The sequence below is a fragment of the Diadema antillarum genome, unplaced genomic scaffold (assembly GCF_040938485.1).
Source record: "Diadema antillarum isolate AM-2024a unplaced genomic scaffold, OU_Dant_1.0 seq00000586_RagTag, whole genome shotgun sequence".
NCBI lineage: Eukaryota > Metazoa > Echinodermata > Echinoidea > Diadematoida > Diadematidae > Diadema > Diadema antillarum.
The window spans coordinates 1-62500 of record NW_027271520.1 but is presented as its reverse complement, the minus strand read 5'-3'; the positions used below and the strand labels follow the sequence as shown (position 1 = coordinate 62500).

The 62500-nt window shown below is 38.7% G+C and overlaps 3 protein-coding genes across 3 annotated transcripts in view; 1 reads left to right on the top strand and 2 right to left on the bottom strand.

The window, feature by feature from the left end:
- LOC139735565 (E3 ubiquitin-protein ligase RNF19A-like) overlaps positions 1-9153 on the top strand; it is a 59134-nt gene extending 49981 nt beyond the window's left edge. Inside the window, exons 6-10 of the mRNA XM_071646323.1 lie at positions 2422-2530; positions 3644-3805; positions 5110-5326; positions 7292-7389; positions 7788-9153. Coding sequence (XP_071502424.1) covers positions 2422-2530; positions 3644-3805; positions 5110-5326; positions 7292-7389; positions 7788-8554 — 1353 coding nt within the window. The 3' untranslated portion in view covers positions 8555-9153. The remainder of the gene's footprint in view (positions 1-2421; positions 2531-3643; positions 3806-5109; positions 5327-7291; positions 7390-7787) is intronic.
- Positions 9154-19937: 10784 nt separating this feature from the next.
- Positions 19938-37559, bottom strand: LOC139735573 (cell death protein 3-like). The gene is made up of 8 exons (XM_071646330.1): positions 37280-37559; positions 36312-36422; positions 34698-34798; positions 33967-34152; positions 32543-32786; positions 22767-22994; positions 21455-21564; positions 19938-20087 (listed from the first exon to the last, which is right to left on the bottom strand). Exons 1-8 carry the CDS (start codon positions 37557-37559, stop codon positions 19938-19940), a joined length of 1410 nt encoding a protein of 469 aa, XP_071502431.1.
- Positions 37560-43229: 5670 nt separating this feature from the next.
- On the bottom strand, positions 43230-56242 carry LOC139735572 (cell death protein 3-like). Its single transcript, XM_071646329.1, has 9 exons — positions 56168-56242; positions 52812-53124; positions 52176-52286; positions 50340-50468; positions 48700-48887; positions 47829-48069; positions 47313-47537; positions 46561-46670; positions 43230-44372 (listed from the first exon to the last, which is right to left on the bottom strand). The coding sequence occupies exons 1-9, from the start codon at positions 56234-56236 to the stop codon at positions 44223-44225; spliced, it is 1536 nt and encodes a 511-aa protein (XP_071502430.1). The 5' UTR covers positions 56237-56242; the 3' UTR covers positions 43230-44222.
- Between the last annotated feature and the right edge of the window lie 6258 nt (positions 56243-62500).

Genomic DNA, 62500 nt, shown 5'->3' with positions numbered 1-62500 from the left:
AAAAGTCGCCAGATATGAGTTTTTAGTTAAGACCATATTCTGAAAGACCAGACTTCAAGCTTTAAAATGATGTATAACTCAAATCAAATGGACTCTCCTAACCTATCTAAATATTGGAAAGAAAGCACAAACTCAGGAAAAGTATGAACTGAGAAAAGAGGCTCTGAAGTACAGTGTCTATTCAAGCGCTTAATCTTTACCAAACCGTGCTGGCTGTGCGATGAATGGGACAAAAAACAGGAAGTAAACCACCAGAGTAACAACAATGAAGGGATTATCAGATTAAATTGAAATTATACATGCCTTATTAACACATTTTGGCCATAATTAATGCCAACTTTTAAAGCAGTAGCACTATCCTTTCAAAAGTTATTAGAGTTGAAAGTGAAGAGTGTGGACAAGGTTTTACAGAAATGAAAAAGGGATTCGAAAGACGCACCTAATCACACTATTCTGCCAAAAATGTTCGAGATAAACTGCTTAAAAAACACACTTTCCTGCCCGTTTTATGATACCAAATTTTAGTATAATGTAAAAGAAGACCCGCTCTTTCAGAAAATATGAAAAAGTCAAGTTCGGCTAGGTTGACCCATTTCACTTATTTTCAGTCCTCACGCAAAATCAGTGTGTGCGACTTTATGTTCGTTTTGAGGTGCACAGTCACATATGAAGTGCTGCTGTTGTGCAGTCCTTCATTTTTTTTGTTTTATTGTAGTGAGACATCAAATGACAGATCAGTGACTACCAGAAACTTTACCTTCAGCCAATGTGCTGGTATCTCCCTGTGGCCATCCTTTCTTTTCTTTTCCTTTTTGCTTTCAGTTAGCACTTGAATTGGAAGGTCTTTAATCTGGACTAATGTGACTGGTTTACGGTGATAGCTTTAAATGGACCTCAAACCTGCAAAGAAAAAAAAAATAGACCATCCCATGGCCCATCACTCTGTCTCACCAAATATACCAAAATTGATATAATTTATATACATGTAAGAATACAAAATTCAGAAGAAAAAAAATAGAACTAGTATTCTGTGGTTAAAAAGGGAAAATTTTCTGTTATTGTGTACTGGCCAGCTCAATTAGAGCTGTAACTCTGGTTTGAAAGGGAAAATTTTCTTCTATTGTGCAGTTTTGGGGTTTGTTTGTTTTGTTTGTTCAAGAGTGAAACATGAGTAATGAGTGCAAATAAACAAGCCATCAAGAAGTGTAGTTTACCTACAACTGTACACCATGATAATATGTGTGTGTGACTATAGCATGTAACAAGATTAAAACAAAGGTGGCATGTGTGGCTGCTCCGAATCCCCCCCCCCCAAAAAAAAAAAAAAAAATAAAAATAAATAAATAAGTAAAATAAAATAAAAAATAAAATAAATAAATAAATAAAGAGAAATGATCATTATGTGGTGTACAAAAAATAATCATACATATTATGATCCACGGAGAGATATTTGTGGCTTGATGGTAATTGAACATTGATGTCATAAAATCACATCGGGAGAGACATCAAATGATCGGGGAATGAAATATGCATGTGGATGCATACAACAGGAAACCTTTGACCGAGCCCTATCAGTCATATGGCTGACTGTTCTCGTGAAGCAAGCATGATAAGGTCGTTGACACAAATGGAAATCGGGTACGTTTAATGTCGATTTGCCTGCTGCCCCAGCGGTTCAGACGTGTTACATACATGCGATGATCGAGTGCCCGTTGGCTTTGGGCAAATATACTCGGAGTCTTAATAACATTAAACAGAATGTACAGAGACTTAGAAGTCAACATGAGTCTGTGGAAGTGAAACATGAATGTTCCCTTTTCCCTGACCCTATTCACACTTTAAACAAAGAAAGGAGGGGGATGGGGTCAAGAAAAGCATGTTCTTACGATGTATTCAGGATAAATCTGTAGATGTAGAGAAACATGTCAGTGCAGTATTTCTTCTATCTTCAAACTGAGGGGATTTCTTCCTCTTGAAGGAAGAAAAACTAACAACAAAAACAAAATAACGTAGATGGTATTGATCATGCCCTGTCCTGATTACCAATTACATCATAGCCTAAATTTGTAAGGGGTAATTGCCCTGATATGGGTACCAAACATAGAAACAGATCAAGTAACAATCAGTCGTTATGCAAACCATGCAATGAAAAATTAACATTTCCTTTGACTATTTTCCTATTTCATCATGTGTTCATTTGTCGTTATATTCCTTGTTTATTAAGCAAAACAAAAGCCAACATTCTTGCAGGCATGCTTAATAGTGTTCATACTAAAGAACTTGCATGGTGTTGAATTCATGCATCGTGGAAACTTTCTTGACTACCTGAAGACTTGTTTGTTGAAGAATTGCAGCTGCTGTGGAAGGTCGGGCAATTGCTGTGGCTAACAACGCATTCACTGTTCTCTTTCGGCCATTCAGGTCCATGCCAAGTATGCCAGCATGCCTCGCCATCGACGAAATCTGGCCATCGCCGGCAGCGTGTCGCTCTCGATACTCGTTTCTCCTGTGATTGCTGCCCTCACAGTTGGTAAGTAGCCAATCTTGTATATATCACTTTTTTGTATTGTTAAACACAATGGTGGGGGATCTCATTGTTTGAAATGCCTTTTTTTTGGGGGGGGGGGTGTTTTTCTTATTGGTAATTCAATAGAGAGTATTCTTGTTCAATTTGATGAAATTTATGTCACAGGTATCACTTTTTCTTTTAGATTTATATTGTAGGCAATTTACAGGAATACCACATTGTTACTTGCCATGGTTAATTGCCATTGTCATGTTACTTTTGTGTGCAGAATTTTTGTCACTGTAATACTGAGGTTCATCAGCTTTTGTTTCTATGGCACACTGATCTTTGAATATGATGAGCTTGAGCAATATTGGGGACATGACAAATTTTGCAATGTTGATGTGGTACATACAAAAGTTCACAAATTCTACTCAAACACATCCATGTGACCATTGAGAACAGAGAGATATTCTGTCAATCCCAAGCCAATAAACAGGATTTTGAAGATCAGCTTGCGTTTTAGATACAATTAAAATGGTGGTCCGATGCAGTACATTGTATGTTATCTGAAGAGAGGTAAGAGTCCATGTCTTACACATGCCTACCCTCGTCAACATTCACCAGAAAGCTAGTTTGAAGTGTACGGAGGAATGTACTGCAGAGGAGGATGTTTGTGTCAATTCTTGTCTTCATTTGCTGTATTTGGCATCTCCTTTCAGTAGCTTGTGAGCTAAGAAAACTGAATTTTACGGGTTTTTCCCCCAAACCCTCTGATGGGTTTGAGATGCTATTTTACAGTGGGCACTAAGCATGTAAGTGTGCATGCAAACATATGTACTGACTGATTCAAATTATCAGGGTTTCAGGGTATTGTGAAATTGCACCTACAGTTACCCTGCATCTCACGCTCCCAGTAAAGAAGATCCTTGCTGTAATGGCATTGACTAGTGACACATGAATAATGTTTTACAACACAAGACCTTGCCTCTGACATCTTGTGTGTGTTCCTTTCCTCTCATCATCACCTTTTTTTTTTCTTACGCCATCCACACCCCACCCCCTCTTCCCCTTCCCCCCTCCCCAACTCCCTCCCTTTGCCCATATCCCCCTCCCCCTTGCACCATCCAATCCCAGGAATCGGTGTGCCTATCATGCTGGCCTACGTCTACGGGGTGGTGCCGGTGTCACTCTGCCGCAGCGGGGGATGCGGCGTTACCACGAGCAACAGCGGGGGCGTCCGCATCGAGCTGGATGAGGAGAATGACGTAGGAGGTGGGGTCTCGGATAACAGATCAGGTATTCACCACTGCCGTCTCTTAACCCTACCCTTGCCGTAGGCAACTGTCACGGCACACGATGTTGGTGGTGTGTTTTGCAGTTGTATCTGCAAGAGCGTTGATCTATTGAACACCACAGGCCAGTGATGCATCTAGATTTTACTCCTTACCCATTGATAGCACATTATGTGGAGCGCTAAACATATCCCCCCCCCCCCCCAACTCTCTATCTCTCATAGTGGGCATCGTAATCATGATTTACATTCAGCATTGCCCTAATCACTCAATGGACCCAGCAACTTTAGATGATTGAGAAAGGGAGAGAGAGAGAAGTATTAAAATGCAAAAGTGACGATATGAAGGTGAATCATACAGTGCTTTCCCTGTGCAAAGCCATCCAGCTGACTTCCATGTTACAGTGGTCGATGTGCTGGTGATGGTGATGGTGATGATGATGATGGTGATGATGATGATAGCGATGATGACGATAGTGATGATGATGGTGATTATGATGATGATGATGACAATGATGATAGTGATGATGATGATGATGATGATGATGATGATGATGATAGTGATGATAGTGATGATGATGGTGATGATAATGATGATGATGATACTAAAAACACAAACAAAACATTCATTTGCAGAGTGAAGTCATGTGTATGGAATTTTTGTCCCCAACCAAAATCTCTTGTGGAAACTTGCTGCATTATTACAATTAAAGACATCACCTTTTACATGTGCACTATTTCATTGAGATTAACAAACCAGCCTTCCACATAGAAGAAGCAGCGGATGGAATTATCAGCCCTCACATCTCACTAACATTCAGCGGGGAGTGTTTTTTCACATATGAGAATCGTCAACTCATTTTTTTTTTTTTTTTTGGGGGGGGGAGGGGAGATTGATCAAGAGTAGTGATCTCTGCTGTGATAATAGCGAGCTTTAGATCTGCAGCACGAAAGCTAAGATGACGCAGCCTCCCGGGTTCAACAATGGAAACAACTGTCTCGCACATGTATAGAACACCATTTTTTACCTGCTTAGTGTCGTCTTAGTGTTTGCGCTGCATCTTTAAAGCTCGCTAGTAATACAGCAAGAATGTCAATAGCTGTCATATAATAATAGCCAAGGGACTCATAATTTTGGAAACATCTGCAAAGCTATAGGATTCTTTCCTGTTAATAGACTCCAATGAACATTGTAATTCCCATCTCTCTTTTCTGTCTGTCTTTCTTTCTGTGTGTTTGTCTGTATTTGTCTGTTGGTGTGTTTGTTTGTCTGTCCGTCTGTCTGTGTGCATGTGATTGTAACTGGCAGAGAACAACCCGGAGGTGAACAGCATGGCGGCCAACGCCAGCATAGGAGAAGCCAGCGTGCTGAATCGGGAGAGCACCAGCCACCTGGAGGTGGCGGGAGTCATCACCGACGACACGGTCAGCGACAGCGCCAGCACCCGGGCCATCGCCGGGGCGAGCCTCACCGGAAGCCTGTCCGGGAGTGGAGGGGTGGGGCCTCTCATCCTCAGCCAGCACAGGTGAGCGGAGGGAAGGGGAACAGTGATGACACCTTGATGATGTTGATGATGATGATGTTGTGGTGATGGTGATGATAGTGATGATGATGATGATGATGATGATGATGATCATGATCATGATCATGATCATGATGATCATGATCATGATGTTGATGATGATAACAGTGAAGATGATAATGATGAGGATGACATTGATGATGAGGATGATGATGACATAGATGTTGATGATGATAATGATAATGATGATGACAATGGTGATGGTGATGATGGTTGTGGTGATGATGTGGATAATGAAGACAATGATTGCAGTAGATATCTCATGATGATATTGGTTATGATGATGATGATGATGGAAAGGAATATTGGATGATGCCAACATAGATGTTGATGATGATTAGGATAATGATAATGATGGCGATGGTGATGATTTGTTGGAAATGATTGTGATATTGATTGCAATAATTGCAATAATTGTGATGATAATGGTTGTGGTGATGATGTTGTGGATAATGATGACGATTATTGAGATAACTCATGATGATGTTGGTAATGGTGATGATGGAGAGGAATATTGATGATGTTGGTGATGATGACAATGATTACAATAATGATGATGATAATGGTTGTGATGATGATGATGATGTGGATGATTATGACAATTATGGGGATGGTAATGTTGGTATTGAAAAGAAAATATGATGGTGATGATATCAGTTATTAAAAGTAATGTCGTCATGATGTTGTGATGATGAGAAAGAGTATTGTATTCACGATTTTGAATATTGTATTGACAATTAAGACAATGGTTCATGTCAAATGATGATGTTAACGATCGGGAAGAATGTGATGCTGATATTGTCGATGAGATTATTGATAGATGGTAGTGATAATACTGGTAGTGTTGGTTAGATGACAGTTTAAAAATTATCTGTTGATGATGATTACTCTGGAGACAGGCGTGGTAATATTTATGATTACACTTAAGTTAAATTGATTTTTTAACCCTAACTAGGCCGGGCTACTTAGTTAGATGATAGAGCCGGGGGAAGGCCATCCAGGCCCCCCCCCCCCCCCCCCCTCTCCTTCCAGATCTCAGTTGTCCACCACGCAATTGTGGCAAAAATTGGCACACATATTGCCTGCGATGTAAGCCACAAAACTGTAGAGTTGATTGATCCAAGGATTACCAGTTATGCTAATTCATGCATATATGGTTTATGTGAGAAATCAGACTCTTTGCTATAGAACTGTAAATAAAGCTCCAAAAAGACATATCATTGGTGTACATTCCCTACAAACCAACTTACCTTCTCGCCCCTGGCAACTCTTACTCACTCTGTTGGGCAAAAAAAATGAATGGGCATCTGTTGTGATGTGCCACTAGGATCAATGACAGCCAGTATCCCTTTTGCTTATTTGAAACTCTTTGTGTGCTTTCTGTCCTGATTGGCAAAGAAAACCCCCAGCGTAATTCGCACTGTCCAAAGTCCCGACACAGATAGGGTTAAATGGATGGCATAGTTTTGGTTGAGATGGGGATTCAGGTTTCCAACTTTTTGTGAGGTAATGACAAACCTCTTAGTATGACATATGAAAGAGCATACAATTCTAAGAGTAATTCGAAGTTTATTTGATGAAAATCGGTTTTGAAATGGCTGAGATATCCAAAAACAAAGAGGTCCTAATAAAAAGTAGGACTCGCCTTTTATTGAGACCACTTTGTTTTACTTTCTTTTTGGATACCTAAGCCATTTTAAGACTGCTCTTTTATCGAATAAACTTTGAAGTCCTCTTAGAATTGTATGCCCTTTCATATTTCATAAGTGGTTTCTGATTATCTCACAAAAAGTTACAATCTCAAACCCCCCCCCCCCCCCCCCCGCCATCTCAACCAAAAACTATACCATCCCTCTAATGAAACCCTGGTTCCAAACTCGTGTGATTTTTTCTCTCTTTCTTTTTCAGGATGGATGTCCACGCTGAAGTTGTTGGGAAGAGACTGAGCATAAGCAGTGAAGCGACCTTTGACACCTACAACGCAAGCTCAAACAGGGATGACAAAGGTAAAGTGTCGTGTGATCTTTTGCAACCTTTTTATCCTAAAAGATATCGGTTACTATCAAAGTCTTAATTACAGGTTATAAGTCTTCTCTTCAGGACTGTTGTCACATCCAGTCTATGCCTCAAAACAGAGGAAGGATTATATTTGAGTTTATGCTTTCCTTGTCCTTATGCATATTAGAAATAGAAATCTGCGATTGACCTAGGGAAGTAACTTTTTTTGAAGATGTTGATGGTATAAGATGAAGGTGAATACTCTTTCTAGCATGTCTTGATTTGCAAAGATACAAAATTGTTTCACCAGATTTCTTTTTGCTGTCAAAGATGCTTATCTGTGGTTGATTTAACTGACAGCTGCCTTGCTTTGTTTGTCTGTTTTTACTCCTCCCTGATGGATCAGATTACCAAAGTACCAGTTTCAGGAAAGGTGTTCCACACAGCAGCAACCCGCTTGAAGTTCATGTGGACATTGAGCGTACCTCCTACCCAAACTCTCGCCACAACAGCGGGAGTAGCAACAGTACTGAGCACAGCATAGCGGGCCCCAGTGGCTCTTCCCGTTCTTGTGCAACCTCCATCCGCCAAGTGCCCGGCCTCGCCGAGAATTACAGTGACAAGGGTTGCACAGGCGACGTGTGGGAACTGAAAACAAGTGCCAATGTTCCCAGCCTGGCCGAAAAAGGGGCGGAGTCCAGTGGCCCCACCACCACGACAGCCAGTGCCATGCGGAAGTCGAAGAGCAAAGGGCGGTCCCGTGGCGGGAAGCGTAGCAGCGTCAAGATAAGCGACTGCATATCGGAGGCTCCGTCGTACTCGTGCGCCGACTCTGTCAGCATCAACGACTCGCTCAACTCGGAGCTGAGCGCCGTCATCGCTGACAGCGAGCCGGAAACTAGCTCCATCTCCAACGTGGACTCCGCCTCTGCCCCGCCCGCCAGTGGTGGTGGTGGAACCGGCACCTCTGAGGGCAAACTGCGCAACGATCTCTCCAGTAGCACCAGCTCCACTCACGGCCTCTCGCCGAGCATCAAGGACAGCCTGTCGTCGCTGACCGAGGTGGAGAATGACCGCCCGGGGAGTGGGATGCTCGTCCAGGGAGAGTCCCGTCACTCCTCCTCGGGTTCGGTCAACCTGTCACTGGGCCGCGTCATCACCACAGACTTGTGATGAAACCTCCTTTCCCCTGCATCCCCTCCCCTCCCCACTTTTGCTCTCCTCCCCCCTCCATCTTTCCTCCGTGAAAGTCAGAATACATCTCTAACTTTTTCCTAGAGAGCAATTTTATTATCATTGTTACTTAGTTGAATTTAATTGTATTTTTTTTTTCTTCGATGCATCTTTTGTAGTGCAGTCAGCAGAGAGGGCTTGTGATGCTCACATTAAGTAAGTTTAGGACAAAGTGTGGCTATTGTGGCGCAGGGAAGGATGCCCTTGTAGGGAGCAGCCTCTCGTTGCCTTAGTAACTGTCTCTGTGTCTGTATGTGTGAGCGGAAGACAGAGTGTAATGCCTCTCAGCGACTGCATCGTACGTGTAAGGCAGCATCAATTATTTTATGTGTACCACTGTGTCCTGTGGCCATGTGCTGAAGTCTCGTCTTATAAACCATCTGTGGTAATAGATTGAGATTATGTAAGAACATTATGCTAACAAGGGTGCAAAGTCACTGATCAATTATCATTCATGTGGTGTGAACACGCACAAGACTCCTGCTCTTAGAAACGAGACATAAGCCAGTATGTGCAGTGAACAATATCAGGAATGGATCTGGGAGGTTCAGACGTGGTGATGTAGAGAAATAGTCTCCAGTATAAGCTTGATCTCACTTCATCTGTTGTTTGTTTGGTTTTTTTTTTTGTTCCTTTTGAATGACTCTAGGTGCCGGTACAAGGAAATTTTTCCTAGAATTGACTGAACCAAATATAGTTTGTAACTGTCATACAAAAGTATTGAGGTGGCATCACTTCTGCTGTGAAAGTAACAATAGAGATTTATGGTCGTATTTTCCATCTTCGGACAGAATTAGATTTAACAAGAATGCAGTGCTCCCTGTGGTAGTGGCATCATCAATTGGAGTTGATTTTCTGATGTGTGGGAAGGCATCAGCAGCAGCTCGCCTGGGATGGCGGTTGCCATGCCTACCCCTCCTCGAGGGTGTTGGAGCAATCAGGATGCATTCAGGTTTTGACTTAGCTTTGTCCTGGTTTATTTGATGCCCCCCGAGTAATTCCAGCTACGCTCAAGGAGCTTTCGGAGGGTCTTGTCGCAGGAGTCGAGAGTGACATGCCATTCACGTCCGTCCTCGACGTTAATTGAGATATTTGATGTAGTCATCTTGATGGCATGGTGAACAGTAATACCATGTTTGTCAGTGAAGGCTCCTGAAGAGCAAGACTTTCTAACAGAGGACATGCTAGCAAAGGAAAGAACAAATTGTCTTGTTGTCATGACAACACCGTGATGACCTCTCTCTCTATTCCTCCATATCTGCCACTTATCTCTCTCCCTCTCTAATTGTTTGTCCTTCTCTACTGCTTAAACTCTCTAGCCTTTGAGACTAATTATGCCTTGTCCAGATTTAATGACTGGTTGTAGAGGTAGCATTGATGTTGGGTGGGGTAATGAATCTCTGCTCGTTAATGGTCCCAAGATGAGGAAGATCTGTCATTACCTAGAGGGAATACGCCTACATATATCAAATTGTTTGCATCGTGCGAGGTTTTTTGATTGACTGTGGTATATTAGTCATCATTATGTCCTGTGTTATTCCATTACATGACTTACATTGATAGCATACAGTGTCCCATTTTCTCCTTGTTCAGGCATATTTCTCTATTGTTCAATTCTCTTGGGGTCTGATATATGAGATAATTCCATTCTTGTTATTTCTCATTGTTATGAAAGAAGTTTATTTGTCACAAATTTATGCCATGAATATAGATACAATCTCCTCAAGTAGTGTTACAGTCATTGAGTTTTCCTGGGAAATATCAAGAACATAACAATCCAGTGCTGACACTTTCATGTTGAATGCCAAACCCCCTCCCCATTATCATAGGAATCTTTTTGAAGAGAGAGAGAAAATAAAAAGAAGTGAAAACTTGTGCAATCTTGTCAATCAAACCTGTCCTTGTCATCAGGAAAAAAAAGTTAAATCTTTTTAAATGGAATGTGATAATTGCTATGTCCTTGTTATGCTTTTGCTCAGACACTAAAAATTCTACAAGCTGTCTGACAAGTGTGACTGGTAGGCTGACAGCATGCTTATGAAATGTTTATCAACCTGTGTAACCACTTGAAAACAGCAAAAAACAAAAACAAACTAGATAAATAAATAAAATGTAAAGAGAAGATTTTTATGGAGTGTGTAGTTTATGGGAGGAGAATATGATATTTATTCTTTATGTGTGTGCCTTGATCACTGAAACTGTACCTCTTATGGTGCGAATATGTTCCAGGAAGTTCCTTTATTGCGGTTGCTTGTTATTTGTTATGAGCATTCTAGCTAAAGTAACGATCAGGTCATAGTTTCATTTCGTCATACACTTTCATAGTTATTCGCTCCTGGAACAATCCCATGTTAGAGTAGGTAGCAGACACAAGTTGACTATCCAAGATAGGAGTCTATTGTCTGTTTGAAAAACAAAACTAGCTTGACAGATAACAGGAAACCTAGTATAGGGCTCCCCTCCCCCATTCTTTGTGCCAGTTTCCTCACCTCACAACTCTCACTTACCTCAAACAGAGGTACATTGTCTACCACCCATTTTTGATATCTCTGTCAGCAAATACTCTATTCAGTGTCCTAAACTTTCACTCTTTTGCTATTATACTGTGAATGGAGGATTACATGATTAAAATAGCAGTGTGGTGCCGTCTTTGGTTTTGTTTTTGTTTTAGGGTACGTTTTAAGGAAAGATGATCTTTGAAGCCATGCAAAATACATTTAAAGAATACAAACTTTGTATCAACATTTCATCAGTTTATTTGGGCCAGTCAGCGCGTTTTCGCAGGCAAAATAGAAATTTGAAATAAAACAGGAAGGTGACATGATAGTAGCTGATATCAGAAATGCTGCTATTTTTCTTCTGTTTTCTTCATTGGAGACTAAGTTTTATTTTATTTTATTTATTTATTTATTTTTATTTATTTTTTATTTATTTTTTTTTTGGGGGGGGGGTTGTGTTTTGCTGTAATTTTAGTCTAAACTCAGGACAAATTTGTTATTGAGGAGAGGGTACTGACTTCTGCAGTGGCCTGCAATGGATGTGAAACTGGGAGGACTCAGCCAAATGAACGAAGAGATATATATGGTCACTGCACAGAGAGAATGATGCTGGGTGGCGGCACTTCAAAATGTCAAATTTTTTTTTTTTCTCTCTCTCTCTCTCTTTGTGCCTAGCTATTGTGGTGTGTTAAAAAGGAAGAGTAGGTTGATAAAGATCACCCTCTAGAGCTGAATGTGGAAGAGGCTTCATGTACGTGCAAGAATAGAGCACCTTATTGGCATTTAATTGCTCTCTCTCTCTCTCTCTCTGTCTTTTTTTTCTGTATCTCCTCTCTGCCTCCTCTTTCTCCTTCCATTATTCCTTCTTTTCTTCTTGCCAGTTCTTCTCTCCTTCCTCCTACTTTCTCCCCATCATTATGAGTCGTTTTTAGCGGAGCTGTGATTTGTCTTTACGTTTGAGTCATCAGCGGGGTAAAACTGAGTTAGGGGAGTAGGCCAGTCCTGCTGCAGGGGGCAGCCATCACTGCAGTCGTGTTTCGGGGAGGGTAACATCATTTGTGAGGGGCATGTGAATGTGTTCTCATCTTGAATTTGTATTCTCAGTGGAGTGGTTTGTTTCGCGAAAAGTTTTGAGGTTGCCGAAATGGAACAAAGATAATTTGATAAACAAATCCTAGCCTTGACTTTGAAATTTACTTGATTAAGGCTGCGTTTGAGCGCTCAAAGGCGAACTGAACCAAATGAGAAGCATACCATACCGTCCCGTACCATGCCAGATTGGGAACGTTTGAGGGCTCTGTAAAGATAGCGTGGCTCATGAATTACTTTTGGACTCGAGTGGACGGATCGCACGTTTTTTTAGCAACCAACACATTCATCTCATGCGCCTATGTTACATATAGGTGTCCCTACCAAAGAGAATCAACTCTTTGCATTATGACGTCCACGCATTTTTCTCATGTCGACAGCTGGTACGTACCGTACTTTGGACCACTTTTCGTTTGAGCTCTCTGGCATGGCATGGTATGCCATGGTACGGTTGGAGCACATCGCGAAGTGGTCCACCAGTCCTTTGGTGTGGTATGGTATAGTCCGGCATACTTTGGGAGCGTTCGCATGCTCCTCTGGCGTCGATGCGATTCGGTATGGTACGTTTTTGAAGAGCGCTCGGACGCAGCGCTACGACTTGAAAAGGTGAGATTTAAATGAAAAAAAAAAATTATAAGCAATTTTTGTGTCTTTTGATCCAGCATAGGCAGTTAGTACTATAATTATCGTCAAAGACATGTTTTTGTATATAAGGTGTGATTATTTTGTCTTTTATGTCTCTGTGTCACGTTTGTTGTTGGTTTCTTTCGTAAAAATAATGTATGGACTCTACGAGTCGCAAAATCAAATGGTAGCCTTAAATCTGAATCGTCATTTTTATGTTGCAGAAGATTATATATGGTTTCTGAATCGTCTATTTTTGTTTCACTGTGAAATGTTATCCCAAAGGACTGCAAATGCATCCAAAGTTTTGTTTGTTTGTTTTTTGTTTTTGTTTTTTTTTTACTTTGTAGGAAAGAGAAATGCTGTAAAAATAATATATCGTTATTAAATGGAGAAATTGAAAAGGAAAATGCATAGTACTGGATGTATAAAGTATTTGTTTAATTGTGGTCACATAGACAGACTACACATTTACCAGGTGATAGTATATATATATATATGTATATCATATACAATGTATATGTATATATATATCATACATATATATATGTATGTGTATATATATATATATCTCCATTGTTTGTGAATGTAATATTTGTCAGATTTAGCATCACCACATTTCATGCAATTCTGGCTGAGGGTGAAAAAGTGTCTTGTTTCCGTTCAAGGGAAGTGGACGTCTACACAATGCAATGTCCGATGTCCACTCCTCAGACCTACCCTACAAATGGCTCTCAGTCTCACTATTTCTGCTTATGTATTCAAATTTTCCAGAAGTGTCTAATGCATTCTTTTACTTCTGTGTGTTGGAAATCTAACTTCCTTATCAGGTTTTCTTTTCTTTTTTTTTTTACTTTTTTTTTTCTGTAACGTCTGTGCATTTTGCTTGTATTTGTACATGTTGGACACTTACCAAAAACAAAGTGAAAGAAAAGGAGTGAAAAAAATTCACCATGTGATGTCATTATTTGATATCAAATTCAAAATTGGTACATATTGTGATGATGATGGTCTCAGGATTGTTTAGGAAACAGAAAAACAAACAAAACAAAAAAAGAAAGAAAGAAGAAGCTATCAAAGCAAAAGGCATACTTTTTGCACGAAGTAGTGATTTCTGTTTTTCCTATAATCTCATGGCACTGTGTTACAACCTGTTTTTAGCACTGTAGAAAACAAAAGACTCTGATGTGAGCATGATGTAAATGCCTGTGACATCTTAACCATTGAATGTGAAATTAACTGTGCACTGTGCTATAGTGCATTTCACATGATTTTTTTTTTTTTTCACGCAGTGTATAAATGCACATGTAAGTATATTTCATGCAGGGAGTTGAAAATTTCACCTACGGCAAGATGCTGGTTTATCTAGATATGTATGCAGTTAAGTTTTTTTTTTTGTACTTTTTTTTTGTGGGGGGTGAATGGAATGGACTATTGTAACAAACTTTAATGGATGATGTTTAGTTGCTGTTTTAGTGTCTCAGTAAATTTGGAATGGAGTTATTAATGTCCTAAAATGATCTTTTGCCCAATTTCTCCCAAACTGTTTAAAAGGTGAAAGTACAGGACTTGCATGAGAATACATGTACGATACTAAAACACATCATTGTACATCAAGAGAGATATAATTTGTTCTGTCTGCTGTTGAGACATTTAAGCACCATACTAGCCATTATGAAAGAACCGTGTTTCAAAAGAAGATATCTCTATGTGTAATTACTGTAAGTCCTTTAAGTGGTTGCTGGATGCTTTCTCTGTTTGGCAGAGCCGTGTGTAGTCCAGACCCATTAAGCTGTATTCATGTTAGCAACACTTCAATAACCTGTAATTTTGTCATCAAATGTCATTGAAGATTTGTAGCATTCATGGCTAGGAGTTAACATGATCAGAAAAAAGAAAAGAAAAATGAGGATATAGAAGTATGTGTCCAAAGATTTGAATCACAAGTTTCCCCCTGTTTCTTAATATACCTCCCAACTTCTCCCCTGTTGCCCTGCCTACCTGCCTGAAGAAAACTTACCTTGGTAAGAAAATTTACTATAGAAAATATACCATGGTAAAAAAAAAATTACCATGGTAAAAAGGAACTTACCATGGTTTAAAAAAAAAAAAAAAACGGCCAGGAAAAATACAAGGGGAGTGGGCGCAAATGCGAATGTACACACTCATGGCGGCTTAATTCAGACATGTACAAGTCCATAGTGGAGACTCTGTGGCCGAGTGGAAAAGACTCCTGACCTCCGGTCTGTGGTTCCGAGTTCAAAACTCGTCAAGAGCTTACATCCTTGGAAAAGATGTTTGTACCCATCATGTCCCTTCTCAACATAGGCCTATCTGGCAGCACTGGGGTAATATTAATGGCAGGGCCCTCTGGTGGAGCAGTGGCAACACTAAAGAGGCTACCCTGGATAAAGAAGACCTAAGTAATATTTTGTAGTTTCTGTTGTTTTTATATTTTTTTTGTGTGTATTTTCTTTATCACTGTAGCAGTGGTATATCATATCTGCTCAGAATATTGTCAATGGAATTGTACAACTAAATCTGGACAGGTCCTTGCTGAAAGTTATTTACCAGCACTTGCCGATACAGTAGTGCACTCAAATAAATATGAAAAAAAAAGACATTGATGTGCTTGTATACTAAAGGCAATTACACTTGGCTTGCTTTGCAACCAGTTTTGAAGTTTGTAAGTGAACTTTTTTTCAGTAACCTATTCTTTGTACCCTGCCCCCTCCCCCTACAAAAATATGATTGCTATGATTTTCTTTTTTATTTCCATTTACTATTAAAGATGTTACTCTTATAGGGATTTGAATGAGAGTTTAGCCATTTATGTGCATATTGGCACGGGAAACCCTCACAGCATTGTACACACTGCCCAAAGTCAGTGACACAGCAAGGATTAAGATGTGGAATGAGATGTCATTACAGGAAGAAAAAAAGTTAACCCTGATTAAAACTGGACCACTATGAGCTGCGTGTAACATGATTTATTGACACGTTATGATCGAGGCAATGCGAAACATAATATCTCTACCACTAGAAGATGTCCACTTTGTAGCATCTATTATGAGGCCAGTCACCATTTTAAACTGCATCTCAGACTTGTATTTTGGACATAGCAGTATATGTTTGCTAGGCAATGGAATCTACCTGGGATAAAGAGAAAAAGTGTGTGCAGTTTCATGAGCCTGATTTTGATTTTTATGTATTGTATCTAGAATTATTTGTTGTTGGTTTTTTTTTTCCTGAAAATTAATGCAGTTTTAGGACGTTGCATGTCTTCAAAAGAGATCCCACATACATGTACTAAGATTCATGTCATGACCTATGACAACTGCAACATTTCCTTTTTCCCTTTAGTCAGTTGTCCTGCACCACCCAACATAATTGCTGGTTTAACTCTTTGACCAGCAGTATTACATATGAATGTCGCAGATTTATTTGATAGTCTTTGTTCAAGTCACCATTGTTTTCTCCTCTCTGTGGTGAGAATACATTATACCTTGACTGTTTATGTTCATATATTCTCTGTACACAGACATAATGGTTTATTTACCATATTCTCTTTCGTTTTTTTTTTTCATATGCAAATCACAGATGAATTTTGTTGATGAACGTTGCATGTAATGGCTTGATTATTTTTTGTTTTTGTTTTTTATTTTTTTGTTTTAGTTTTAATGGCAGGCAGCATCTGTAACAATATGGATTTTGTGTCTTAAACTGTGACTTGTATCGAATGGACACGATGCTTTTGTGTGTTTCTCCGTTGTGTGTACTTTACAACACTGGACGCATATTTTCACGGGTTATGGTGTGTTGATTTCACAGTTGTCATCTTTGTAGAGTATGTGCTTTCGTGCAAAACCAGACAGAAAAAAAAATCATATCAAGTGAAAAATAAGCCAAGATAATTATAATGAATAAAGTGAATCTTACAAATCGATGTATTAATTTTAAAGAAATACAAATCTTGTGAAACCAGTCAATGGATAAAGCTGTGTGTTTTCATCTTTCCTTTAAGCGTCTGGTTGAACGGAATTAGAAAGGTGACGAATGATGTGAGAATGCGATGAAAGACGTTGTGAGGGAAGTACATGTAGAGGGTAGTGAAGATAAAGATTAGTGAAATATGAATTAGTAAAGAGGGTTTAGTGAGAGATTAGGGGAGACAGAATACTGAATAAAGAGATTAGTGAATATACTGGTAGAGATAGAGATTAAGATTAGTGAAAATATAGATTGATGAAGAAAGAGATTAGTGGAGATAAAGATGAGTAAAAATAGAAATTAGTGGAGATAAAAATCAACAGTGCTATAGAGATTAGTCGAGGTAGAGAATATTGGAGATAAAGATTAGTAGAGGAAGGTAGAGATTGGCTGAGATAGAGATCAGTGAAGAAAGGTTTGTAAGTGAAGGTAGAGATGAGTGAAGAAAGATTAGTGAGAGATTAGTGAAGACAAATTACTGAATATAGAGATTAGTGAATATGTTAGTAGAGATAGAGATTAGTGAAGGTAGAGAATAGTGGAGATAAACATTAGTAGAATGCAGGTAGATATTAGTGAAGATAGAAATTAGTTTAGACAGAGAAAAGTGGAGATTAGGGGAAAAGATTGGTAAAAAGGGATCCTATCTTAATACTACGGTAATTTCTGCTCTGCTCATAACCGTACTACATTGTGGTGTAATTAGTGTGTTTTCATGCACTCGCGATACACAGCATCACACATAACATGTAAATATCAGCACACGAGTTCCTTCAAAGAACAAGGGATAGTATTGTCCTTCAGTACATTTTATTCTTGTTTACAAGGTATATAAAACAATATATATTCATGATTAGTTATACAAATGATACAAAAGTCATGTTTTCTCTCACAAAAGAATTCCTTAGAAAAAAAATCTTACATCACCGAAGACGACGCATAATCGTCATGTTAGATGGATTTGAAGTATGCAAGGGTGTAAAATACAGTGGATTCCAGTCATAACGAAGTCCTCAGGACAGTTTTCTTTCGTTATATTGAAATTTCGTTATAACCGAACGAATAGAACAACAAACACACAGAGTGTATAATGTTGCGGCCGGAATTTTTACTTCGTTGTAAACCAGAATTTTGTTATAACCGTGTTCGTTTTAACGGGAGTGCACTGTATGCTAAAAAGACAAATTTAAGTGTTTCGAAATGGACACCAAGGGAGCAAGGCAACAAATTAGTTTGAGTGAGATAGGTTATGACAGATACAAATTAATAAAATAGTTACGATAATCATCTTTGTCTTGTTGTAGAGAGAAGATAAGGCTCACATTTCATTCTCTGCTTAATTTGTTTCTCAAATTTCAGAAATTCTTGTTTGTGCACCCTGACATGGTGTACTGAATGGTCCTCTTCTATATTTGCATGCAAAATTGCATTATAGATAAAGTAATGACATGTATAGACTATAGTCACATTTCATAGTATATTCAAGACAGGTATAGTATGTACACTCAGCAAAAAAAGAAAGTAAACACTTTTTCGAGTTCACAATTTTCATAGAAGATTTTCATGAAAATCAATATATTTTATATCATATTAAAGGTAATTTAACTGGCTATCAATCTAGTAGGTCAATATAAAAGGCAACTTTACGCATGAGTGAACACATTTGTTCTTATCCTCCAAAGCACAAAAGTAAAAATTGCAAAAATGGACATATTGTCTTTCATTTGCAAATGCCCTTTAAGGCAACAATGATAACAAAAGACCAGTTTAACACAATGAGAGACACAAAGAAATGGCAAAAATAAGTTTATATTCTCTTAATCTCTTTCTAACCTCAAACAAAATATAAGTGGGAAACTTCAGGGCGGAAAATAAGAATTTTTACTGAACTCAAACTTCAAGTGACATAGGGAGTAAGGGCACGAAGATGATTACAAGAACAGAATATCTTTATTTCATTCATTCAATTTAGTAATTTAAGAATTCATAAGACAAATTCAAGAACCAAATATAATTTACAATTTTCTTAATTTTAATATTCAATTCAAAATTCTACCATTTTTGTTAATGTTGCTTATTCTCTCATTTCATGTGAATTTGGATTTGACAGAACATTCTTCATTTTCCTCCATTATTTTTAGCCTTTATTGATCTTTTGGGCTTTAAAGAATTTATAGAGATCATAGGTATATTTTTGCAACTGAATCCATATTCATTATTGTGTCAAATTTGTCTTTTGTTCTTATTGTTACATGGAAGAGCATTTACGCATGAATGACAACTTGATCATTTTTGCAATTTTCACTTTTGTGCCTTGGAAGAGAAAAACAAAGGTGTTCACTCATGCGTAAAGTTTCCCTTTTTATTGACTTATCAAGTTGATAGCCAATTAAATTACCTTCGGTACGTTAACATTCCGCCAAAAATTGTATGAGTAATATAAACTTGAAAAAGTGTTTACTTTCTTTTTTTGCTGAGTGTATGAAGAAAAAATGCCTTAACCGTGTTTTTATCGGTAAATAGAACAAATCAAAGATATGTTGACATAAAGTAAACCAGGTTCATGGTCCTTTTCTCCCACGGCAGGGAGTATACACATAAATACACACACATATATACATACATACATACATACATACACATATACACACGTACATGAATTATATTTGCGTACCATCCAAATTTCTTTTTTTTTAAATGTATGAAATAGGACTCCAGTCAGTACATCTCACGTTGGATTGAACATGTTTCATCATGTTACACTTCAGCCTTGGCATGCTTGGAGTTCAATATGGAGTTGAATATAAATACGTTCTTAAGCTCTCTATTATTATTTACGAACATAATACAAAACCCGCAGAAATCCTAATGAAATGTGAAATCTCAACTCCCTATGCTTTGACTCTTCACGAATCAAATTCATGCCTTGTTACATGAGTATGTTTCGGCCGATACATTTCAGAAAAGGTAATTTCCATAATTCATTTTCCTATCATGCCTATTGTCAGTTTTGATGACGCAATACGAATATTGGACTTTAGATCCCCTTTTTTCACTTGGTATTTTATTTGCTGCAAGATTCTGATTGATGAGTATCGTCCCGTCTCCCAGATATTCCCGGCTCACTGCGGAGGGTACTTCGGGAAAAAGTAGAAGCGCTTGCGCATCCCCTGACTCTCGTACGCCGGTGTCATGCGGACCTGGAACCGGCGAGCTCCGGCCTCTAAAGGGGTATGCCAAATCTTGTAGTGCTCCGTCACAAGGCACGTGACCTTTTGCGGATGCGGAACACAGATTTGAAAAAAAGGAAGGTAGACATTTTGAGACGGAAGATGATGAAGAGGAGAAAGTGAACGTGATGGATGGGGAGATGGGTGGAGAGATAGAAGGAGGAAGGGAAAGGAAGGAGGAATAAGGGGAAGAAGAAGAAAATATGTTATCAAAGTAATAGTAATTAGTATCAATGGAGTTAGTGGGAATCGTAATAATCGTAGTACAAGAGGTATAGGAAGAAGAAGAAAGAGAAGGTTGAGAATTAAAGAAAAAAAAAGCTTGATCATGCAAATGCACCACATTGCAGGGGCGGATCCAGGGAGGACCGCAACCGGCGCACGCCCCCCCCCCTTTATTTTTTGTTGAAGCAAAAGAAATAAAAAGAAAAAAAATGGGGGGAGGGGTGCGTGCGCCCCCCCCCCCCCCCCCTTTAATTTTGTAAACACGCCCCCTCTTTACGGAATTCCTGGATCCGCCCCTGCATTGTGATACCCAACTGCAATAACTACTAAACATTAATGCCATTAAATTTAAGCACAACAGAATCTTTCTGGATGACTACCGGTATTCTTGATTGTATAGACATAACATTAGGGAAAGCAATCACATATAAGGACTTCACACAAGAACAGACAGGTACAGGCTGGGTACACCGAACAAAGAAAACAAAGGAGAGGGTGGGAGTTCATGGGCAAGGAGCTCAACAGGTGAAGAGAGGGGGGATTAGAGCAGGAGGGTGGACAGACAAAGGGCAGAGGAGAGTGGACAGAGGAGAGTGGACAGATCATAAGCTCAGGCCCCTTTTGACTCCATTTTACTCCATTGGCTCGCCTTTATTGGATAAGCAGTTTTCAGCAGTTTTTTTTGCCAGACATAACATTATTTAATGTTTGTCAATAACAGACCTCCCTCGACAACACTTGACTCTGTTGATGCAACATTTCGTATGTTCCCTCCCTATTAAACAAGTATCATTCCCACTACACAGTGTGCCATATTCCTAAATGTTGTTGGTTAGATTAATGCCACACTTCACAGGATGAGACGGGTACAAGACGCTGGCGGCGGGGGAGGGGGGAGGGGAATGTGGTATGAGGGATAGGACTCTTCAAACGGCAGTTCCGATTTCGAGCCCTGCAACGTGCTTATGTCCTACTATGGCACTTCTATTTTTTCTCCGATTATGTCCCTATCGATCCGTGTGTAAAAATACATACTTGGCAGTGGTGGGATATAGTTATTATGGCAGAGTCTTCTGTAAGAACAGCGATAGCACTGGAGAGGCTATCCTAGGTTTGATAAGATCGTCATTCAATTGATGTATATCTATATAAACTCAGACTTTTTAGGATCAATTGAGACCCACCTTTCTCATTAGCTCGTGGAGATCGTCCACGTGCGCGTTGGCAAGGAAAACCTCGGCGAGAGCCTGGACGAACCACGTCCCCTGAGACCGGACCCGAATGGAATAATAACCTTAAGTCGGTCCGATGTTTGAAGGAAAGACAAAAGAAAAGAAGAAGAAAAAATACAAAATATGAGTAAAAAAATCAAAAGCTATTCATATATTGTCATATTCTGATTATGGAACAGAGTCGAGTGATAAGATATTGAAGCATGATATCAACTTGCTTCTGATATAAAAGAATGCGAAAAGGAATGAAATAGGAAGCAATCTTGAATAAATTTTCAAGACTGAGTTTACATTGTGACGAAATCCTGCGGGAACTGAATTCATAGTCTCCTGCGCCTTAACAACCATGACAACGTGAGATGCCGGCGGTCATGAGGACAATATACTGTCGATCGTATCCAAGAAACAAGTGTTTTCATTTTCATTGTATTCTTTCAATGACCTTATTGCAAAAACACATGTACGATAACTGCGATATTATGATCGTTTTGACAAAGGTTATCCCATTTCTAGTAGCACTGTCCTCCCAGAAGGCCCTGAATGTATTATCATGCACCAAGCATAGTTTCGCATCCTGGGTCTACAAGAATACTGTGGGAAATTTATGTCTTCTTCACGATCGTTTGCAACGGGCGGGATTCAAACTCGGCACCTCCCATTGTAGAGTCTAATGCCTTATTCACTACACAATATAGCCCCCACCCCTAATAGCGATAGTTTGAATTCTGTATCTTACAGAAACTTTATGTAATGCAGATGTATGATTACTTGGTGCTGATTCATAATAATTATCTTGTATGCCATGTATTTTATAATAATTTCTCTGCTCCTTTTTTTCGTCATAATTATTACTTTGATACGGCCACAATGAGAGAGAAAAAAAAATAAGGCAAAACACCTTCTTAACCAAGATTCTGTCAGCGACAATATCTGTCAAAATATGGTAAACTAATTCTTATCAATTACATTAGTTCTTTACCACTGACTGACAAATGATATTACTGGCAGAATCTCGGTTTGGAAGCTTTTTTTGTGTGGCGTATTCAAGTAATCTCAATAAAGATAGTAGCAAATAATTTGGCACACAGTTGAAATAATATTCTTTCGGCCACATTCGTCATGATCGGGGTATTATGAATCAATACACGTTAAAATGCATTTGCATCGTAAAAGTCCATTTCAAGTGGCAAAATTACTGCACGTGTCATATTAAGTTTATGGAGAATTATTACATCTGTAGGCTACATATATCTTCATTCCTTACCATTCGATGTTGCATTGGCCACGAATATATCGGTGTTGTTGGGCAGTTCCTCACCGCGGCCGTCAACTTCGAAGTCGTTCATCACTCTAGGCGTATCGAGGTCCAGTATCATCGGGGGAGCTGGTTGGGACCTCAGCACATTGTCGACATCGAAGTCTGACTCTTCACGCCTCGTCTTCGCATTCGACGTCAGTGCGTCAAGCTCGTCTGCGTTGAGGGTGAATTGAGCTGTCGATATTGACAAGGATATTATGATATTATTATCATATCATACTGTAAAAGAACTTTTTATTATAGGGGTGCTGTGCAATACAACAATCTCCCTCCAAGCTTAAAAGTTGTTTGTAGTCCTGCTTCATTTTCTAGTAAATTGATATCATTTGTTCCAGATTTTTTTTTTGTAATCCTTTTATAGTATGTTTACTTTCTTTGTAGCTTAGTCGACATACAATGTTCTTTTTTCTCTTGTCAGTGATATACATATTTTTTTTTACAGTTTAAATGGGTTTTTTTCCTGATGTCAATATCAATTTTATACTAGGACCCCATGGAAGAACAGCCATGTCTTCGTAGACTGAGCTGAATGGGCTATCCTACCGTACATATTCGTTGCTTATTTTTCTCTCTTGTTTTCTTCCTCTTTTCCATATTTGATGCATTCTATGTATTATTCTACTGTTGATCATATGTTGTATATTGCTTGTCATACTTTCACTGTACTCTTTTTTATGCTGAACTTACGGTGAATAAATAAATCAAATCAAATCAAATCATCATTATAAATTCTATCACTGTTATAACTACCACACGTACAACTTATACCCCTACTACTACGTTGATACTGTTTCGGACGGTTTATTTATTTCGTTTTTCCATCTGAGAAGATGGCTGGATATCCCATATTTAGCTGCACTATTATAGCTGCTCTTCCATGGGGGTCCAGTTGGATGTGAGGCGAGGCTACTTCATCGACTTACGCACTCTGCTCTTTGCGATGAATGAATGAAGCGGGATCTTTTAGGGCGGACTCACACTGTGCGATTTTTGCTGCGATACGCTGCGCTGCGACAATGTGCGATATCGCAGCCTGTTGCACTCTGTCGCAGGTGCTGCGATGTATACCGCACACTGTGCGATTTGTGGCCTACGATTTACACCGTGCGCATGCGTACATCGTACATTATGGCACCTGTTCATCATAAAGAACGGTAACCATGAATGAAGTCACTCGTGAATGTTTGTATTTCATTATTATTATTGTTTTTTTTTTTTTGGCGACGTTGGTTTGCAAAGTACATGTATGTTCAAGCTTGCTTTTTTTTCTTTTGGTTTGACTCTAAAGTAACTACAGAAATTACTAGAAATGAATCAAATAACACTGTATATTCTAAGTAATGACAGAAAAATGAAATGCCATATTTTGGTATCAATTTGGATCACTGCCTGGATCAAAGTCCCCCCCCCCCCTTTTTTTTTGGGGGGGGGGGGTGGGGTGGTTGTAGGATTCTTGATCATTGGAAATAGTCATTTACAGCATATTATGCATATTTATGTAATTATAACAATGGGTAGAAATCACAGTAAGGGTGAAAATGTACTGCTTGGCGGAGGTCTGTATTCTCTGAATGCTTTTCTTTGGCTTCGATAGTGGAATTCTAACATTGTGGTTTCTCAAGCACATAAAATATTGTGCTGACATATTTTTCTGGTTGGCCCTTGAAAAATTCACTCTTGTTTTGTGTATGCAATATTACCATCCAGATGTAAGGGAATCACACTTATTTACAATATATATTGATTCACAAATAAAAACGTGACAAGAATAAAGATAATGATATATTCAAGTCATTAAATTAGATATACAATATAGATTAATTGATCAAATATTAAAGTCAATTCAATAGTTTATTTATTTCCATCATCAAAAAAGAAAAAGAGAAGATGGTACAAAGCGGTACAAGTTGTTGGTTTGTCTTTATATAGCATGACTACAGCTGTATGCTTCAATTAGTTCAATACAATTGTACTGTCAAAAAAGGAAAAAAAATGCAAAACTAGTAGGAAAAGCAATATCATAATTGTGCTGTACAATTCACATATACATGTACATACTCTAGTATGGATGTCATAGTTCTTAATACAGTGTAGTATCACACAAAGTGACCAAAAACATCAACTTCCATTTCTTTTCCACATAAACAATGAATGAATTCAGTCATCTTGAACATCTACAAGAAGTTCAGCTCAACGAGTTACCATTACAATTTGCACGCGACAACTACCTATGCCACTACAATTTCCCAAATAATGTTGCAAAAACAAACAAACAAACAAACCTCAGAGAGCAAATTGCTGCAATCTAACATACTCTACAAGCAATGTTTACAGTTAGAGTTTGTGTACAAAGGTACATAAACACTTACTGTAAACATACAGTGTATTTTGGAAAATGCCAAAATGAACTGATCATACCAGCATCCGAAGGGGTGCTTGGAGATGCACTAAATGTGCTACTGGTCCTAATCCAGATTAATCAGACACTGCATACACTGCAAAATACTGTGGCAAAGCAGCCATTTGAATTGAAATTCCAACTGTGTGTAAACCTTGTCAATTGTATACCTTAATAATGTAATATAATTACAGGAGATCTCATCTTCAACACTGTCCATTTTCTGTCCATCCCAGATTATGTTGGTGCCTACCTTAGACATTCTTTACAAGAAGAATATGTGCTGGTTAAAATGTGTGGAACAAAAAAAAAAAAGATAAAAGGTTAAAGGCTAGAGTACATGTATTTCTGGTTACACATTTTACTTTCCAGAATTAACTTATAAGCAAGAAATATACAATTGTGTTACTAATATTAAATCAGGAAGATACAAATGAATGGCCATTGAAGTGCTTTGAATGATAAGGGTAAGTGGCAAATTGTAGCCCACAATGTAGCAAAAACAACTATAACAATTTGCTGACTCAAACTCTCAGATGTTGAGTCCAGTAATAAATGTTATCCATCGATACAGATAGAGGTATTATAAAAAACAAGCAAACAAACAAACATAATTTTGTGCAGGGGGGGGGGGAGATCAGTAGTTAAAATATATATGATTAAAATACCATGCAGCACTTATACGGCGCATATATATGACTGCCCAGGAAAAAATAGCCAACTCAGCGCTGTCTGCTGCATTCACATTACTCTAAATTCAGAATTGCACAGTAACATGATTTCTTGTTGACAGCTATAGTACAACTTATTGCAATGATACATGTGCCATTCTCCATTTTTCTAGTTCAAACATTTCTGGCAATACATGTATCATTGTCAGACTCACATTTTAATACGCTTAGACAAGGGCAATGAAAACACACTGTGCAATTCCATCATTGTGCAATGATTAAAGCCTTGTTGATGTAGACTGGCGTTATTAGGGTGATTAATAAGTTTACAAAACTAAGTTGTTCAATGGTCAAGTTAAACTAATATTAGAAAACTTACAATAAGCTCTCACTTCCACATAGGCCTAAGGTGTTTTTACTCTGCGTGGTCTTGTGAGTGACGAAGAAATATGATGTCATGTCACTACCACTTTTGCAACAGTACAAGTCATGTACAACAACTTCAAGGTAAAACATCTCTTGAACTTCTGAAGTTTTCCATCGATTCAAAAGAAGTTTTGCTTACATGTCCAGCTCACTGCAAAGTGTGTTGCCGTGGTAACAGCACCAATTGCCCTCAGAATTATGTAACGGCTTTGAGAACAGCTTTCTTCCCCAGTTTTCAAGCCATTAAAACAATGTTTGTCACACATGTTGAGTTTAATGTAAAGTTGCACAAAACATACAATTCTAAACAGTAGTGGAAAGAGTGTTGCTATTGTCTCTGAACATTGTAATGGCCCTCACAAATCAAACAAAATCTTGAGGAGTTTTTCCCATCTCCAGTTTTTCAGTGATACAAACAAAACATGGTACATTTGTTGTACTTGATTTAAAGTTGCAGGATAAAGTTTAAAGAGAAACTGAAAGTGCATTGCAGGAGTAATAGTGCATAATCGCCTTAAAATCATGACAAAACCTTGCACATTGTAATTCTTCAGCTGTTTGTTGGTATTTCAGAAAAAAAAATGACTCACAGTGATTGCATGTAAATTTGACTTTTTCGAGAGTAGGTGTGTTTGTAGTTGAAATAAAACCATTGTAAGTTAACATCAAATGCATGTAAAATTTATGGAAACTTGCACTGATGGTCCAACATAAATGAAAGAATATAGTAAGTCAATATGTCAGTTTCTTCAAGTTCCACCTTCAGGACTGCCTGCTGTAGTAGCTGCCATTTTCCTGCTTTGAAAAGTCACATTTTGTTTCCAGTAAGTCCCAGAGAGACAGCAATGTCATCCCACATCGATCTTGCAGTTACAGGTGTAAGTGTTGAGGTGAACTGCACGACAAGGGCTAAACAAACACAAAAAAAGAGAGCAAAAGGGAGAAAACAGGGGAAATATTAATTGTTACAAAAATGCATAAGGTTCCCTGTGAAGCAAATGTTTGTAGTTTAGGATGCCTCCAACTTTCCGCCCATTTGCTCACAGTGTTTACAGCACTTGAACTACATACATTAGCAACTGACAACCACAGTTGAGTTATCGAGTTGAGTTTTTATGAAGTTCCTCGACCATGGAATTGACTGTGGAATTTTATTTTTCTTGAGAAAGTAAAAGAACAATGTGGCATGTTCTTATTTTATACTTAGAGAACTTACACCTGAATAATCCTTGTTGATGTGATAACTTGAAATCAGCAAATTTCGACAGTAATCTTAGATCTGAACCCCCTGACAAAAAGAAGTATCCCTGGATGATAATTCTGTGAATAAAGCCAACTCAACAATGTTCTTTGAAGTATGTAAATCAAAATTGGGATTTTCAGGTACACCACAAATACATCAATATGTTGCACTTGTCTGTAGAGAGAAAAACAAAAACAACAAACATGTTTTTGTTTTTCTTTCTCTCTCTATTTGAGAGGTAAAGCAAACATTTTCCATTAGTGCATCAGCAGGGTACCTACTGCTGATAAAATTTTGGTTCCCTTTGCTTCTTGACTCCTCCTTATCTTCTAGGTTTTGCTTTGACAGGTCCTGCACCTCCTTCTCCTGCTCCTTATCCATCGTCTTATGTGTAGCATTTCAGCCTTTGACGCCTTGCTGGTAGAGTCTTTATCATCTTGTAATTCCTAGTAAATAGGAGAAAAAGAAAAAGAAAAAGAAAAAAACACACAAACATGAATACATATAATATTATTATTGTATTGAATTAGAATGATGAAGAGAGATGCATTTCTCATATGTCTTACAATTTATTCATTCTTTCAGAGAGATGATGTTTTCATTAATTTCTAGAAATTGCTAACAATGAACTGTATTAGAAGTTCTATGAATAAACTATTCATTACTTTTAGGCTAGCATGAATGAAATTTTTATTTTCTTCAAAATACTGTAAAAGACAATTAAATTACACTTTTTGAAATAATTTCTTTCTTTCTCTCAACTTAGTGGTTTTTTTTAATTGTCAAGCCACCATAAAAAGAAAAAGAAACTGATGTATTCACACATGCAGTCACATAAAAATTTTGGAAAGTATGAAAAAGTGTTTATTTTATCTTCTAACACATATAGGGCCTACTGTACCTCAGTCTCCAAAATTGGTAAGTGATCCTCTTGGCATGTTTGTCCTCAGAAATTGCAGGTAAGAGAGGGATTCATTTACTTCCGCAGGACAACCGGTTGCCAGCTGCTCCTTTTCTGCTCTTCCTTTTCAACATTGTGACCAGCTTGTGTATGAATTCCTTAGAGATTTCATTTTTATTCAGACCTGTTTAGGGTGACACAAAGGGGGGACAAATATTTTTAGGCATTTATGATAATTACAGTAGACTCTAAATTTACCATTTGGGTAAAAAGGACAACATTGGGGAATGAATAGAGTTAACAAAAACATATAGTGATACACAAATTTATTCAACTATTCACCATTGTTGATCATTGGAAATAGCAGAAGCACTTGCATGTAATTCAGAATAACATCACAGAGGCCTGTACATAAGTGCTTCATGAATTCATATATCATAATCATAATTATTTCAGTCATTAACTAGATGCTCTAAGGTCTTAGGGCCTGAAAGCTAAACCAAATTACACTATGCATTACATATAGTGTATTTAGTACAAGTATGTCAATATACATGAGTAACACATGTGACGCATACAGCATTTGTTTCCTACAGTCTGCAATTTTGGATAATTCATGATTGCCCTTGAATGATGTTTTATATTCTGCAATCAAACTGCAAGTACAATTTGTACACCTACAGATTGGGGCAGGGTCTTTGATGATTTCAGACTAAGAGTTCATTTTGATATACTTTGTAATGAAATCAAAGGGCAATTAAAGTTAACAGAGAGTATGACACGTATACCGTGTATACTGTATACTATAGCCTTACCAAGTGCTGTGCACAGCACGTTTGTGACTTGCTGAGGCAGCAACGACAAGGCCAGGGCTGCCAACATTTGAAACTAGTTGAGAGTGAGACTCCCATAGGCCAATGCAAATTAAATAAAGTTTTAGAGTGAGAAAGGACCAAAATGAGTGAGTCTCACTCTCAATGAGTGAGAGTTGGCAGCCCTGTAAGGCTGTGTTTATTATCGACACAGATTAACAAATGACGCGCTACCAGATAATCAAATGCTTTGTAGCACTAGTCTGCAGACCTGGGCATGAACATGCTACAGCCTCATACAGTAACAACTTTCAGTTTGGAGTGCATGATTGATCATCACATAAAAACTCGCAGTGACAAACATGGATAAAATGTTAATCACCTAGTTACCTACATGTAGAGAGGGTCACTTCACTGCATTGCAATTGTGTGGGTGTGTGTTTCTACAATTCTAGACTACAATTTCCGTACAAATCTCCAAGAACAATTGATCAATCAAAGTTACCTCAGCTCCATTTAGGCCTTATTCTTAAAAATCTAGAGTGCTATTTCCACTCCTGCCCTAGTTAGGCAATTTCCATGAGACTAGACCCTATGTCTACTCTCCAAAAAAATGTTTTGGAGGATCCGAGAGCCGTCAAAGATTTTTTTTTTTTTTTTTTAAAATGTCATTAAACTCCTGCGTACATATTGTTTATTTTTTGTCTAGGATCTGGATTCATACTGCTTGTACTATATAGCAATGGATCTCAAATATACAGTGTAGGTCTAACGCCTAGAGTTCTAATTCCTCTAATCGTTTAATACAAAATGTAAGCCTACGGGTCTCCCCAAGGTCGAAGCCCAGGGCAGGAAAGGCTAGCACAGCTACTGACAATCTAGATCCAGTAGGTGCCTCGGCCTAAGCAATAATCTACACTGTATTTCTGTAGTCATCACTAGCTTAACCAGAGTAGGCCTACCGTATGATTTTGAAATCCACGAGCACATTTTTGGAAAAAAAAAGTAGACCCATCTAACGTTAGTACCCTTGCGGTAAATCACCGTAAGCTAAAAGGGAGTAGAAACATTACTATCATTTAATGTTGTAGAACGGGTCTAAAACTAAGAAGAAGAAGCCTGCTGACTGCGAGTAGTGCCAACGTTAGTGCATGCTATGACTGCTACTGCCTAGTGCTTTATTAGATCTAGTGCTTAGGGTCTAGACTAACCCCAGGACGCTCCGTGTACACAGTTTACTGTGTGTTGGGGCTGGTCACAGTTAGGTCTAGACTAGCCTGACCAGACCGCTGTGGCGCACAGCGTTCGCGACAGCGGCTGGGTGTAGTTAGGTCTAGACAGACTAGTTAATCTATCGGGCCTAAGACTTAAGAATGTAGATTTCTAGAGATCTTATCAGTTACATCTTAATGTTAATGGGCTAGACTTTCAATATCAATATACTCTCCTATCAACGTGTAAAAAAATATCCGGATCTCTCTAACTGTTGGTTAGGTTACTCTTTTTCAAAGTTAGACAGAAATCACGTATAATTACTAACGTTAGGCCCTAACGTTACTTAGCTGTTTACGTGTTGGTGTTCACGTCCACGTCAGTCGATCCAGTGGCAGTGCAATACTAAGCCAATATGGTCTAGACTTAGATTTAGGGCCTGTCCAGACCAGGGGCCTAGTTAGTACAAACGTTAGTAGTAGTAGTAGTAGTAGTAGTAAATTTATATCCTGTAAATTTATGTCGATTTATTAAGATTCGACTGGAACACGTATCATGTACAATTGTAGGGATCTAGCGTCAATAGGCCTAGAAAGTAGAACCACTTCTAGGCCCACACACGTATTTAGGCATGGCTAGATATGGGTCTAGTTTATAGTATACTCAGTAGGGCCTATGTCTAGTATAAGTTAAACATTAACGTTAGATCAAACACTCTTGACTTAACAAGTTAGTCCAAGGTCCAAGGCTATGCATACAGTACCGGTCCGGCGGTACGCACACAAAATTTTAACCAACCCACAGACTGTTTAATCTGCCCTCGATCAAACTCTATACATGGGACTACGTATGGACCAAACAACTGCGATGGACGCGACAAGCCCATATTCATGGTAGAATTACTCACGATTACATTCTAAGTCGTTGTAGAACTCCCTCCTAATTTTATCTTCGTCATCATGTTGAGGCAGATCGGTGAACAAATGTGGAATGAAGGAAGCATATCCAGCCAAATCTTGATTAGTACGTCTTCTACCACCTTGCTTCACTGAAAGTATTCGATCATCGTCGCAAGCGATTGTCGCAGAATTTTGAACATGTTCAAAGTTCTGCGATGGGGCTGCGATCCCTGCGATAGCCCCAAATCGCCGGTTGTCGTATCGCAGACATCCTCACACTGTGCGATTTCTCGTCGTGCGACATCGCAAAGGGTAAATCGCAGTAAAAATCGCACAGTGTGAGTCCGCCCTTACGTGCATGAGTTGTGACTCTCCCACACACGGTACCTTCATTTAAAGGGTGTGTACAGTTCTGGTCGAGGTGAGGATTTAGCTTTTAACGTTTTGCGAGATATTCAGAAACCACTCTATGAGATGTCAAAGAGCATGTAATTCTAAGGGGTATCAAAAGTTTATTTGATGAAAATCGGTTTTGAAGTGGCCGAGATATCCAAAAACAAGGTGAAACAAAGAGCTCCTAATAAAGTTGTGGCCTGTAGTCTTTTATTATTATTACTTTTTTGGATATCTCAGCCATTTGAAAACCAATTTTCATCAAATAAACGTTGAATCCTTCTTAAAATTAAATGCTTTTTCATATTTCACAAGAGGTTTCTCATTATCTCACTTAGGAATGTAAAAAACATGAATCCCCATCTCCACCAGTATTGTACTGCCCCTTTAATGTCCTATATAAGGGACACAGCTTTTACCTCTTACAAAAGTGGGGATGGTTACGATTACACACAATATTGATCAGTAAGATTCGGGAATCGAACCCGGGTCCTTTTGATCTGGAATGAATCTTTAGTACATTGGTCGGTAGTTACATGACAGTTTGTTTGTTTGTTTGTTTGTTTGTTTGTTTGTTTGTTTGTTTGTTTGTTTTCTTACAATTTCTGTCTGTCTGTCTTTTTTTTTGGGGGGGGGGCGTCTGCTGTATTAAAGCGCTCTCATGTCAAGCTGTCACAAACGTGGAATATTAGCAATATTTACGATGGCTTTAATTTGGCCCAGTTGCTGGCAATTTTCTTCATCAAAAAAGTGGCGATTTTACTTACTTCCTCTGCATGCTTGGATGAAGATCAGTTTCGGCTTGCCCAGCAGGGCCTTACAGTTTCGTCCACTCAACATATCCTTGATCTCGTCGATGGACACGATACACTTGTCGGTCTTGGTTGCATCTGTGCCGCTCACGCCTCGTTCGTTACCGTGGCTCATCAGGAAGAAACAAGCGGAACTGTGTTTTTCTGCGCCATCTTTGTTGATTTTCTTGACAATTTCTTTAATCGATTCCTTGATTTCCTGAAAAAACAAGAAGACAACAGGTCAAAAGTGTTTCTGCAAGAAACGTACACGAGAAAAGAAAAAATTATTTAAAAAAAAAGAATCTTAAAGGAGGCCTCCGGATGATTTTCAGACTTTTACATAATGATGAACAAGTATAAATTGGTTACACGATGGGTGCAGACTTTCAGACTTTGTAGTGATTTGGATGATCGAGGAATAGGAGTGTTTTTAAAATTTATTACAAATTACATTGAACAAGGATGATGACATGGCAGCCTCACAACAGGAATGCATGAGTTGGGGCTCAAGGAAGCTGAATAAAAGAAGGCACGCATAAATTCTACACAGGTGAACTTGTTAAGCTCGTGATATTGTAATGGATTACATTGCTATATTTCTGAAATATGTATAGCTCATATGTCATCATCTTTGTTGAGTGTAATTTGTTTTGGGATTTCAGAGTACTGATTTCTCTGATCAAGGACCACCATGAATTCCACAAAGCTATACATGGAGCTGTTGATTTATTACTACAGGATGTGAAAGCATGAAAATCGCCTGGTATGCCCCTTTAAATCTGTGTTGACTCAGTTGCGCTTCAGGATTTGCCAGGTCGAAGTTATGTACACATGGGTACGAATGACCTTTCCTTTTCTCAGTTGGTTATACCTCTATTCTACAGAGATTTTCTCTCTTCATGCACTCATCGGAAGCAGAGTATATCGCTTCCGGCCACCCACCGAAGTGTATCGGATCGCAGTCCGATGAATCCGACCTGTGTTGGTTGACTATCAGGACAGTGTCAGACATGTCGGGAGGTGATCCAGTGAGGCAAGATCGTCCGATGAGGATCACGTGCGAGATGTCTGACACCGACCTGATAGTCGACCAACCAATTCGGATTCATCAGACTGCGATCCGACACACTTCGTTGGGTGGCCGGAAGCTGCAAATATTGCTTCCGATGAGTGACCGATGCGAAAAAAAAAATCTCTGTGGCTCGAATGGGGGTATTACGAACTTCATTCGTTTTCAAATCTACGTAATGCATAAGTGCTCGACGTAACAGTTTATGGAATCATCGTGTAGACCAGGTGACCAGAATAGTCCGTCAATTCATGACAGAAATGTTTCGTTTGAAAAGTTATACCCGATTTATGGCGAGAAAAGAGAGGAAACCCTCTGTGCAACTCACGTCTTTCTTCAGATTGTGGTTTACCACCGGCTTGTAGCCGAGCTGGTTGAAGACATGTTCAACGTTGCAGACGTCGATCTCCGACCCTCGTCTCAACCCTCCTTCGTCCTCGGGAAAGTTAGGGAATTTGTTGTTGTTTAGGATGTAGGCCACGCCCTTGTCCGACGATGTCCACGTGTTGTATGTCTAAAACCGTGGGATCAAGCGATATCCAGAGACACAGGAGTGCTCGACAATATATATATATATATATATATATATATAATAGATAGATAGATAGATAGATAGATACGTAAACATACATGTGTATCAGATGAGCGAGATAGTTCTCTTTCCATGTATAAGATTGAGGCTTATAGTACTTTACACTTTTCTTTTTAAATGAGAAGAGTCCCTTTTTTACATTCTGCGAAAAACACTGTTCAAAACCCTAAATCACCAATCTTAATTCAAAACATTAGTTCCCTTGACGTAATACTTTGATATAATATTTGCTTTGAAAAAAGCGAAGGCTTGGATTAGTTTGATTTAAGTGGTTCGATTTGTTTCCACTGTCGATTTTCATCACAACTTGAGGTGGACATTATCATAGTTTCTTGCTAAGAAACAACGTGTTGTTGCTATTTTCAATTGTTAAAAAAAGAATTAGAGGAAATGAACTACAAAAGATATGGAATTATGGTCTTATGTGTTATTCTGATTTGTTGTATTAAGTTTTCACTAAAGATTACATTTTTTGGGTCCAGGTCTGAAGGACGAGGGGTCGCCGCTGGTAGTAACGTATCTGTGTAGTAGCCATCGACATCGGGCTCGACATCGGGTTGTTGGCCGGCTGCCGTTGTCGTTTGGATTGGGTAAAAAAAATCATATAATAGATAAATCTATTCACCAAATACATGAAGGTCAATCGAAATTTTTCCTACACGTTTCCCGGATGACTTAAGTGAAGTGCTTATTTAATGTATACATGTTTCTTCTGGGCAAACTTCGATACGGAGAATCCCATACGCTTGTGAATTAGTTTCTATGTTGAGCATGCAAGCCCAGTAGAGCGATCTTAGTGGTTGTCAGGCGCAGTACCTCATGTTAGAATTCATGCACACAAAAGTTGCCTATGCCTTTACATTAATTTCTTCCGGCTCTGTTTGTGTGTCAGTTGAAAATACCCACGAAATAAGTATCATATTATCTATTGTAAACTTCGTGTTTATTTTTTCAAATCAAGTCCTAACTACAAAAATCAGATAAGAATGATGTACATAATACACATTTAAAACGTTCCTCTCACTTCCTGATTTACCAAATCACGCCATTCTTTCGAAGTTTTGTGATAGGACATTCTGTTCTGTTCGTTTTCTTTTTTATATTCTTCGACGTCTGTTTTCCCTTACTTCATAAATTGTCATTCCTTCCAAGTTGTAAATTTCAAGTGAGAGTTTATCTCATACCAGCATCTGGGAATCTACACCCTACAAGTTATGTTTCTATGTAGATTCCTCATATTTCACATGTTCCATTGTCTTAATTGCTGTGTTTGACAATCATTCACCCATGCATTTTTTTTTAAAAATGTTTATGGTTTATTTGTTGAAACGTGGAACATGGAACAATAATACAAACAAAAAACAAACAAACAAACAAACAAAGTATTTGTAATTCTTTCTTCCATGAGACCGAAGCGATGCCATTACATGTAGTCCGCCATATTGACTCAATAGTTATGATAGTCCATACGAAACCGTCAGTTGGATTTGCACGGTTGCACGATTTTGCTAGAACAGGGCAATGATGTGCGTTCATCGCTACCACGAGCTGACGAGGTTGTGGTACAGTTTGGCCGTAACAATTTGTACGAAGAAGGTTTAATAACCGTCAGCAATGAAACCTGCTTCTTGCCATTAATATATTATGCCACTGGCTTTGAAATAAAGGTCCAGTCGTACATACTGCAACCTAGAAACTCTTCTATTTTCCTATTAGAGCAATATTCGTAGTAGAAAAAAAAATTATCTTCTTCATCAGTAAAATGACGTACTATTTCATGTGACTCGATACACACTGCGTTATCAGGACAGTGAATTAGATAAGTGTTCAGGCAAGCGCTAGGAGAAATATTACTTATGCGATTTATCATGCGTATATTTACAACCTGAGTACACATCGTTCCAGTCCACACAAACCGTTATCGGTTATTGTTGGTGCAGGGAGGTGAGATCTCCCTCGTTGGTGTAACATTACAGTATTGCTACAATAACGAGTTGGTTGGTTAAACAAAGTGTTAAAGACAGTTGTTAGTGGAAGCATTTGGTCAGAAAACAGGTTGGTAGCTCAGTTACCCTGGTTACCTGGTGGATGCTGATTGGATGAAGGCGGAGGAGGGCGTGACGGAGAAGGGTTGGGCTTGATGTCATCTTCTGAGATGATACCCCTTTTCAGCAGCGCCTGGAGCAATTTGTCTTGATGGATTTTGTTAAACAAGCAATGATAAGCAGAGTGTAGATGCAAAGACAGTTATCCATGATATGTATAAGAATATTTATTTTCAAATACAGTATATATACTGTATTTGAAAAATTTCATACGTATCATTGAAAAAAATCATTTGTCTCTACTTGATGATGACCTTTCCTTAAAAAGATGAAAGCGATGATTATCTGGTCTTGCATTAAAACTCTTCATGATGATATGACTGTTTTTCTCGGTGCCAGGACAGATGCTCCACCGGCATAATTTTGATCCTTCAACAGTTGCTCTGCTGACATTAACTCCGTCGACTCTGTCGGAGACTGAACTCTTAATTGAATTCCCAAGTGCTTTTGATATAATGATGTGGGCTTTTATATTCTAGGTGAAAACATGTCGTTTCTTTCTTTCAGCAATGCTTCAGATGACACAGGAGGACAGTCGACTCAGTAACCATCGATTAATTCAAACGTTTTATTGGTTACAGCATCTGAAAATATTCATACTCATACAAATACTCATACAAATACTAGTTATAGTTACTGGTTAAAGTAATTAACAAGCCAAGGGCGCGATACATTGTCCCGCTTTTAAGATCGATCCCGACGTAAAACAAACAAACAAACAAACAAGAACATCTTCAGTCCATTGTTTTGTTTTTACTATCTACGTGTGCAGTTATGAACCATAATTATCAATTTCGATGGAAAAAAAAATACGTGAAACTAAAATTACACAACTTCCCTATTCTATCAAGGGACTTTATGCTGCTCGTTTTGCTCTCTTAAAAGTTTTCTTCCAGGGGTCAATCTCCACTTTCAATCATTTCAAATGACTGGAATGTGTATACCTGATGTTGACTGTTCGGTTCGATTGTCGTTTGTGGTCATGGCGGATGAAGAAGATGGCGGCAGAGGAATTCCCGCACTGCCTTGGGCCACGCCCCCGGCACCTCCGACGAGACCGTGATCCTCGAGGGTCTTCCAGACGGCTCGGATGGCGGCCTGCACGCCGTCGTCTTTGCGCGCGAAGTGCTTCACCTGCTTGGACACGCCCGTGAGGAGGTCGGTAGCGGTGACGTCATAAACCTGGAGTTCCTTAAGACTGTGAACGCGATTTCTCACCTTCATTCTAAATTTTCTGCCGTCGTGTTCAACCTGAAAAAAATGTCGCATGACGAAGATAGGCTGTCGTCACACTGTCCCGAAATTGACACAAGATGGTAATATGCATACGCAATTTCTAATTTCACGGAAGTTAGCACCAAACTTGGTTAAAAGCCGATCAAATACCGAAGCAGGTACGATATTTTGTTGGCAACCTGAGAAATATCCCTTCATGAATAACCCGATGTTTATGCATGTACTATCAGACCCAAATTTGATCATTTCCTTTATCGTATGCCCATCTTTGCTCAACTTCAGGATAGTGTGATTCCCACGGGTTGTTTTTACGGGCACGCGAATAATTTGCGAAGGACGCAAATGTCGAAAAGAAATGGTAAAGTTCAGCATTCGAATTTTAGTGTACAAAAAATCACCAAACCGGCGCAGAGGTTCGAAAGCGTTGTCAACTGTTCGCGGGCGTCATTTAAAAAAAAAAAGAAAAAAAAACTATGCAGTTTAAAAAACAAACGAACTTAAAGATCTATCACTTCTGATTCTAGACGATATCATTGAATGTTCGTCAATTAAGGAGGTTAGAGGCCCCTGGGGTCTCCAGGGGAGCATGGTATCCATTCAAACACATTAAGATCCTATTCCCATGGGAAAGTTTCTTTCCAAGTTTGGTAAAAATCCATCGTTGTTTTCGAGAAGAAGATGAAAATGTACAATTTAGGCTCGAATTTGGATCCCTATGAATCAATCGAATGAATTAATCGATTGTTCCCAGATCACACCTCAAACTCTTCGTTCGTCATCCTTTGATGAATTTCAGCGAGCTTTCCGAGGAACGCCATCTTAAAGGGATCTTCTCGACGTCTGAAACGGACTCTCGATCTCGTCGCAACACTACAGCTCTGCTTTTTCCTCTTTTTTTCCTCGAATATTGGGTTCTGCCAATTACGATGCCACCTGAGTATAAGAGAAATAAGAAACGTTATAACGTCCCCAGTGCCCTGTGCATTTTACTATTTTATTGTAAATCAATGGCAAGCTGATTTCTAATCCATGGGCCGTGGAACCGAGGATGAGAGTGGTGGCTCAATGAGGGCTACATCCTCCAGCCTCTCCCGGCCTCCACAAACACACACATTTTATATTTTGTATAGGATATTAGGTATAGGATAGTATATCATTGAAGATGACAAAGAGAATTGGGTCGATAGCACTTCCCTGAGGAATTCCAATAGTTACTTTACTTTCACGCTAGACGGCTCCATCTGCTATTATTAGCCGCGATGACGGTGAAATGCTTTCAATTCACATTCATATTTTCCCTCTAATTTCATATCCATGAATGATCCTAAGCTGGAACACTGTCAAAGGCTTTTCTACAATCAAAATAAATACAGTCTTTTTTTTCACTTTAAGGGCAGCACTCCATGCAGTCACTTGTAACTTCCAGCAATTGAGTAGCACAATATCTCTCTATCCTGAATCTTTGCTAATGAGGGGTAAGAGTTTAAGAGATGGTATATAGTATTGGTAGAAATTAGTATTGGACTTTTAACTTTTTGCAAGATACCAAGAAACCACTTTTAAAATAGTACAGAGCATACCATTCTAAGAAGAAATCAAAGTTAATTCGATGAAAATAGGTTTTGGAATGGCTGAAACATCCAAACACAAAGTGAAACAAAGGGATTTCCATAAAAGGTGTTTCCCACCTTTTATTAGGATCGCTCTTTTTGGATATCTCAGCCATTTCAAAACCAATCTTCATTAAAAAAAAAAACCTTGATTTTTTCTTGGAATTACATGTTCTTTCGAATTTTATGAGAGGTTTCTCATCACCTCACACAAAAATGTTAGATTCCATAGGAACCTGAAATTAGATCTCAACCAAAACTTCACGATCCCTAGGCTTTAAGATAATTGATCTCGAGATTATTGATACCCTAACAAGGGTTGCATATCCATTATTTTGCAGACAACAATGGTAAGGCGTACGTCAGGTCGATAATTCTCTGAGTCGCATTTAGGACCTATCTTATAACTGGGGACCACATCAGCAGATCACTACAAGGGGGAGGGAGTTAAGGTCACCCCACCCCATCCCCCCTCCCCGTTCGATCTGATGCCGGAAGGTTTAGGTGATATTTCCGTCAAAGTAAAAACCAAACGTGAATTACCGCTATAATTATGATGTAATTACACAATCATGATAAATTCGGCTGGATAGCGCACTCACTCAACAACGAATAACAAAAAAGCACGGGTCAGAACAAAATACATTGTAGTAATGTATCAGTATGTAGCAGACCTATACATACGCCATGAAATGACGATGCATTGCACCTATAGTCGCTGAACGCTCACGTTATTTGATCACGAAAGAAAGGTTCATGTGTGAATTAAAAAGTGATAGATCTAAAAGGATTGTCATCGCTTACCTCTGGCTTATAATCTGCAAAATGGAAAATACCAGCGGCATTAATGCTGTAACTTAATGGGAAAAGATCAAAGTGTTTGGAGAAAGATGTGTCCACCAATCGACTTCGTACAGCAACACAGCGTTCGCCAATGTGTGGAGGGAACTATTAAGCTGACAGACAGCGATGCCATCATCATGTGAATTCGCGGAGCAATATATAATCATGGAGGGAGGCGAATCTCACCCCCCAGCAGCTATTTATAAAACCATTCATGACGACACTCGTAATACATGATACAGCCAAAGAGTATAAAAGCTAGCGCTTGCTACAGCTGCCCGAACTTTTGTGACCTCGCCTATGAGCTCACGCATGAAATACTGATAATAGTTTCATCTTAAAGCTCCTCGATATGCAAACAAAACTACATTATATTTAAGCATTGTATATCGTGGAAGTACAGTTCTGGATGCGTAATTTCATGGGGGCTTATATAGTAGTGGGCCCTACTTTGGTGTGACTGTGAATGTTGCCACGGCTCTGGCGACGTGTGCTGTTATGACGCCGCGGCGCCATAACAACACACGTCACCAGAGCCGTCTTTAATCCAGTACCATTATGCTGTAATCATGTTAGCAACATTTTTAACTTGTAATTTTGTCATTTAATGTTATGGAAAACTTTTATCATTCATTGTTAGATGTAAACATGACGAGCAAGAAAAATAAAAATCAGGATATCAACAGAAGTATTTTCAAAGATTTGAACCGTTAGTTTACCCCCGTTTTATAAACTTCTCCTCTGCTACACTAAAGAGTCCACCCTGGATAAAGACGACCATATCAATGTTTTGTGGTCTTTTGTTTGTATATTTGTTTGTGTGTATTTTGATTCTTTATCACTGTAGCAGTTGTATGTCATATCTGCTCAGAATTGTCAATGGAGTTGTACATCTTGATCTGGACAGGTTCCTGCTAAAAGTTATTTACCAGTGCTTACCGATACAGTAGTGCACTCACATGAATATATAAAACAGCTTTTGCATCGATTGCCCGATTTTCTTCAAATTTTCACTGATGTGTTATAATAATGTTGCTGCTTTAACAATTCACATTGCTCTTTGGGTTTTGGTTTCCTTGGCAAACAATTCATTTTGTGATGGACCAATAGTGATTCCCTAATAAGCGTTGTACTTCCATTATTTTGCAGACAGCAATGGTAAGGGGTACAGGTCGATAATTAATTCTCTGGGTCCCATTTAGGATCTTAAAGTACATAGAACGAGAGATTTGGATCAGGAAAATGATATGAAAAAAGGTGTCAAAGCAGAGGGAAATGTCTCCTGAAATATGTTATCATTGTGACTTTTAAGAGATATTCGCTCCATGAGAAATCGCGAGTTAAAACTGATCGATTCACTTCACCGATTTTCGCCCCAGAACAGCTGTCTTAGGCAATGGAAATTATCTTGGATAAAGAGAAAAAAGTGTGTAATCTAATAAGCCTGATTTTGATTTTTATGTGTCTAGAATGATTATCTTTTGGTTGTTATTTTTTTTTTGCTGAAAATTGATGTGGTTCTAAGACGTTTCTTGTATGTCTTCAAAAGAAATCCCACATCATACTCAGATTCATGTCATAATCTGTTACAATTGCAACATTTCCTTTTTCTTGTATCAGTTGTCTTGCACCAACCAACGTATAATCGTTATCTTCGACCAGCAGTATTACATGTGAACATTGGAGCTTTATTTGATAGTCTTTGTTCAAGTCATCATTTTCTTTTCTCCTCCTTGTGGTCAGAATACATTATACCTTGATTGTTATGTTCATATATTCTCTGTATACAGACATATGGTTTATTTACCATATTCTCTTTCGTTTTATTTTTTTCATATGCAAATCACAGATGAATTTTGTTGATTAACATTGCATGTAATGGCTTGATTGTTTTTTGTTTTTGTTTTGTTTTTGTTTTTGTTTTGTTTTTGTTTGTTTTTTGTTTTAATGGCAGGCAGCATCTGTAACAATATGGATTTTGTGTCTTAAACTGTGACTTGTATCGAATGGACACGATGTTTTTGTGTGTTTCTCCGTTGTGTGTACTTTACAACACTGGACGCATATTTTCACGGGTTATGTTGTGTAGATTTCGCAGTCGTCATCTTTGTAGGATATAGAGTATGTGCTTTCGTGCAAAACAAGACAGAAAGAAAAAAAAATGATATCTAGTGAAAAATAAGCCAAGAAAATTATAATGAATAGAGTGAATCTTACAAATCGATGTATTAATTTTAAAGAAATACAAATCTTGTGAAACCAGTCAATGGATAAAGCTGTGTGTTTTTGTCTTTCCTTTATGCGTCTGGTTGAATGGGATTAGAAAGGTGACGAATGATGTGAGAATGTGATGAAAGACAGTGTGAGGGAAGTAGAGGGTAGTGAAGATAAAAATTAGTGAAAATATAGATTACTGAAGAGAGATTAGTGGAGATAGAGATTTGTGGAGATTGTATAAGTGAAGATAGAGATTAGTGAAAATGGAGATTATTTAAGATAGAGATTATTTAAGACAGAGATTGGGGAAGATAGAGATTGTTTGAAGATAGAGATTGGGGGAGATAGAGATTAGTGGAGATAGGGAGATAGAGATTAGTGAAGATAGAGATTAGTGAAGAAAGATTAGTGGAGATTAGTGAAGATAGAGATCTGTGATTAAAGATATTAGTAAAGAGAGTTTAGTGAGAGATAAGTGGAGACAGATTACTGAATATAGAGATTAGTGAATATAGAGATTAGTAGAGATAGAGATTATTACAAGTAGAGAATAGTGGAGATAAAGATTAGCAGAGTGAAGATAGAAATTAGTAGAGGTAGAGAACAGTGGAGATAAAGATTAATACCTGTTGAGAAAAAAAGTTAGTAAAAAGGGAGGCTATCATGAGGAAAAGGTTATTAAAAAGGGAGGCTATCTTAATCAGTACTACGGTAATTTCTGCTCTGCTCATAAATGTACTACATGAACAATAACGAATTAGTGTATCATTCATACACACGTGGCACACAGAATCACACATTTACTAAGGAACTACGTGGACATGAATTCCTTCAAAGAACATTTATTCTTGTATACAAGGTATATAATATATTTCATATATTCATGAGATGTATTATACAAATGATACAAAATACAAAAGTTTTTACTTTCACACAAAGATTTTTTAGAGGAATTCTTACATCACTGAAGTCGACGCATAATCGTCATGTTCGATGGATTTGAACTAAACAGGTGTGGGATATAATCAATATATGCGAAACAGAAGAATTTAAATGTTTTCATTGAACAGCAAAAGAGTAAATCAGCAGGAGATTGGATGAGATATGACAGTTACCAATGAAGAAAAAATATTTACGATAATTTTCTCTGTATTGTAGTAGAGACAAGATAAGGTTCACATGTCATTCTCTGCTGTATTTGTTTCAATATTTCTGAAATTCTTGTTTGTGTAATCTGACATGGAGAACTGAGTTGTCCTCTGCTGCATATTTTGCATCTAACATTGTATCACAGGTGTATGATACTGAATATAATCCTGTGTAATCAGACACGTATTTCATGTATGAACGGAAGTCACTTTTCAAGCATTCAAGAGAAGTAATATGTATGACGGAACGCACACACGTACACTCATGGATTAAATGTGTGTATCATATTTCTTTTCTTGAATGTTGGTTTAAGCAGGGTTCAGCACATTACACTTCAGCCTTCGGGTCCAAATGGTGTTGAATATACACACGTTCGCGTTACCATGTGAAAATAACGAGCTTTAGATCTGCGACGCGAACGCTAAGGCGACGCAACCTCCCGGGTTAGACAATGGAAACAGCCTGTCTCGCGCATGTGCAGAACACCACTCTTGCCTAATTAGCGTCGTTTTAGCGTTCGCGTCGCAGATCTACAGCTCGCTATTATCACTTAAGAATAAAACATAAAATCCACAGAAATCGTAATGAAATATGAGATCTCAACTCCCAATGCTTTAACTCTTTACAAATCAAATTCAGGATAATGGTTGTTATCACGAGCATGCAGGCTGATATACATTTCACAAAGGTAGTTTTTATAATGGTATTTCCCCATTCTTGGGAATGATGACGCAGTACGAATATTACACTTTATATCCCCTTTTCACTTGGTATTTTATTAGCTGCAAGATTCCATGAGTATCGTTCCATCTCCCAGCCAGATACTCCCGGCTCACTGCGGAGGGTACTTTGGGAAAAAGTAGAATCGCTTTCGCATCCCCTGGCTCTCGTACGCCGGCGTCTGGCGGACCTGGAACGGGCGAGCTCCGGCCTGTGAAGGGGGCCGCGTAAACTGAAAGTGTTCCGTCACATGGCGAGTGACCTTTTGTGTGAAGCATGGATGAGAAAATGGATGGAAGGTAGAATTTTTGAGACGGATGATGATGAAGAAGAGGAAGTGAGCGAGATGGATGGAGAGATTGGTGGAGGAATAAAAAGAGAAGGAGAAAAGGAAGGAGGAAGAAGAAAAAGAAATATCGAGGTATAATTAATGGTAATCAGTGTTAGTGGGTTAGTGGTAGCAGTAGGTAAAGAAGAATAGGAATAATGAGAAGGAAGATAAAGAAAGAGAAGGAGGAGGAGAACAAGAAAAGAAGATGTTATTTTTCTTGACCTTGCAGCTCTGATATATCCAACTGCAATATACACGAGAAATCAAACTTTTAATGAAACTAAATTCGAGAACAAGAAACTCAAATGACGAGAACTGTGTGACATCTTAGTCCACTTGATTTTTGCCAATAATCAACCTCCCTCAAGCTCAATTAAACCATGCGGATGTATTCTTCCATATGTTCCGTCAGTGAACAGATCTATCCTCCACCAGGGCCCTGTTTCATAAAGCTGTTCGTAAAGTTACGAAAGTTACGAGCGACTGATGATCAGTTCTTGTGCTGAATTATGGAATTCTGAGAAGTATATAGCACATCAGAACTGATCACCAGTCACTCGTAATTTGTTCGTAACTTTATGAACAGCTTTATGACACAGGGCCCAGGTATATACGGAGACCTACACAGTGTGCCGTCACATTCATATTAATGTGTAATGTGCGCCCCCGCCACGAGTAGCGGGTTTCAGGTATACATCAGGATAACACCGTCATCCGTTAGGACTCAGTGCATGGGGGCACTGTGGTTCAGAGGGCAGGACTTTCAAACGGAGGTCTCGAATTCAAAACTGTCAAATCCCTATGTCTTTGTATTAGGCGCGTGTTATTACTCATGATGTAACTCCCGACCCAGGAGTATAAGAATAGGTACTTGGCAACGCTGGGGCAATATAATTTTTCCCGAATAAGATTTTAAAACTGATAGACTTGTTTGGTTATAATTTAGGTATTTTTATGTACAAATTTTCCTCAAAAGATCTTCCTGGTGTTTTTTTACCGATGTTCATAAGAAACGATTCTGTCCACCACTATCCAACTCGCCAGAGTGACGCTTATCACCTTCCACGAACTCGAACAGTTTTCGCTAAAAACACAATTATGTATACAGGTCCTAAATATTGGAATGATCTCCCAACAGAGGTTAAAAGCTGTTTGTCATTATCATCCTTTAAGCGTAAACTCAGACAGCATGTATTGAATAGCTACATCACACAAGTGCACTAACATTCCCTTTTATTATGCTCATGGCTGCTCTGTTATACTACTCGGTTGTTGCCATGTGAACAGACTTATGCATATACATTTTAGTTGCATGTTCTCTCAAATTCCTGCCCATCGGTGTTTTTCTTCCACTTCTAGTAAGACTTTGGTCGTGTCGCATAGTTTCCCCTCTTTTCTTTTATGCGTCATTGCAGCTGGCTGGTATATCACATATAGGAATTGCAATTGATTCATGTTCTCCATTTTTCAAATCTTTCCCCGTGTCTATGGAAGCCGGAATGTTTAAACCCTAAAATTATATAGTACTTAAGTAGTCACGTAATTATCACTCCCATGTCAAAATTGCTATTAGAGCAACTGCTATAGTGTGCAGCATGTGGTTACTTGTTCTCATTTTATCACACACAAAAATACATGTGAGAAGAATCTTCTGTACCCCGAGTAATAGTCATTCTCTTTTGTTTATCATTACTTTTGGTCTTAATTGTACCCGTGCTCCTCATCCTGTTCCCCTCACTAGGCTTTTGTTGGGACCTACACTCAACAAGCTTTGCTTTTAGTAGGTTCAATCGTATTTCTCTTCGCATCCTTTACTTTGATTGAAAATGACACATCGACCGTTATATACGGTATATATTATTATTATATATATATTACTTTTGTATTCCTATTTCTTCATGTATCCAAGCTGGACATTCTGTATTATATTTTGTTATATACCATGTATTTTCCATCGAGAAATACGAAAATAAATTGAAATTGAAAATTGAAAATATTAATGGCAGGGCCCTCAGGAAAAGCAGAGGTATTAACGGAGAGATTATACCCTGGGTGAATAAGAATATATCCTTATTATCGAATTTAATTGATGCATAGGTAAGTTATCCTCACGACCCACCTTCCTCAACAGCTCGTGCAGTTCGTCCACGTGCGCGTTGGCGAGGAAGACCTCGGCGATAGCCTGGACGAACCACGACCCGTCACGCCGCATCCGAATCGAGTAATAACCTGAGGTCACGGTCCAATGTTTAAGAGGACGAAAAAAAAAGTAAGAGCCAAAAGTATGTCTTAGATACCAAATCGTGTATATTTTACGTTCCGTCGATTCGTCTCTCTCTCTGTCTTTATTTTAGATATGAATATATGTGCCTATATGAATAAACAAATACAAAAATAAACATATGTACTGATAAAATAGTACATATATAGATAATTGATTGATTGATTGATTGATTGATTGATTAATTGATTAATTGATGAATTGATTGAGCTAGTTATTTTCATTTTCTGATTTTGAAACACAATATACAGACAAGCTTAAATTGAGGCACGATATCACTTTCTTCTAAAATTTTATTCTGATGGTCATTGTCTTTCTGACAAGGGCAGCACTTCCTATTGTAACCATGATACATCCAAAGGTCCCTGAATTGTGAATTTATTTTCATCCAAGCATTGCGTTAACACCTTTGGTCAACCAGGGTGTCGTGGAGATGTATCGGTTAGGAACGTTCGCGCAACGGGTAGGATTCGAACTAAAAGCCTCATCCGCCACACCAAACAGTCCACACTACCATCAGATCAGGCAAGATTCTGTAGCTTAAAAGGGACAAAGGTTACATTGTGGAGTTACACATTGTCGTTCCTTACCATTCGAGGTCGCATTGGCCACTAATATGTCGGCGTTGTTTGGCAGTTCCCGGCCGCCGTCAACATCGAATTCGTTGACCACTCTAGACGCATCGAGATTCAGCGTCAGCGAGGGAACTGGTCGGAAACTCGGCGCATAGTCGACCTCGAAGTCTGACTCTTCACGCCTCGTCTTCGAGCTCGACGTCAGTGCGTCAAGCTCGTCTGCGTTGCGGGTGTATTGATCTGTCGACGAGGAAATTATTATCATTAATATTCCATTACTATCACAACTAGTTCTCCTACTGCCATCATTAATGTAGTGATTTATAACAACATCCTGAATATCGTATATGGAGTTATCAAAGCGGTAATGTTTTAACTATTAAAACATAATAAAACGTAATGAATCTTGTCCCCAAATTTCGACTTTGTTCGAAACGCAGCATAATTTTTTGGGTAACTTTTGACCCAGTTGCTTGGTAATTTTCTTCACCCAAACGTCGCGATTTTTTCCAAAGTATTTTTTTTACTCACTTCCTCTGCATGTTTGGATGAAGATCAGCTTCGGCTTGCCCAGCAGGGCCCTGCAGCGTCGCCCGGTCAACTTATCCTTGATCTCGTCTCGGGACACGATCCGCTGGTCATACGGGGATGCGTCCGTGCCGCTCACGCCGTGTTCATTACCGTGACTCATCAGCACAAAACAAGCCGAACTGTGTCTTTCGCCCTCAGCGTTAATTTTCTGAACAGTCTCTTCGATAGATGACAAGATCTCCTGAAACGAGGACAACAGTTCAAAAGTCATTGGTTTTTTTTTTTTTTTTTTTTTTTTTTTTTGCTGTAGACGCGCAAGAAAAAAAAAATCAACAGCAACTACAACAACAACAAAAACCAACAGAATAAAAACAACTCCTGAACTTTATCCATTGACACAGTTCCTCAAAAAATGAGAGTAGCTTACTTAAGTAGTGCAGTACTAATTTTTAGAAAGGAAAAAAAAGGATGTGTAACAAATTACAGCCCTATTTCTCTACTGACTTACTGTAATGTTCAAAATTTCAAAACATTCCACTATCCCTCTCTTGCTAAGATCTCTTTCCCCACACAATTATGAGTAATGTGATTGGAATATGTATCATAAAGTAAAAAGATATTTAAAGTTGAAAATATTGTGCAAAATTTTAACAAACACGCACAAACACTAAGCTGAAAAGGCACGACAATAGGCCTACCTACCGACATTATACACCTTGCCGTAACCGGGTGCACCAGCTCACGATAGCAAGACAGGTCTCAAAATCAAAACAGCACAAAACAAAACCTGACACTTGTTTGTAAGACATAACCCTTTCTCTACTTAGGGCGAAGTAAAAGTTAGAGAGGGAAACCTTTTTGTTCAACTCACGTCTCTCGTCAGATTGCAATATACCAGAGGCTCGTAGCCGAGCTGGCTGAAGACGTGTTCAACGTTGCGGACGTCGATCTCCGAACCTCTTCTCATTCCTCCACTGTCCTCAGGAAGGTGAGGGAAGTTGCTGTTGTTAAGGATGTAGGCCACGCCCTTGTACGATGACGTCCACGTGACGTACATCTAAAAACCCCGGAGACATCCAATCACCGCAATGTCCAACGAAAGAGAGAGGAGGGGAGGGGGAGGGGAGAGTGAAAGTCATGGATCCAGTTGGAATCATCGATGGTGATTTCACAAATAAAAAGCGCAGGCCTAACAGACGGCGTCCTGCTGTACAAACCTGATGGACTAACTTAAAGCAGACCTCCGGGTGATTTTCAGATTTTTACATTTGAACAGCTGTACATAAAATAGTGATACTAATTACAGAGTTTCAGAATTTATAATGATTGGGATGAAGAAAAATAATGTTTTCAGAATGTATAACAAATCACAATGAACAAGGATGATGACATGGCAGCCTAACCATAAGAATGCATGAGTTGGGGCTCAAGGAAGCAGAAGAAAAGAAGAAGGCATGCATGGATTATACACAGGTGAATTTGTTAAGCAAGCGGTATTGCAATGGAATTACACTGCTATACATTACAGAAATATGTGAACCTCCTATGTCATCATCATTGTTCAGTGTAATTTGTTTAAGGTTTTTCAGAGTATTGGTTTCTCTGCTCAAGTACCACAATAAATTCCACAAATCTATACATGTAGCTATCGACTTATGTATTACATGATGTAAAAACATGAAAACCGTCTGAAATGCCCCTGTCGACTGGAAGTAACCTTTACCACCTATAGAGAGAAATAACCGACAAGTTTCTAGACAATAGTTTCACATTAACAATGGAACAATCGTACGCGACGCGAAGACAAAAACATCATCCCTGACCTGTTATTTGCGATATCTTTACATTATCAATTTTACGTTCATTATGATCAAATTCTGGTTCATAAGCCACATTGGCGGATTCCCTTTCTTTGGTATTTCCCAATCACTCGGTTCCAATCGCTCTGTCTCCATCACTCGACCGTTTAAAAAAAATCCTACTAGCAAATGTATTGGGAAATAAATTTGCCAGACTTAGCTCTGAACGGTATACTTAACAGTACTGAAATCACAGTAGGCCTTTAAGCTTGATCTTACGGACTTAACACCCCCACATCTAAATCTCATCGAGGTAAGACATAATTTCTGTTTCATCAGATGAGTCAGATTGTCAAGTTTTCAGGGGGAGAGTAAAATAAGACCTGTTTGCGTTTTGTGATAAACATTGTTCGAGACCCAAATAATCAAGCATAATAACCAAAACATTGAACTCCCTTGATGTGCAACTTTGATATAATATGATTACCAAAGAAAAGCGACAGTCTGAGAGACTTTGCTTTAAACTGTTTGCTTTGTTTCCACGGTCTATCTTCATTATAACTCTACGCTAACTTACGTAACAGCATATTGCCATCTCCAATTGTTTAAGAAGAAATCACACGAAATAACAGGAAATAGGCTAAAAAAGGGATTTGCAATGTCTAGTTTTTTTCTCATTTTGCTGTGTCAAGTTTTCACCAAAGATTACATTTTCGTATGTCCAGGTCTGAAGGAAGAGGGGTGGCTGCTGGTAGTATCGTATTTGTGTAGAGACCATCGACGTCGGGCTCTATTTCGATGCGATTACCGGGTCGTTGGCCGGTCGCCGTTGTCGTTTGGACTGAGCAATGAAAATACGGTATTCACGTCAATTGTTATGTGTCTAGGATGACTGAGTGAAGTGCTAGTTTATTCACTGTATCTGTTTCCTCACAATACAACCATGTCCTTAAAGGGACTGTACAGTACTGGTTGAGGTGGGGATTCATGTTTTGAACATTCCTAAGTGAGATAATGAGAAACCTCTTATGAAATAAGAAAGAGCATGTAATTTTAAGAAGGATTCAACGTTTATTTGATGAAAATTGGTTTTCAAATGGCTGAGATATCCAAAAAAAGTGATAATAATAAAAGGCAACAGGCCACGTCTTTTATTAGGATCTCTTTGTTTCACCTTGTTTTTGGATATCTCAGCCATTTCAAAACCGATTTTCATCAAATAAACTTTTGATACCCTTAGAATTGCATGCTCTTTGACATCTCATAGAGTAGTTTCTGAATATCTCGCAAAAAGTTAAAAGCTAAATCCTCACCTCGACCAGAACTGTACACACCCTTTAAAGGGGATGGCTAGTAACCGATCAGTGGGAATCAGTGGGAATGCTGAGGGATGATTGTTCCAATCCTTGTGGGATTAATTTAAGAGTACATTATATATCTACTGTTGTGTGAAGATTATTTGCTTCAGAACGGTCTCATATTCAAGTAATGTGCAGATTAATGCCCCGTCACTGACCAGGGACGCTTACCTGGAAGCATTAAACTGCACATTACTTGAATATGAGACCATTCTGAAGCAAATAATTTTCACACGAGAATAGATATATAATGTACTCTTAAATGAATCCCACAAGGATTGGAACAATCATCCCTCAGCTTTCCCACTGATTCCCACTGATCAGTTACTAGCCATCCCCTTTAAGGAGAATCATTCTTCCATGCATCAATTAGTGCTATGGTGGGCAACCCCAGGGTCAGCTTTGTGGTAGTCGGGAGCATCAATCCATACAAGTGGGCAGAAAAGTTGATAATACAATGGAAACTCAGTATAACGAGATCCTTGGGACCAAGCAATTTGTTCTTTATATCAGATATTTTGTTATATCAGTAGTCCATAAACAATACAGAACAAAGGAAATAAATTTGATGGGACCGGAGAAATTAGTTTGTTATACATTGTATCAGGTATTTTGTTATATCAGATCTTTTTATATCGAGTTTCCACTGTATCTTTATCTTTCAGGTCAACTGAATAAGGTGAAAGGTAAAGCAACAATCAGAAAAACACCCAGGTGCTGATCGTACACATTGTCTTGACACAGCCATTGTAATGTCGAAATAGCATAACACAACTTTTGTATCTCGAATGTATGAGCTTTCAATCTAATTCACCTCACTTTACAGAAATCTCAAAGAGGAAGGTCACAAGCACACTTAAAACGACTCTTTCTTCTTCTTCTTCTTCTTCTTCTTCTTCTTCTTCTTCTTTTTTGTGTGGGGGGGGGGTCTGTTTTAGAAGCTATATCACTGTTAGAAAAGAGATATAGCTTATATTGGTTATGGTTCATTTTGCTGATGTACAATTAAAAATCCTTCCCTATACATCTATACTGTCATTGATGGTTTAACATTACGCTACTATTACGACAATTTGAGTCGTTCAGCTCAAAGTTGTTTCATAGCAGGGAGGTGGGAAGAGACTCCCACCTCCCTGTAAATAGTGAGATACGGAAAGAAAGTAGGTGGGGTGTTCCGTCGCTATGGTTACCTGGAGGATTTTGATTGGGAGGAGGCGGAGGAGGGGATGCCGGTGAAGGGCGGGGCTTCACGTCATTTTCCGATATGAGACCTTTGTTCAGCAGCGTCTGGAACAATTTGTCTGGAAAGATATCATGAATAAGCAATGATATATAATGGACTCTTTTCCTCTGGCGTTTTGTACGTGAAGTACTGATGATGTATCAGCCTCAGATAGTTGCATCATTAAGTCACATTCAGTCAATACTGCAAGGCAAAGTTAGGCAAATTAATACATTCTTAATACGATTGTATTATAGAATTAATACAGAAAGCTTTCATCGATTGAGGGGGGGGGGGTATTAGACATTATAAGTAACAAAAAGGGTATTTTCATTTTTTTTTTTTAGCATAAACGATAGAAGAGTTGTAGTATGCTATCACAACCTCTTGTCATTTGCATGTGTAGTAACGAACCAGTTCCCTTTTTGACGAAAAACATATGAAACTGTGAAATTACGCGACTTTCTTATTCTATACCTATCATCGATATTTTGGGACCTTTTTTTTAATGCTATTCGTCTTGTTTTACTCGATTTATCATAGGGTCAATGTCTTTTTTTCCCCCATTATGTAAACCGCTGGTAAATGGCTGGAGTGTGTATACCTGATGTTGCCTGGCGTTGATTGGCCTGATTATCCGCTATGGTGCTGAGAGGCGAGGAAGATGCCGGCAGGGGTATTCCCGCGCCGCCTTGGGCCACGCCCCCAGCACCTCCGACGAGACCGCGATCCTCGAGGATCTTCCAGACGGCTCGGATGGCGGCCTGCACGCCGTTGTCTCTGCGCTCGAAGTGCTTCACCTGCTCGGACACGCCCGTGCGGAGGTCGGTGGCAGTGACGTCGTACACCCAGAGTTCGTCCAGGCTGTGGACGCGACCTCTCACGTTCATTCTGAATTTTCGGCCGCCGTGTTCAACCTGCCATGTCACATGACGAAGAGTATAGAGTGACGATGGTAGTCAATGTTGACGATGATAGTAATTATTACCATCACTTCTTCTTGATACCTGATACTATACTACAACTTATGTATTTACTAACGACTATCTCAACTTCTACACGTTATATTGATTACTGCTACTATATACGATATGCCATAACTGCTACCACTATAATGGTACCGACTAATTCTACTACTAGGCCTACTACTACTACCGTGACTATTTAGTATTACTATTACTATAACCGCTGTACTACTTTATACTACTTCTACTAAGACTACATACACTAGCACGACAACCACTACTACTTCTTCTACTGCTACTAGAATGGTATGCTACTACTACTACTATACAACTACTTCTACTTATTATACTACTACTTCTACTTATTATACTACTAAATTCTACTACTACTACTTCTACTACTACTACTAATAGTAATAATAATGATAATAATAATAATACTATGACTATTACTACCTCTACACTACTACTTCGCTAAACTATACTTCCAACATTACTATACTACAACTATACTATCACTCTTAGAGTTACTGTTTTACTTTATAACTACTTCTAGTACTATGTGAAGCTACAAAGGAAAAATGACGGTCCCAGTATATCAGAAAGAAGAGAATTCAGACAGACAGACAAACACACACACACACACACACACACACACACACACACAAAATGATTCCGAATCGCTATTATTGTCAATACACCATTCACAAAATACACTTATAAAGATGCATGTATTATTTTCTGTCTCCAGCTGTTATACAGACACACTCAAACCTACCGACACACACAGTGCACCGTTTTCACACAGCGCTCTCACATTATGATGAACAAAATGAGTAGCAACCATTAAAGGCATAATTTACCATCCGCAGATGAAACAAAAACCTAGCATCACTGCTTTAAAATAGTTCCAAAATGTGAATTTGGGATAGAAACAACCATTGTAAAATTTTGAATCCGTATAATCAATGTTAAGTATTGTTAAATAGACAAAATGTGAACAATAGTTATAATAACAATGTTGCCAGACTAAACCGTCTACAGTTATCGTTTAATGACAAAAATAGTGATATCTCCTTATATTTTAGGCTTTGGTGTGAAAATCTTATATGGTAGGATGTTTTGTGATACAACAGACCTACACATACTATGCATCAAATGTGATATCTTGAAAAATGTTTAAATCACTGTTCCCAAAGGTAAATCGGACCTTTAATTAGGCCAATAAGTCGATCTATCATAAGTTCTTCAACAAAATCCGTCCTATCACTCCCTTGAGACATGCATGTGTGACGTACTGCTCGCATCATGATCACGTATAGAACATTAGCAACACCATCGAAACACAGACGGACACGTGTCACCGGACATAATAAGCCAGTTCGTAATTAGCTCATGTGCACGTTGGTACAACATATTTAATGACCTTTCTTTATTCTCAGTTGGTTAGGGACTTCTTTAAGAAGAATTAAGAATTGAATTTATTTATTCAGCATAAAAACAACAGAGAAAGACAATGATGAGCAATCATGACAGACACAGAGAAAAAAACATAACTTTGGAATACATAAAGCTGAAGGGAAGCAGCCAACGAGGAATTAAGTTTCCTTAAAATCTGGCCGACCCAGAAAATCCATTAAAAAAAAAAATGCATTGGTGGTAAATTTTTCATATTTATAAAAAAAAAAAAAAAAATGAGATGAACAGATATACCGTTGCAGGACAAAACATAAAGCAATACAGCATGATATACAATACACTACATTTACATTACAAAGACAATACGAATAAAGTGAGTTACGATCATTAGATAGAATACATGAATTGCCAGCCAAGCATGTCAAAAACTTAGGAATTATAATTTTGTATAAAATTCTCCTTAAGTTTACGTTTGAATACATTAAAAGAGGTAACTTTACGAATATCATCTGGTATTGAGTTCCATATAAGCGGACCTTGATAAAACACAGATTTCTGAAATAATGATGTTCTTACTTTTGGGATATGAAAATTCTTAGCGTTTCTGGTATAATATGAATGAATATTGCAATTTAAGGTGAAATAATGCATCAGAGAATCGGGTAAAAGCTTTCTATGCCATAGAAACATAAGATTACCTAAAATATATTTATATCTGTCATACAACTTTAAAATCTTTTGGGAATTAAGAATTGGTGAAGTGTGAGCTAAATAAGTTGAATGGTTTATAACCCTTATTGCACGTTTTTGTAGTTTAAAAAGTCTGTCTATGTATATATTTGCAGCACTTCCCCAAACAGAAAGACCATATTCAAAAAAAGGCGCAATAATTGCATTATATATCATTTTAAGAACGACAGTGGGTAAAAAGTTAAGTCGAAAAAGTATCCCAATATTTTTTGAAATTTTGTTGCATATAATATTTATGTGATCTTTCCAAGTCAATTTATTATCAATTGTGATTCCTAAAAATTGCAAAGACACTTCATGCTTAATTTCAGATCCTGCTAAATATATGCTAATATCCTTGACATCAACATTTCTATTGGTGAATATCATAAAATGTGTTTTACTTGTATTTACTGATAATTTATTCATATATAACCATTCAGAAATTATACTTAGCTCATTATTGACTATGATTTGTAATGTTTGGGGATCATTATGAGATATAAAAATACTGGTGTCATACTGGTGTCACTTGTTTTTAAAGCGACATACTGCGCACCTGTATCAAGCTTGCCCGACGTACCAATTTATCGAATTCGTGTTCAAACAAAGAATGAACTTGCGTAGACCAATGCACTGAATGCATTCAAAACTATTTTCAATTCATATTGTCAAGTTCTAGGCTTGCTGTCAGGTGGATGTACTGGCAAGTATCACTTACAGGGATTGCATGAATAACATTATATGGCAGATGCTCATCTCAGTGAATTTGAAAACCAACATGCCTGTTGGTACAATGACCCTTTTCTGCTCATGCGCAAAGTGGAAGTACGAAATGGCTCCTTACCTCAAACTCTTCGTTCGTCATCTTTTGATAAGCGTCAATGATGGCTCCCAGCTTTTCGAGGAACGCCATCTTCGAATGAACTCCTCGACGTCAGATTCGAAGTCAACCTCTCATCTCGATTTCTCTGTCTTAGACTTAACTTGGTTATGTTGCGTGCCAACGATGCCACCTGGATAAGTGGAGTAAAAAAGCGACGTTATGACTGTATACCAGGGCCGGCGCGGCCGTGGGGGCCGTGGGGGCTCGGGCCCCCACACTTTTTGTGCACCATACAAAGGAATACATAAGGTGTCATCACTTTGGGCCCCCACACTTTTTTCAACCCGGAAGTACGTAAGTGGCGCTAAAACAGAAATAGATAGAGATCTTGAAGTATGGCGGCGGTAAGGTTATGTGTTTTCTCTGAAGACCTTTTTTTTTTTTTATAACACCCGGAAATGGGAGGGGAGAGAATGAGCTGAGGACCTTTTTTTTTTTTTTTAATTTTGCTTGTCAGCTGAAGAAACCCAGAAGTGGACGGGGAGAGATGAGCTGAGGACCTTTTTTTTTTTTTTGCTTGTCAGCTGAAGAAACCCGGAAGTGGACGGGGAGAGATGAGCTGAGGACCTTTTTTGTTTTGTTTTGTTTTGTTTTTTTGCTTGTTAGCTCATGAAACCCGGAAGTGGGCCCCCACACTTTTGAAAACACTGCGCCGGCCCTGTATACGACCCGAGTGGATACAAATACAGGTGTACTATTTTATTGCGATTTTAATTGTAAATTATTCTACTCACACGGAACCGAGAAAAGGGCAGGAAGCATCTTCCACATATACACACACAACGTACGTGTATAATACACATACACACATTCATAATAATCATTGATATACAAAAACACATAATCAAATATAACATACACACACAAACACATACACATTATGCTTTTAACTATAAAGAGAGAAAAAAAAAGAGAAACTATCAAATTTAATTAGTTCTGTGTGGGCGCCCATCATGCGCTATGTAAATGAAGTGAGGATACATCAAGCTTGTATTACGTTATCGCCGCGTGCTCATGAAAATTTGATAACGAAAACAAAGTGCTACCTGCAAATCGACGGGATTTATAATCCCTATAATGGGCTATTTACATACTAAATAAGTCTATTGCTTACCTCTGGTTTATATGTCACGAAATGGAAAACCTCCGTGCAGGACTGGTGTAGTGCAGTGATACTAAGATGCTAAAGTTATCTCGTCTATAACTAAATGGATGTATCCAGCGATTGAGGTCGCACAGCAATATGCCGCCTACACATTTAGTGTGTGCAGAACCCAACAGGCAGAGAATTGTCACTCGGAATTCTTCTAAAACGCGATGAAGAGACATCTAATCATTACTCAGAGCACTGAGCGACACTAGCGTCTGCGTGTGTTTTATACAGCTATATAACAGCAACCCAGACGTAGGTTTCCCCGCTTTGAGCATTATCCCGGTTTTCCCCGTCGCATATTTATCCTTTGTGACGGAACAAACGCTACGTCGAGCTCAGTTCAGCGCAGAACTCATGCACTCGCAGGCTTCACAAAACCTAATCCGACCTTCAACTCGACATATAGTTCACGCGTGAACGGAAAGAGCTATTCTACATGACTACAAGCTTCGTCTATTTGCAGGCAAGTGGAAAGAGTCTCTTTCCACCTCCCTGATCTAGGTCCATGTTTCAATCAAAACTGTTTACGCACATGGCATGAAAAGTAATGCATAGTATTGTTGTATCATGGGAGTTTAGTTCTGGATGTGTCTTTTCACAGGTGCTTGTAGTGTGACAATGAATGCAGAACCAGTGTTGAGGTTAAAAAAAAAAAAATGAAATAACGTTGGTACCTCGATATATGGCTCATGATTTCTTTTGATCTGTATTACTATATCAAACTTTTGTGGAGTATAAAAATCTATGTTTTGTTTGTTTGCTTGTTTTGTTTTGTTTTGTTTTGTTTTTTGTTTTGTTTAGTTTTTGTTTTTGTTTTTACAGCACGTATCCGTGGCCAAGTTCACTTGTGGAGCCGTTGAAGTTTCCACTTCTCTGGCACTTCTCTGTCTGGTTCAATCATTATACTAGGGAACAAAGACAGGAAGGCAACTGATCACGATTATTATCAGTGTGAACCAGGCAGTGTGGGACTGACATGCACAGAAGCATTGTTCCGTGTGTGTGTGTCTTGTGTCAACACGCAAGTGTGTGTGTGCGTATACATCACTGATCGTCCGAGACCAATGGTATGAAAACACACCTTTTGTCCGAGGACAAAATCTACGTCCGAGGACGTAACATGCTGTCCTCGGAAGGAATAGACGTGCAAAATGATATTCTACGTCCGAGGACGCATCTGACCCGATATTCGGCTTGTCCTCGGACGTTCGAAAAGTATGAAGTTGACACACATAACACTCCCGTCGATGCAGCAACGTGTGTTAAAGAAAAAGTTAAGAGCGCCCCCTGTGAACACACAGATCCTGGCGATCGCGCACGCGATTAAGCAGTGCTGCAGCTAGCTAGCGCTAGGGCGCTAGCGCGCGCTTCGCTAGCGATCAGCGATAGCGCTAGCGTGTAGCGCGCGGTAGTACGGTATAGGTGAAGTATGAGCAGCATGCACCGTATGGATCCGGATCGTAATGTGTGAAAAGAGGTTTGAGCTCGCCTTCGAGGACCGCTTATCAAATGTCAACGATGTCAATGGTAAGAAAACTAGCGGTACCGTCCGCAGATCTATTCATTCTTTTATGTTTTAATGTCAAGTTTAAGATCATAGTCATGGTGACAGAAACCACGATAATGTTGGTGTCCACTTGTTCCTTTGCACTCACGCACCTGTGTACAACATGAATGAAGCCTGAGGCTGAGGCTGAAGCTGTGAACGCCTGCTGCTAGTCTAAAATGTAATGGACGACGAACGACGTTACCAGCAGTTCACAAAGGAGACTCGATCCACTGCTTCGAAAATAATTAATTTAAAATTGTGGGTATTAGTCAATGGAAAAGGGGTGATGATAATCACGTAATTTACGGGTAACTCAGGGAGTCATTGGCATTGGTATGCTGAGCTGTGCAAATTTAAGTGACATGCGGCCCTCTAGCTTTCTATATTTGGAGATAGAAATCACCAAGATAATCAGCAAATTCTTGGAACATAGGTCTATATATAATTTTTTGGCATGTACACCTGTAATGATGAAATATCCTATATCCTATTTTCAGTCCATACCTTCAATTGGATCTAAATTACCATGATCAAGTGAATTTTTAACAATATTTTTCTGATCACTGCTCTTGTTCCTCTATATTAGAATTCTGATAGAACGTCTAGATCTAGAGAACGCTACTTTTCTATTGTGAGCAATTTGCACTATGCTAGACCTGAGTGCTAGGTTATCTGATGATAACCTGGCATGAGTGTTAGTGTGCTACAGTGCTTGTGGCACAGCTCTGTAGACTGGAGTTAGACTAGGCCTACAGTACAGTCTGTTTTTACACTTATGATATAAAGACTATAGGTTATCTAGGCTAGATCAGGGGAAAAATACAGGAGGGTAAAGGCGATTTGCCCCAAAATGTGAAAAATAGCCCTTGTAAGTTGCAAAAGAGCCCCCATAAATTGCTATTAGATTCAATAGAGAATTTAATTTGGAATGAACAGAGGTAGGAAAAAATAGCCCCTCGTACAGAAAAAAGAGGGTTTTTTTCCCCTGGATTAGATATGAATAGATATTTATCAAAGATATGTTTATGTTTTAGATTCTAGAGAAAAAGTGAAAAGAAAAGAAAAGAAAAGAAATGAAATGATATATTACTTTACATATAAGTATGCAGCTGGATGTTCATGTACAGCATTTCATAATCCCCTATTGACAGAGTATTCCAGGACGAAAAAAGCGGCGTGTCCGCATCTCACCCAGTCTTATGGCGGAGCATTGGTGTAAGCTGGGAAAAGATCAAGAAGGTTTCAGGAAGGTTTTTCTCAACGACGACATAGGTACACGTAGATTATCTCTTTGTAGTTTAAGGAGTGGTAGTATTGAACTGGTCAATGAAGAGGTTTCAAATTTTACTGTTTCCCTGCCAACCTGTACCATATATGAAACACTTTATGTGCTACTTGTGTCAAGGGCTACTTAAGGAGGGTAATCTTTCTCTGTGTAGACCCACAGGGGATCATCCTTTGTGGGGGGGGGGGGCATGTTGAATGTCAAGCAATCTGCACGTTTATGCCTGAGGTGCATGTATTAGACTGTCCAGGTGACCTACTTTTTGCTATCTAAACAAAGTGCAATTGCACTCATTCACCGACATTGTTCGGGGGGGGATGTACATTGGGTTTGTGGGACTTTGCATTCCTAACTCCTCTGGGATGAATTAACAACAACAACAAAGATTACTGTACTAAAAAAGCACTTTTACTTTAGGATGGTATTGTATAAGGCCTCTTGTCTTCCCCTAATAAAAAGGTTACAAAAAGAGCTAGAAATTGACAGATAAGATAGTATATATGTATGTGTATCAAAAGGCTTATCTTGCAAGAAAGCATCATACATGTAAGTCCCTGTATTTATTTAGAAATCTCAGTGGAGTCAATGACAACATTATCCACTGGAGTTGGCTAAGTCTTTAGATATGGTAAAGTTCTTATGTTATCACAGTATGAATGGTCTCAAGAGAGGTTTCAAATTTTACTGTTTCCCTGGCAACCAGTACCATATGTGAAACACTTTATATGCTACTTGTTAGAAACCGGAATGGTAAATTTGTAAAGGATGAATCACTAAGGACTGTCCAGGGAGGCAGAAATTTCTCCTTGCCAAGGGCAGCGGGCTGTACAAGCGAGGCAAATGATAATGACCACATAACGATTTAATACATGCAAGGCCATACACAGAATTTTTTTTTTTTTTTTTTTGGGGGGGGGGGGGGGGGGAGCAAAACACATACAAACTTTGAAAACCTGAAAACGAGGGAGCGAAGTGACTGAGCTGGTCACAAGGGTGCTTTTGCATTTTTAACAGTGAAATTTGGTGCACACTTTTGATGGATTGTCTGAAAATTTTCAGTAGAAACAAATGTCAGTTTTCAAAATTTCTGGGGGCAACACCCACCCCCACCTCATTTCTGTGTATGGCCATGATTGCTTGAAACAGTATTGTTGAAAACTTTGTTTGCCATAAGTTTTATAAAAATATAAATGTGTTTTAAATGTAGTTTTCCTTCTCCATTTCTAGGACATGGACTTGTGACCACAAGACCATTTCTTAAGGGAGATTTCCTGCTTGAATATCGTGGAGCTCTGTCCATTGCTAATGACGAAGATGAAGAGAATGTGGATTACATTTTCCATTTTTCTCACAGAAATACGGAGTATCGGTCAGTAATTTGAAATAGTATATTGACTCTTATATGTTCAGTGTATGCTGGTTGATATTTGCATGCTGTAAAATTTATTATTTTAGTGTTTTGGATAGGTCAATTCTCAACAGAGCAAATAAATGCAATCCGTTAGCTACCTACCCAAAACAAGAAGAGCAAAATCCCCCCCCCCATCACCAATCTGAAAGGGAAGATTTGATGCCATGAAATAGTTTACTAATTTATTTTACTAATTTAATTGCACTGTAAACAGATTTTCACTAGTTCATGGATAAATGTTAAGCACCTTATCAAAAGTCAGAGCCCATTTGGAACATGTTTTGTTAGTGTCTCTCCTGCACAGCGTCTTGCTCAAGCTCCCAAAGCTCTATGGACAGACAATAGGGGATCGGGAAAGCCGATGTAAGTAAAAGAAGAAGACGATTAAAGACGCAAGACGAGACTTTTGATAAGGTTCCTGATTCAGACATACAGACTGTGTTTCCTAAAGTGCTATGATTACTCGAAATATGGATATGAAGAATTATTCTTTATTCCCTTTATTTTGATGTGTATTGTCTGTCATATGGTACAAAGCTAACGAATGTCCTGTTTGTTTAAATGTTGTTGTTTTTTAGGCCTCTGTAGATGAAGTCTTGAGGGAGCATTAAAACATTGCACCTTTTTATCCTTCTGTCCATCTGTCCTTCCGTCTCCAAATTGGGTTTCCATGGGATATCGGTCTGATTTCAATAATTGTTGGTTTGGGGGAGACGAAACTAACATACAAAGGTCACACTTCATTATATTTACAAATTGGTCAAATGTGGTTTTCCATCCACAAAACTGATTAAATGATTGATGGATATTAGTATTTTTTGGTACATGTATATCACTTGTTGTTTTATAATGACCCCCCCCCCCCCCCACGAAGTCTGGAGAGTGAATTAACTTTT

What these genes read in the sequence shown, in the direction of transcription:
- LOC139735573 (XM_071646330.1), bottom strand. Translation starts at nt 37,559, where the DNA reads ATGAAGGTGAGAAATCGCGTTCACAGTCTTAAGGAACTCCAGGTTTAT. An exon ending in ATCCAATCAGCATCCACCAG is followed by an intron (nt 34,799 to 36,311) that starts GTAACCAGGGTA and finishes CGACAACGGCAG; the next exon opens with CCGGCCAACAACCCGATGTC. An exon ending in ACCACAATCTGAAGAAAGAC is followed by an intron (nt 32,787 to 33,966) that starts GTGAGTTGCACA and finishes TTGTTTTTTCAG; the next exon opens with GAAATCAAGGAATCGATTAA.
- LOC139735572 (XM_071646329.1), bottom strand. Translation starts at nt 56,236, where the DNA reads ATGGCGTTCCTCGAAAAGCTGGGAGCCATCATTGACGCTTATCAAAAG. An exon ending in TTCAGACCTGGACATACGAA is followed by an intron (nt 48,888 to 50,339) that starts AATGTAATCTTT and finishes TCCGGGGTTTTT; the next exon opens with AGATGTACGTCACGTGGACG. An exon ending in CATCCAAACATGCAGAGGAA is followed by an intron (nt 47,538 to 47,828) that starts GTGAGTAAAAAA and finishes CCTCGTCGACAG; the next exon opens with ATCAATACACCCGCAACGCA.